The 61,569-nt window shown below is 40.5% G+C and overlaps 1 protein-coding gene across 1 annotated transcript; it reads left to right on the top strand.

The window, feature by feature from the left end:
* The first annotated feature begins 20,870 nt into the window (after nucleotides 1-20,870).
* Nucleotides 20,871-40,596, top strand: GHRHR (growth hormone releasing hormone receptor). The gene is made up of 13 exons (XM_039726544.1): nucleotides 20,871-20,927; nucleotides 24,887-24,992; nucleotides 25,547-25,654; nucleotides 26,840-26,940; nucleotides 29,546-29,643; nucleotides 31,098-31,230; nucleotides 32,534-32,687; nucleotides 33,927-33,987; nucleotides 34,093-34,162; nucleotides 35,695-35,786; nucleotides 36,265-36,394; nucleotides 37,840-37,880; nucleotides 39,711-40,596. The coding sequence occupies exons 1-13, from the start codon at nucleotides 20,871-20,873 to the stop codon at nucleotides 39,862-39,864; spliced, it is 1,305 nt and encodes a 434-aa protein (XP_039582478.1). The 3' UTR covers nucleotides 39,865-40,596.
* Nucleotides 40,597-61,569: the final 20,973 nt, after the last annotated feature.

The raw sequence follows: 61,569 nt of genomic DNA, 5'->3' as shown, positions 1-61,569 counted from the left end.
GTATGGGATTTAGTGGTAGCTGAGGTAAGGAAACCAGTGGGATCCCCCACTGTGCCAGGCTGGACCCTCAGACTGGCATCTGATTTCCATGTGACTCAATAAAAAGTGGGTGTAGGGGTATAAATCTGTGCATGGAGTCCTACATATGGAAAAGCACAGATGTGGGCCAGAGTTATGTAAAATTACTGATGAGTGTGTGTGGGACACTGATCTCCAACTCTTGTTAGCCCAGTGAAGATATAAAGCAATTCTTGGATGAGTTTTGATGGAGATGCAGGTGGCAGCTGATACTAAGTTCATGGACATGATCTGGACTGCTGTTTTTATTGTTTCTTTAAGGGGCTTGGATTTTTTTTAATTACATTTTTTTTAATGTGGGAGGGAAATCTTATCTCTTCATACAGCATTCTGTCAATGTTTTGAAGCAGATTATTATTTTTAATAAGGTTAGGACACTGCATAATTTTGTTATTCCCAGGAAGATGTATTTTGACTTCCAAGTCAAGACTTATAAATATAAATGTTGACGAGGAAGGACTGCACTTGTGAGCTGATTTTCTAAAGGCCCAGTAAAATCACAGCAAGTCTACTGAATTCACTTAGTGAAATATGGAAATTCTTCAGATGATAAAATTAGGTTTAATTGGATAACTGAAAACTTCTCTGACAATATTGATGGGATCCTGATAGACTCTAATAGAAAGCTGTCTCCTTTGTATAAGTCTGTACAGATTTATATAATCAGGACACCAAGACAGGATCTGTAGTTTTGAAGAGAATATTTTTAAAGAAAACCTAAAAAGTCCAACAAGAATAAAAGCATTTGCAATATTTGACATGGATCTTTACACTCTGGTTTTTACCTTATAGCTGAGTTTGACAACTAAAAGGCAAATATATAAATTATCAAAAATAAAATGTATTTCCTTGACAGAATGACAAGCACTGGAGAGGACTTTAAATGTAGTCTTGTCTGGTGAGAAAGAAGGATTTTATATTCAGCTGTGTCAACTGCCTCTCAATCACATCTAGATATAGGCAGAAATTATTTGCCAGTCCTGAAATAGAAATCCAGTAGAACACTAAAATTTTAGTACACAGTTGTCTGATTAATCTGTGCCTCAGGCTGGTGGAGGCAGTTTGGCTGCTCTGCAGAGATTTTAAGGATCTCAGTCTTCCATGAGACCTGGGACAGAATTGGGGCATCCCCTGAGAATACCTGGAGTAAAAATCTGCTCTAATGGAGGTGGAAGTAGGAAGGGGGTATGGGGTCCCAGGCTGTAGGAGAAAACTTGAATTTGGATATATAAAACAGTGTTTCTAATAGGAGGGTGAGTGTGTATAAAACTTTCTCTGTCCATGTCTGTGGCCTCCAACAGCCACCTAAAGCCAAGAAATCTTTGACAGTGACATAAAAATTCAATTTTTCCTTATCCAAATCCAGCTGGTAGTTCACTCAGCTGGCCCAGCTTCTGCCTGATGGTTATATGTGGAAGCCTGAAGCCTCTCAACCCCTCTGGAGTTGAGATTTCAGCTGAGATTGCACCCAGAGGGGGCAACAAGGCTGGAGAGGGGCTGGGAACACAAACCCTGAGAGGAACCCCTGAGGGAGCTGGGGGTGCTCAGCCTGGAGAAAAGGAGACTCAGGGCTGCCCTCATCACTCTGCACAGCTCCTGAAAGGTGCCTGTGCTCAGCTGGGGCTGGGCTCTGTCTGCAGCAGCACTGACACAACCAGAGCACACAGCCTCCAGCTGCACCCAGGGAAATACAGGCTGGATATCAGGAAAAAGTTTTTCACAGAAAGAGAGATAAAATTCTGGAATGGCTGCCCGGGGAGGTGGTGCAGTCCCCATCCCTGGGTGTGTTTAACAAAGCCTGGATGTGGCACTGGGTGCCAGGGTTGAGTTGAGCTGCTGGGGCTGGGTTGGACTTGATGATCTTGAAGGTCTCTTCCAACCTGGGAATTCTGGGAATTCTGTGAATTTTCACAGGAATGGATGCTCCCTTACACACCCTCATTTGTACAAGGTCAGCCCTACTGCCTTTCCTGTGGCACTTCAATCCCTCAGAGTCCCTGGGATATGAGCAGGGGCCTCGCTGCTCTGTGCACTTCTGTTTAAGGCAATCCCAGAGGAGTGGTAACTAAAGGAAACCGTCTGCAACCTGGAGTTTTAAAAATAGAAGCAGATGGCTGGAGCTCTGCAACCAGCTGGGCTGCAGTTTGTAGAAGCTCATGAGCGATTTTAAGGTCAGGCCTGCACTGTGGGAACAAACAGCCCCTGTTGTGTTTGAACTGGAGGCTGAAAAATGAGCCACAGCAGGAGCTGCTCTCTGATTTTTTTCAGACCCTTTCAGGAAGGTTGTCCTGCTTTGTTCCTTCAGCCAAGCAGACTGGAGATGGGACAGGGCTGGCTGTGCTACAGAGAATATCCCTTGTCAGAATGCTTCATTCTTTTTGCATGTCTCCCTTTCTTTCATCTTTTATTTCAGATATTCTTCATTAACTTTTAACCTGACATGATTTGCTTCTCCTCTTATTCACACTGAAATATGACATTGGGCCAGCCCCAATTTTAGGATCATGGAATGTTTGGGTTGAGAAGGAGCTTAAAGATCATCTCATTCCTACCCACTGCCATGGGCTGGGACACATTTTGCTGAACCAGATTACTCAGATGCCAATTCTACCTGGCCTTGAACAGTTTCAGGGATGAGGCATCCACAAACTCTCTGGTCTTGGTATCTTTCTTTGCTTAGCACCTGTCCCTGATGATGATGATACCTCAGGTTTCAGCTTTTATGTTTTCAGATTCTGTGCTGCTTTAGTCTGTGGGTCTGAGCTTCACATCAGGGCATGGTGAGCTCTCTGCACAGAGCAGGGAGACAAAACAATTCCTGCTCCAGCTGGGCACCAAGGACAAATGATCCAAATCTCAGCCCAGGAGCACAAACCCCGTGGGCTGGAGAGAGAAAAACAAGCAGGATGGGACTGCAGGGGCTGCAGTGGGATTGGACACTGAACTGCAATGTGCACATGGAGCAGAGCTGAGCCCAGGGAGAGACCCCGGCAGCGCTCGTGCATTTTGGGACCATTTGGGTTCATCCTGGGTGCAGCCCTGGCTGGGCTCTGGTGCTGCCCAAGCTGGATCCATGGAGGAGGTCCTTTTCATAAATCTCTAATTTATTCTTTAGCTCTATCTAGGCTCTCTTCTAGGTCAGCCTTCACAAGGCATCAATGATGATGATGATGATGATGATGATGATGATGATGATGATGATGATGATGATGAATTTCACACCTTTGTCAGTGCCTTAAAAGGAATTTGTTCTCTCAGATCTGAAGCATCTTCCCTTATTGGCTTTCAGAGCAGATGTTCTTCACCCAGCAGTACACCAGGCCAGCAGCACTGGGCTGCTCAGCTCCCACCCTTCTCACAGGGCTTCTGGCACATCCATGTATTCAGGACACCCATATTTTGGAGTAGGTAAAATTAAGAGTCTCTTTTTCATTTTCCCTGCCAAAATATCCAGTAGCATTCCCACTGAACAGCTTTGACTTGGACTGTGAATGATGAACCATTTTTTTTTTGTTTCTATTATGCTCTTTGTCTTGAATTTATTTATTTTTTTTTTCCACAGAAGAAATATACTTTTCTTAAATATATCAGGTTTGAAAAAGATGATCTAAAGCATTTTACAGACCTGGATTTCCTTCTTAATTTGTGTCTAGAGTATTTCCATAAAATGCTGTAGAATTGGCTGTCTCTATTTTCATCTGGCTGAAAATATCTGGATGTCCTGCTTAATTTCTTGCCTTTACCCAGCCACCTCATTAGAATTTGAAATGACAAAAAATATTAGGCTGATAAACAAATAGGGACATAGCACAAGCTGAACTACCTGAAGGCAAAGCTCACATTTCTTCCAATGAGCAGCAAACCTTCGATGACATCCAAGTGGTGAAGGACATGTGTCGTCCTTCAGTGATGCAGTTCTGAAGAATATTTGTGTTGAACAAGAAAACCACATCCCTGATCTGTCAGGACAGGACTTGAGGCCTGTTGCAGAGATATATCAGTGCCATCTGAGCAGCAGAAAGGCAGAAATCATATGGTGGGTACAGTATCCAGCCTGTGTTTGCTGTCATTATGTCACTAAGGAACACACCTCCTCCCCTAAGGGAGAGACAGGAAATCTAAAACCAGCATTTATTGCAGCAAATGTAATCTTCAGGAGTTTTCTCCATGGATTAAGTCATTCCAAGGCTATGTCAGATAGCTTAAAACAATCTGAAGGGTGGCCAAAAGAAATGACGGCTGCTAGACTGGGCTGCAGCTGTGACTGAAGGGTTGACAATGGCTGAGGTGGGAGAGGGAAGTGCTGCTGCCCACGCAGATAAGTCACTGGATGGAAAAGCTTTGCCAAGCCAAGGCCTGCTACAGTGGAAAGCACATTGTCTTCAGGGTTCTCAGCTGTGTCAGAGCCCTTCTGCACCATGGGGAGTTAATGCAGTGAGTTCCTTTGGGTGCTTCTTGCCCAGTGTTCTTTTTACCGGCTGGGAAAGAGAGATGAGCAGAACACACTGTGATTTAATGAAAGGCTCTTTGAAGACAATCAAAACACTATCTGAAGATACTGGGAGGGGATAAGACCAGTGCAGCTTGCCAAGGGAAACCTCCACGATTTTTGGTTGAAGTGTGTTGCACACAGAGAGGTTTCTCCCAGGAGTCATCGCTCCCCTGCCCAGCTCTTACCAAGGACAAAGGCCAATTCTCAAGCTCAAGCTCCCAGTGTGACAGAGACACTTTGGGGATGGAGATTTCCCTGCTCTCTCTCCCAAGGCTGGCTCCAACAGGGTGCACAGACCCTTTGACAGCTTGACAAATGTTTTTCAGCACCATCCAAGTGCACTTCTTGGTAAGGCCCTTCTCTCTTCTTCACAAAGTGGCTCTGTGTTGTCCCTTTGGCAGCCAGAGACAGGGCTTGTTACTAACCAGTCTGAAGGACTCTGCTCTTTAAAGAAAAATAAAAATAGATCCTTCACACCAGCAGAATAAGGAGACAGTGAGACCCAAGTAATTTGCCAGGAAGTTCACATGGGTGGGATGCTTGATGTATTTTCTCCATCCCTACTCAGAAAGATTTGGGTGTCTGCCTTTTCATAAATATAGCCAGCAATGAAAGGAACTGGGAAAGGAAGGGGTACCACCAGCAATGGGCTCTAATTAAAGGACAAAAAAAATAGTGATTTCTTAAACCTTATTTAAACATTTTAAGTAACTCTTCTACAGGGACTTTAAAAATGCTGGTGTCTGAAAGGCTTCAAAGGCTCACAGCCACCAAGAGTGGGAACAGGTGTTTTCAACTGCATCAAGGTGGGGTTTTTTTACATCTCAAATAAGTTTGCAGTGCTTCTGGAGGGTGCATGGGGATGTATTTACAGATCTCACTTCCCAGCCAGGGCCCAGGGTGCAGAGTGCCAGCCTGGGGCTGTGCCAATATTGTTGTGTTCTGGGAAAACACACAACGAGAGCTTTTTTGGGCTGTGATAAGGGGTCCACTTAAGCAGAGCAGAAGCCAAGTGATGCCAATTTACAGCATAATGCAGACTGTGATAGCAGTGAAGGTGCAGCATGAAGCTTTCAAATAACATGAGCTAATGTCTAGAAAGTGAGTGGAGGAAGGGTTTTTCTCCTGGTCCAGCCACCAATTCCATTCATGTCTCAGACAAATCATGTTAGGCAATATTTGCTATCCTGAATGAAAAAGGAGCAGTATACAAATAAAAACTGGTTAAAAAAAACCCAAACCAAAAAACCAAAACAAAGCAAAACAAACTAACAGAAACAACACCCCAAAAAACCAACCAACCAAAAAACCCCCCACTATCCAAACCTGGAATATTCTCTGTGAATTCAGAGTATTCTGGTGTCACACTGTAGCATGCACCTAAATATGGATGTACAAGACAAACACACTTTTCTTCCTCTCAGGTGAGATTTTTGAAGTTATTGGACTGAATTAGGAACTCAGTTCACAACATTATTTTCTGGGACGTAAGTTCACTCACATTTCTGAATGCCTGTGATATGTCATTGCCTGTGTTTTCCTATTTCTGTCTGGGACAGGGGTTGTGTGTGAAAAATAATTGTATTTTTACATCAACTCTATCACTAGCAGCAAGCTCTGTCTCAATATTTTAATATTAAAACTGCAAAAGCAACATTTTGTTACCATGAACATTTCCCATGAACTTTAATTATTTAAGACCTGCAAATACTCTGAGTTACAGTTTTCAAATAGTATTTATTGCTGTTTTAATGGGTACAATTACACAGGATAAAATTATAGCAAATATTTTAGCTTAATATCTATTTCTTCGGGTTTGAGGGTTTGAATCTGGTCCTTGCTGCATTGTAGTCCTGCGGGTGTTTTTAATATTTTAAAAAGACAGGGCAATACCTTAGCAAGATCTACATCAAACAATTTAATGTGTAATTAATTAAAAGGATACTCTGGTGTCCCACTTGATTTGTTTATTTTTTCTTTCTTTTCCACATTGTGCAGAATTATTATTTTTTGAAATTTAGATACCCTTTACTTTTCTTTTTCATTACTCAGAAGATGTTCTATGTGGTGACTATAAACAAAGCTGAGTACCTAACATGGTACTCTCTGAATGGTTACCAATGCTTCTCTGGAGATCTATTAAGGAAGAAAAAAAAAGAAACAATAAAATCTTGCTTTGAGTTGAGTTATTCCAATTTTCCTGTCTGAGTTGGAAGCATAGAAAGGAAAAAAAAAAAACCAAAAAACAAACCAAAAAGAAACACTACATATTTGAGTATTTAAATGCCTGACTGTTTATGATAACACTGTCATCTGGTACTTCTGCTTTCTTGGAACCTTTTGAGGATTTTTATAATAACTCTCTCTCTTTCACAATTTTAGAAGTGCTTCAGAGGAGATGATGCTACTGATGTAGTTTTGCTCTTTTTTAATACAGTTTTTCAACTCACATGTTCACTTTAGCAGATACTTCTTTGATGCCATTGATGGTTTACAATTAAAATTGTTTATAAATATCTCCCTCTCTTCTTTCATAACTGTTCCTCTTCATGCTCTGGAGAATTATTGCTCAAACTCTCATCTTCAGCCACATATCTGCCTTTTTGTCTGGGTCAAGTGGGATGACCTTGTGACCTTTTCAACCTCACAGAAGATAGATTCAGTAGGAATGGACTTACTCACAGGCAGACACAGTTCCTATGAAACTCCCAGAATTGTCACCCAAGCAGTGCTGATGGGCTGCATGTGCTCTGCAAGTGGGAATGAGATTCTCACAGAGGGGTGAGTTACCTTGCATTCACAGCTCGGTCTTTCTGGTCAAATGAGATTCCAGAAGAGAGAAGAAAAAAAAACCAAAATAAAAACCCCCAAAAAACAAAAACAAAAACCAACCAACCAAACAAAGAAGAAAAAACCCAAAAAAACCAAACCAAACTAAACCAACCAACAAACAAACAAATAAACCCAGCAAAAACAAAACAAAACAACACAAAACAAACAAACAAACAAACAAAAAAAACAACAAAAAACCCCCAAACAAACAGAAAAACTCAAACCTAACCAACCAACCAACCAAAAAAAAAACCAACAAAAAAACCCCCAAAACAAAACAAAAACTGAAAAAGGAAAAAGCTGTTTACTCTACAGCAAGAAGAAAATTAACTTGAAAAAAAAAAAAGAAGGAAAAACCACCAACCAATATTAGTCACATAGTCTTTGGAAAAAGGTTTACATTGGACTATGGACAATGCACACAATTGTAACACTGAGGGAAAGTCAAATATTTCCTGAAAAAGAAAAGTAAAATAATCAAAAGTCAGCCCTCATGACCTAAGTGGAAGTGAATATATGTGTACTGAAAAGGGAGAAACAATCCAACAGCAAAATCATAACTTATCCCTTCATCTAAAAGGTTTTCAAAATTCTTCTGGGTTTGGCTCAGGGGGAGTTAATTTCCTTTTTGGTGGCTGGTTTGGTGCTGTGTTTTGGATTCAGCAGGAGGATCATGTTGACACCACGCTGGTGTTTTGGTTGTTGCTAAGTTGTGCTCACCCTAAATCAAGGACTTTTCAGTGCCTCATGCTCTGTCAGAGAGAAGCTACACAAGAATCTGGAGGGGAGCATGGTCAGGACACCAGCCTGAACTGGCCAAAGGATGTTCCATCCCATGGGACACCATGCCCAGGGCATAAATGGGGGGAAGTCACAGCCAGGGGATGGATTTGGGTGATTTCAATCACTGGGTTTCAATTTGGGTTTCCATCACTGGGTGGTGACAAACTGCATTGTGCATCTCTTGCCTTTTTGGGTTTTATGGCACTGTCTTCCTCTGCTACATATAGTAATGATCATTATTAATTGTAACAATTATCATTACTATTATATTTTATTTGTTTCAATTATTAAACTGTTCTTATCAGAACCATGACCGCTATTTTCTTTTCCAATTGTCCTCCCCAACCCATCAGAGAAGGGAGAGCGAGGGCCTGTGTTGTGCTAAACCTGGACAAAAATTTCTATAATGTGTTTTATCCGCAGGACACCACTTCTTTCTGGGCTGATATTCAGAGTTTCAGCAACCCCACATTAATGGGTGTGATCAGAGGCAAGCAGTGATCTAATAACCGTGGTGAGATGCCTGCTGTCAACATCAAAGGCTGCACTTCTGGAGACAGAAATTCCAGCTGGGACATTCTTGTGTCCTGTGTCACACAAATCAAGATGTTCCTGACACTTTGCTCTCTTATCCTCATCCAAACTTCCCATCTTGGAGTCACTTTGGTGTGAAAATCACACGTAGTTCTTGGGCAGGGCCAAGGTGTCAGGAATGATTTCACTGCTTGGAACTTCCCAGGAAGTGAGATCCACACAGGAGCATTGCCTGAAATGGTGAATCAGTTTGGGAGGCAGATTTCTGCTTTTTTCTTACTGTTCATGGGGGGAAATGGGTGTTTCTTTGTATTAATCAGGGTCAGACAATACATTTCACTGCTCATTTGTATTGTTCTTACACAAGGAATGCACACTCACACTGATCACTGCACTTCATTGCTACCATATGGTAAATAAGGCAATTTTTGAGACTCCTTGCTTATCCTCTAGGAACCTACCAGATGAGAACTGCTGTTGCACAAGTTCTGCCCTCCCTACATCCTATACCGCCAACTTCCCAGAAGTGAAGCAGATTTATAAATGATTTCCTGCTCCTGACAAGGCCTCTTGGATAAGTTTACAACTCTGCTTTGTTTGCAGTTGTTTGATTTCTTCCTGTAACAAGCCTCTCCCCACCCTGGTATGGACGTGGTGATTTGATAGTTGGGTGGCTGTCCTGACACAGCAAGAGGGGAATGAGAGAGGGAAATTACTACACTTCCCCTGTTCTGAACAGAGAACAAACGGGAAGCTCAATGACTTTTGCTGTTTCAGAGGTCAGTGGGTCACACTGTCCATTTCCAATGAGATGGCCCAGTCATTTTCAGCCCTCTCCTTTTGTCTTTATGACAAACAAAGCTCAGAAAACCACATAACCCAGATGCTCCCTGCAGTTTAACTTCACAGAATTCCCAGAATCACATAGTTGGAAGAGACCTTAAAATCATCGAGTCCAACCCAGCCCCAACACCTCAACTCAACCCTGGCACCCAGTGCCACATCCAGGCTTTGTTAAACACACCGAGGGATGGGGAGTGCACCACCTCCCCGGGCAGCCATTCCAGAACTTTAGCACTCTTTCCATGAAAAACTTCCTGCAGGCTTGTGATCAGATGGGAGAAAATAAGGGTAGAGCCACTTTCTTTACAATGAAAATATCGAACCCTCCAGACAACTCATTGGTGTGGAAATCCCACAGTTCTACAAGAACTGTCCAGTTCTGTGAGCAGGAGGGATTGGAGAGCTGCAGAAAAGTTGGAAAATTCTCCATGTTGTTTCTTACTCTCTATAGCCAATCTTTGGCAGAATTGTCATGGTCCTTTTGGTGGCATTTAGGTTGGGAGCAAAGCCTTTGACACATTGTCTTTTACATGGAAGCATTTAAAAGAATCTTTAATTTTTTTTAATACAATATATTTATAAATACTGTAACTCTGCTATTGAATAAAGCAGAGGGACCAGAGTGAACTCAGACAAAGCTGCAAGAATGGAGAAGCTGGGTAAGCAAGATCCAGAAGAAACCTTAAAGAACTGGGCGTATGGTTCCAGAGGGAAAGGAAGATTCATGATTAACTGAGGATGGCTAAAATAGATGTTACATAAGAGACAAACATCAGTTATTCCTTCTCATCATTATGGGCAGGAGAAATGGGTTTACAAGGCAGCAGGGAGGAATTAGACCAAATATTAGGAAAAACATCACAACTACAAAAAAAATCTTCATAACTACAAGGAAAACCAGGCAGTGGAGTTGGTTGCCAAGGGGAGGATGTGAATCACTGTCAGTGAAGATCTCTGTGGTTGAACAGCCATCTGTTGCAGAATTAATTCTCCATTGTAGTTCTAGATTAGGGTTGAAATACTTAGTTATTGCTGTTATTGCAGTTAGAGTGAGTCTTGCATAACTGGCATTCATAATTATGGATAACCCAAGAGAAACCTGATTTTTTGTTTTTTGTTTCAGTTTTGTCTTTTTTTTTTATTTTTTCCTTTTGTTATGCCCTGTGTATATGAAGGGTTGTGTAATAAAACAGCTGCTACATTTTGCTTTTCCTTCTATTTATCCATTACAAGAAACCACCAAAATACGGCAAATGTAGTGGAATAGATGGGGAATATATCTCGTGGTTCTTCCAGTAAGCTTCCAAAATCTGTTTGCATCCCAGGAAGCTGAATGAGGAATTCCTTGTAAGGAAAAGAGGTACAAATATGCCTTAGTGTAAATGGTAGTGGATAAAAAAGTCATGGCAAGCTGTCACATCTGATTATCATAGAATTATTAAAATATATTAAAATTTGAAATTTGTCCCTTCCTTTTTTCTCTGCTGCAAATAAGGATGGTTTTTATCCTTACACAGGGCTTTAGTTCAGGAAGACACAAACTTCTGGAGGGTACCAGGAGCTTTAAGGAGTAAGCAAAAAGAGCAGTGATCAATTCTGATTTTTAAAGATAATACTTAGGAGTGGGACAGAGAATTTGTGGAAAAAAACCCCCCAGTTTTTGTGGAAAAACCCCCCAGTTTTTCATAGGCAAGGCCTTGAGTCTTTGTAAATTCCTGCTACATTATGGAGCTACTCAAGGGTCAGAGAAAATATGGCAATCAGACCATAGACATCCTGAGCTGTCTGTAGAGGCTGAAACAAGGCTTGGCTTATTGGGTTAATTTCATCTTTTGTCTGTCTACTGAGCCCTGAAGTTGGTTTCAGGATTTCAAATATACAGTCTTCAAAATTAAAATAGTTCCTGATCTTTCTAGAAAAGCAGTTCAAACCTGTGCAGGAAAATACATTGAATCTGGTGGCTTGTTGGAAAAGAGACAGAGTTTATTCTTCCCCCAAACTTGAAAATGTATCATAATCATCAGAGTTGAACCATTTCCACCCTCATCTATACTTTTATTTGTACATATTCCTTGCTGTTTTCCTTCAGAATCTTTTATTCCAGTTTTCCTGAAGGTGAACAGTTTGTCTGAGCTGAGAACTATTTCTATGGCCCTTAGACTTGTAAAGAGAGCACTTCCATGTTATTATGTCATTTCCTCAAATAAGGGTCTGTGTTGCAAGATAGAGGAGTTAATTACGGTTCTCTTTTCTCTTTAGTCAGTCCTGGATCACCACGTTGTGTAATTACTCAGCTACTACTGTGCAATCAAAATAATAATATGTTTTTTACTTTTCTCATCATTATTGTAACCAGTTCAACCAGAACCCTTACTTTTTGGCCCAGAATGTGAGAGTGTGAAACCATCTGCAGAATAACCACAAGCACGGGCTTATCTGTGGCTCATGGGCCACCAAGAGAGAAGAGTTGACTTAACTAATCTCATGCCACTCATAATTAACACCACCATCACCACTTGAGTGTCACTGACTTCATTATTGGGCTTTTTTTTCCTTCCAGACTGAGCCCCCACTCTGATGGGTGCTGTGTGAAGATGTCTGATAATTACTGAGTCTCTAGAAATTAAGATCTCTGAGCAAGAGGTTGGTCTCTGACCTTACTCAAATTTTGACCCTTCTTCTGTCCATTTATTCTAGAAGGAGAATATCATAAGAATTTTTAAATGAGTGTGATGGGTCAACCCTGTCTGGATGTGAGGTTCCCACCAAGCCACCCTATCACTACCCTATCATCAGGATAGGAAATAAAATGGAAAAATGTCACAGGTCAAGAAAAACCTGCTCAATAAAGCAAAAGCTTCATGCAGAAGCAAAGAAAAATAAAAATTTATTCTCTACTTGGTCTCAGAAGGGGCTGTCCAGACACTTCCTGGGAAGTAGGGCTTCAGTACACTTGGTGGCTGCTCTGGAAGACAATTGCTGTGACAACAAATGCCCTCCCAGCCCCTTCTCTTAACTTTTATTGCTGATCACATGTGATATGGTGTGGAGCATCCCTCTGGTCAGGTGCCAGTTTGTGAGTTCAGTCCCTATATTGGCCATTCATTTCAAAGTTGGACTTGATGTTTCTTGTGGGTCCTTTCCAACTCAGAATATCCTGTAAGTGAGGTTTGGATCAGTTTTCCTGACTGTGTCCTTTCCCAAGATCCTGCCCAAACCCTGTCTAGTAGTGAAAGACAAATGTTGGAGAAAATCATAGAATCTCAGATTGGTTTGGGTTAAAGAAAGTTCAAAGTTCATCTAATTCCAACCCCCTGCCATGGCAGTGACACCTTCCACTGTCCCAGGTTGCTCCAAGCCCTGTCCAAACTGGCCTGGGACACTTCCAGGAATCCAGGGGCAGCCACAGCTTCTCTGGGCATCCTGTGCCAGGGCCTCCCCACCCTCACAGGGAACAATTTTTTTCCTAAAATCTAAACCAAGTTCCTCTCTTTAGTTTGAAGCCATTTTCCCTTGTCCTGTCGCTCCAAGCTCTTGTAAACAATCTCTCTTCATCCTTCTTGCAGGCTCCCTCCAGGTACTGAAGGGTCACAACAAGGTCACCCAAATCCTCCTCTTTTTCAGGCTGAAGAATTCCAATTCTCCCAGCAGAGCTGCTCCATCCCTCTGATCATCCTGGAGCCTCCTCTGGACTCACTCCAACAGGTTAATGCTCAGCAGTTGCAAAAATGCTCCTGTGTCCCCAGCACCTGTCTAGCCACCAACAGACAGCTCAGCTGCTCTGTGGAAAATTAATTCCACCTCAGCCAGGCCCAGCAGAGCCAGGGACAAGGTCCAGACTGAAATCTGGACACCTTTTTTTCAGCACCTAAACATATGTGTGCAGAGGGAGAAATTTCTGACCCAGGCACTCAATGTCCTTGTCCTGACATGATGTCTGGGGACATTTGAGAAATGCCAGGGTATTGAAGAAGCCCAGGTTGATGGATTCAGGGAACACCTGTGCTATTCCTGCCCGGCTGGAGGCTGAGCAGGATGAACCAGAACAGCTCAAATATCAATAACCACATATGGTCAGGTAACTGAATCCCATCCCAGATGTCTGGGTGCACATGGAATTCCACAAGGACATTTCCAACGTGTCAGGAGGCAATTTTCCCTTAGGAAGGTAAAAAAAGTCACTGTCAAAAGAAATATATTCAGCCATCCTTTATAGGTTTCACTACACTGTTGCTCACCCCAGGTCATGAGATGGCTGCACGTTGTGTTCTTGCATTAAAAAGAGTTGGATTTGTTAATCCAGCAGCACAGAGAGTGAAGCAGAACCACAGAGTCCTGACTTTTCCAGCATCCATGGTTAATGAATTCCATTTTTGAATGCACAGTACTCTGGTATTGTCATTAGTCAGGGGGAAAATAAAGACCAAAAAAGCCTCAGTGGTGTCTGTCATCAACCCACTTTTTCTCAGCCTCTCCCATGATTATGATGTTCAGGGATTTACTGATTATCTTAGCCTTTGGCGAATGATACAATCAAAAGAACAGCCAGTGCCCTTCCCAAAGTAAAATTTGGCAGTTCAAGGGCTCGAAAGAAATAAACGTGATTTTGTAAAAGAACAGGGTTATAATTTAAGTAATGAAATTCCTATCCACCTGCTTAATTCAATACAAATGTTCTTTTCTGAGTGAGTTTTGCTTAGTCCCTGGCCCGGATAGCAATAGTTTATTAGAGAAGAGTTAGAAAAAAAATACCTCAGACCTACTCTATTCAATGAAAATATAAAGGCACCTAATGACTGCTTCAGTGGGTCCGAAACATTCCTATTTCCACTGACTAAGACTTTTTTCTTGCCAGGAATTGTTCCATTAATTTAGAAAAATAATATCCCATTTATATCTTATTCCTACTCATTCTTTCAGTAAAAATATTTTGGGATTTTACAAGGTTTGGAACATGTGCACAATGGAGCTCATACTGAAGTTCATCTCACAGACATGATTATGACAGTTTCAATCTGTCATCTAGAAAGAAAATGGGCAGAAAAATTGTCTTTTCTCTCATTGATTTTTGAACTTAGAAAAAATAAATTAGAATAATTAAATCTGTTTTTCCTGCCAGTTCAACTAGGGAATGAATTTCTGGTGTGGAAGAGGAAGTATGACACTATTATAAACTGTTTTCTCCTCTCAAATTCTACTCACTTTGCCACCCCGAAAGACAACTCTGTTGGCACAGCATTTCAAGAACTAATCTTTTGTGACTGATAGAATTTAAAAAAAAATACAAGAAAACAGCTTGAAAAGACTTCAAGACATAACCAAGCCATTGTCCAGCCTTGAGGCAGTCTAAGACATCCCTCCCCTGGTGTGTGTTTGATCTTTTTCAAAACCCATCCAATGACAGGGATTCTACATTTTCTCCTCTTCATTTATTAAAGATTTTAACAATTTTTACTGACATGAAGAGTTTTCCAGACATCCCACTCACAATTTCCCTCTTGCACCTTTACCAGTGTCTTTTTGCCCATCCTGACAGAGCAAAATCATTCCTATTTCCTTTCCAAAGGTCTTTTAAAATATGAGATGTGTCATGTCATTGTGCTGTAGTGGAAGGTGTCCCTGCCCACAGCAGGGGGTTGGAACTGGGTGATCTTTAATGTCCCTTCCAACCCAAACCATTCCATGACCCTGTGGTTCTGTGATGCATCCACTTCATCTTCTCTTTTGGCAAAACCATTGCTTTCCTTCCGACCTTTCCCCTTACTCTGCATTTTCCTGGCCTCTCCTCAAACTCTCTGCTTGCCTCTGGATTCTTTCCTGCACATCCAAAGCTTTCTTGAAAAATACTTCCTAAAAAGGCTTTATCTTAGACTGGCCAAGTTGCTCTGGCAGTTTGACTGCTTGCCACCCTAAGTATTGCTTTATCCAGGAAATAAGTGAATCCCTCATTTTTACACCCAATAATTTTGCCCTTTCTCTGGTATTGTGACATCACTGACATAATTTACTCACCTTGTGTAGCCACCTCAACCCTTGGGTGCTTTCTTGGAGGCCTGTTGATTTTTGCAGCTGTTTCTGTCATATTTTGTCCCAAAATTCTTAATGTGGAAAGTGAATTACTTTCCTTCTCTGGTGTAAGGCACTGAGTATGACCAGCAGATAATGAGGAATTATGAATTTAAGGACAATTTTAGAACTTGCAAGGTTCTAATGAGTAACTAATTAAAAGAGGAGCAAGAGAGAGAGGTATTTTGAACCACAGAGTAATCATCTTCCCATATTTCAGCCTACAAAAACTTATGGGTTTTTTTTTTTTCTTTTTTTTATTTTTTTATTTTTTTCCCCATTCAGAGAAATGTTAAATGCAGCACTCAAATGGCAAAGTCTGTCTGGAAACATCACCTGATGGGCACCTGCCCTCTCCTAAAACTGTCCCCACTACTCTACCAGGGGCTGCCTTCTCTCTTCCACTGCTAGCATTTATGAGGTGCCCTGGGCAACTGATTCTGGTGGGGGGAAAAAAGGTTTATTTCTAGTCCAGACCAGCTCCCTGCTTCATCTCCCTGCAATGCCCACAAATAGCTGTGGCAGAGAGGGAGCAGCCCAAAAGAAGTTGAAATGGGAGAGGAAAGAAGAGCTGAAGCACTGTGTGGGCAAGTAGCTGTGCCACAGCCCTGCTGCCAAGCTAAAAAAAAATTATCCCAGTGGAAATAAATCAATCAAGCATGCTGGTACAGGCCTCAGTATTCTAGTGCTTAAACAGATTTAATTTCACGTGATAAAGAGTTAATGCTTTACATTTTGTGCTGTTTAAGCAGCTTTAGTTGAAATCCATCAGCCCATTTCATAAATGATATGAGCAAAAAGGGGCAAAATTATCAACTTCTTACACCTCAAGGAAAAATTAATTTGACTGCATAATTATTGACTCTGCATATTTTTCAGTCTTAAAAAATGATAATTCAGGGCCTCACTTATAATGCTCCTTTGAGCTCTGGGCCGTGTAAAGTTTTGAACATTCCCTTTGTCCTGGGAAATGAAACATTCATCCGTCACGTCTGCACAGCAAAACCGCCTATTCTTGGAGCTGTGGTTACGTGACTTAGGCCCAGCCTTCCTCCTCCCCTCCCTCCCCTCCCACACCTTCCCTCTAAATTTCAATAGTATTAGAGAAACATCATGGCAATAAAGACTGTGAGACACCAGTAGGGACTGAAATTTCCTTTCATTTCTCTGTAGATTTGCTCCCAGTATTACAAATTTCACCACAGCAATCTGTGCCTATCAGAGTGACCTTGGTAGCCCTCAGAAGCATTCCTAGTTCCATTTTCACTTTGGACACTGCTGCTTGCATTAATGACTTCAAGAAAAATGTCACCTGTATTTTTTTTCCCCCCAATATTGAATTCTAATACCATTTTTTGGGCATGTTCTTTGGGAAATATGAAGCTTCAGCAATGTCATCTCAGAAGCTGTAACTATTCAACTCAAATTGTTTGCTTTTAGCTTTGGAGTTTTAATAAATCCATGGGGTCTATATGTCAATGAAGTAAGTTGTTACTCCCTTTTTAAAATTATATTGCGAAATAATAATTTAGAGTGTTAAGGTCTCCTCTATCTTTCCATCATCATAAGAAAACTAAAATCATGAATCATGGACTGATTTAGATCAAAAGGGACCTTAAAGACCATCCAGTTCCAACCCCCTGCCATGGGCAGGGACACTTTCCACTATCCCAGGTGGCTCCAAGCCCTGTCCAACCCTGTTGAACATTTAAACTGTAGATTAATCTATGTGTAAATGTCTTTGTAAGTACAAGAGTTTCCCCAGAGAAGTTGTGGCAACCCCATTCCTGGAAGTATTGAATTCCAGCCAAGATGGGGCTTGGAGAAACCTGGTGTTGTGGAAGGTTGGGACCAGATGATTTTAAGGTCCCCTCCAAACCACAGCATTCTGTGATTCTGTGATAATGGAAGGGTCTTGTAGAGGGAGAAAAAGTGGCAGAAAAAATCCAAGATGTTTTATAAGTTTTGGGATGTTGTTCTATGTGTAGGGACAGGAGTGCAGAAACAGAGAAGGCAGGGCTGGGAGGAGGCAACAAATTGTTGTGAAATCAACCAATATTTTACGAACTATGCAAACTTTTAATAAAATCTAGAACCATTCCACAAAAAAGCTGCAAGGGAATCCCTGAGACAGTAGTGAAAACATCAGGTTTTCACCTTTGGAAAGCTCAAGGGGAGAACAGCAGCTCCTTTTACTGCACATCCAGTGTCTCCTCTGCAGCTGTGCCATCCTGAAGGCAAACTGCCACCACTAGAAAACTTGGCAGAGGAGCTGCTGGAACAGGGAGTGTGTTGATGGTGGAGGTGATGAGTGGAGAGAAGATGTAGTAATTACTGATCTACTACGTGCCTTCCTCTGCTCAGGAGGAGCGTGGGAGCAGGCTTGCAGAGGTGGTGCTGTTCAAGGACTGGTAGGAAGTGAGAAGTTTGAGCCTGTGGAAAACTGGTCCTTTAGATGTGCTTTTATGGTGAAACTAAGCAGCTCAAAGTTCTGTTGGTTATTGTGGAAACTTTTTTGTTTAAATGAAAAAAAAAAAGCTATTTTAATGAAATAATAATAATAAAAAAGACCCATAAGCCCATTATTTTCCTTTAGACGTGTCTTTCTCCTTAACCACAAACAGCTGGAAATTTGCACACAACAGCGACAGTAGGAAGGAACTCATTTTAATGGAATGTCTGCACTGCAGAGTGGCAGAATCAGGCTGAAAACACAGAAAAGCCAGGTTTTCCAAAATGATCCATGGTGATCAGAGTTCCTATATTGTAGATTTCAGAATAAAACCCCTCCATACCGATATTCATTCTGCCTGAAAAATGAAAACCTTTTGAGATATCTTACATTGGGTTTCTCTGTGTTCCCTCCTAGGATGAAAAGTGGCAGGCAATGCCTTCTGTGGTTTTTATAGCCATGACTTCAACAGCACTGAATAAACACATGGAGTGCTTCAGATGTGGTGGCTGAAATGGAAAATTCTGGTGTGGACACCAGCAGCTTACTCAGAGGCAATTTATTTTTCTAATACATGGACCAAAAAAGTGCATCCCCGGGGAATGGGAGATGTTGCTTCTCTGAAACGGGAATGCACATGATCCTTCTTCAAACATGGGTTGAAATGGCTGTGGGGTGCACGGTCAGTAGACAATTTGTGGGACAGCCTAAAGGTTATTTACCTTAAAACACTGATACATTGCAGGAAACCTGATGGATGCTCAGTCAGAATTTTTTTCTTAAATTGTAATGTTTTTGGGAAGGAGGGGAGAGAGAATGTGTCCAAATTCTGGCATGAGCTTGTGATGACAGCACTGGTCACGATGGTTTTATAAGATTTTCAAGGGTTATAATAATATTAAATGTTTGTAAGACAACTAAGACTCCCTGTTATAGTCTTACTACTGAAAGCACTTCGAATTCAGGACAACCTGAATATGTACATTCTCCCCAAATGGGAATGCAAGTTAATCAGCAAAATGCAGGTAAGAACTGAATATTGTCACCAAACATCATTTTGAAAGTATGTGTGATGGTGAATTAAAACTTTATAGGTTTAATTTCTCTTACCAGCTTTTTTCATAACTACTGAAAAAGTAGATTTAACATTATGGGCTGAAATTTTTCCATGTTACACCTCTGCAGGGAAATCTTGCAGTTCTTGAGATTTTGTAGCTTCTGAAATAAGTTTAGGAAAAAGTATGAGATTTGCCCATGATAAATACATTTATAAGTGTTCATTATCCTCTGGAATGAGCTGATTAAAACTGACAGGAACACAGCTATAATTTTATTTTAGACAAGACTTTGAAAGTTAGCATAATTAAGGAATGCATAAGGCTTTAGGGGAGAATGAAATAAATCCTTAACACACTGCAAGGAAAATTTTCCCACTTCAGCTCTCCAAAGACACTTTCTTGCACTGGGTATGCTCTGTTCCCTCCCAGACCCAACCTACAAACAGACCCTGGAGGCTTCAATCCCACAGATATTCCCAAAAGTAGGTATAACTTCAGTTCCTCACAGCTGTGGTGGCTCTGGGAGATGAGAGGTTTCTTTCCAGGTTCTCATCATTCCCACAATCTGTGTAGAGAAGCAGACAGAAAATACTTGAAATAATTGAAAAAGATGAGCAGGGCTGATGGACAAAGAGCAGTGCCAGAGGTGGAAGCAGGGTTGTAGGATGGACTTTTGTGTGGGAAGTTGGGAGCTGGGGTTTATAAATTGATTTAAGGAATGGCATGAGATGAGAATAGGAGAACAGAGAACAACATTTGAAAAGGATTTCCTATCTTGAGTCTCTGGTCTTGCAATGTTAATACTTGCCTAATGTTGATGGGGAATCTGAAGTCCTTCAAGATGGTACAAACTGAGAGACAAATGAAATAAATTTTCCTTATATCTTGAGTCTCTGGTCTTGCAATGTTGACACGCCTAATGTTGATAGGGAATTTGAAGTCCTTCAAGATGGTACAAACTGAGAGACAAATGAAATAAATTTTCCTTTAGCTCTGAGTGAGAATGGGTATTTCTGGAGTGGGATTCAGCTGGCCTGCCTTGAAGCTCAGGATGAGATGAATGAGCTGAGTGTTTGTATTTCTAGACTTTGGCTAAAAGACTTGACTCATTGATATTCAGACACTGAACTTTCAGAAGTCTGACACAAACTGGGAAGAATCCTCTGTGAATTTTGCCTTCAACTCAATGCCCAAATAGGTACACAGCAAAATTTGTGCTCACGTGCCTGTCAGGAGGCTTTGATTTCGCATTTTAAAGTGTAGCACTGTGGTCATTACACTCCATAAAAACTCCCAGATACACTGGACCCATAAAAGAAAAAGGTTTCATTATAAAAAATTGACAGTAACTGTTAAGAGAGTGTTTCTCTTATGCCAATCATGTTGATTTAATATGGGATTAGTAACAGTTAGAACTGTCCATCCCCCCAAAAAACATTTTGTGTTAAAATAAATGAGTTTTGCCAGGAGCATAGAGAATTCCCATAATCTTGGCATCAATCACTCAATTCATCCAGTCCAGTCTTTGAACAAAGTCAAAAATTTACAAAGCTTAAACACAGCATGGAGAATTGTTAATATTTATCTCCCACTTCACATCCCTGCTACGTCACTTCTGTGCAAAAAGATAAATGCTTCAAATCAGCAACTGAGAGGAGAAAGAGAAGTCAAAAAGCAGGTGAAAGATGCTAAGAGAAGCTGAAGAAGTGAGGTCTGGCTCTTGCTTTGGAAAATGAACTCTTGTTCTTTATATCACTGTGCTCTGCACACCCTGAGTCTGGCAGTGCTTGTAAGTAATTGCATGGGGGGAAAAAAAAGCTTTTACTTCATTGTGTTTCAATAATTGTTCATTTCCTTGTGGGAGCAGATGGTCAGATACAGCTTTATTTTAAAATAATTTTTTATGAGTCTCTTTTCTCTCTGTTTTCTTTGGATTCCAGTTAAACAAGGCAAGATGCAATGAAAAGTGTGAACAGCAGCAGAAGGGACCCACGTTGTGAGATCTTTATATCAGTTTATTTCTCTGCTTTCTTATGACACACTCAGTAAAGAGAAACACATAAAGAGAAATTCTTATTTTGTGTGTGTGGGCTTTGAAAGACAGTGACAGGAGAAAAAACTGGAGGAGGGCTGTTACACCAGAGCAGCTGAGTTTTGATAGAGTTTTCTTTCATTTCAGATTCTGCAGGTTTTTTGTTACAATTTCATCTGCCTTAGTGGTAGCATTGCTATTATTTGGCACGTAAGCAGCTGAGATGCTGCAGGTAACAAGAGTGGAACCAGCAGAGATGTTTAGGGCAGATTTAGAAAAATCCAAAGCCATTAAATAGCTTGGTAATATCTTTGGATAGAGATTGGCAAACCAAGACCCAGGATCACACCAGTATCAGGAAAGGTTTGTGCAAATCAGAAGGATATTGTCTTTACTTTTGAGAATAATCACATCTCCAGCATCTTCCTTTTGTCATGCCTCCTCTACATCCCTTCTTCTTTCCTGGGAATCTCTTCCCTGAAGGGACATTTTATGATGAAATCCAAAGCCATTAAAAAGCTTGGAGTTCTTGGTAATATCTTTGGACAGAGACTGGCAAACCAAGACCCAGGATCACACCAGTATCAGGAAAGGTTTGTGCAAATCAGAAGGATATTGTCTTTACTTTTGAGAATAATCACATCTCCAGCATCTTCCTTTTGTCATGCCTCCTCTACATCCCTTCTTCTTTCCTGGGAATCTCTTCCCTGAAGGGACATTTTATGAGGGGTGACACAGCAGTTTGGAGTTTTTTCCCTCATTGAGGAAAATAAACCACTGTGAAATCTGAACAGATTTTTTACTGATGTGAAACAAGAGATTTCTCTGTACCACCTGTGTGACAAACCCACTTCCCTGACTGTTCCTAAGTAGAATAGCAGGACTCAGTGCTAATGGTTTAAAATATGACTGAAGGTCTCTGTAAGAACCTGCCTCATTTAGCCAAGAGAAAGTGAATTTTCTCCTACAAAGTTGGGTTGCTTTCTGTATTATTATATACTGATCAAAACCATGAGTGGTGTACAATGAAAATGTCCTAGCATGGGTTGCATACTAGAGAATAGGTGAACAAACCTCATTTGAGTATAAAATGATGGAAAAGCAGCTCTCTGGTTTTGTTGGTGGTATAATTTTTTCATATACTTTCTCTGGAAAACATGAACTCTGCTCCTGGAAAGGTTTGAAATGCTAGTCTATGTGTTGGTGTACAATGAAAATGTCCTAGCATGGGTTGCATACTAGAGGATAGGTGAACAAACCTCATTTGAGTATAAAATGATGGAAAAGCAGCTCTCTGGTTTTGTTGGTGGTATAATTTTTCATATACTTTCTCTGGAAAACATGAACTCTGCTCCTGGAAAGGTTTGAAATGCTTGAGAGACTGACTCTCATCTCCTTAAAGTGGGGGTCTGCTAGAGGTAAAGTGCTTTGGGGTGATAAATATACCTAAAACACAGCCTGGGAGTGGAATAAATCTTTTTAGTTTATTTAACCTGAGTTTCTGTCATATCAGATCTCCCTCTCAGTGCTTGCTCAGGCAGTGGTTAGTGCTGACTTGAAAATAAACTGTGACAGCACCTCCTAAGGCTGGTTCTTCTTGCAGAAGGCAACAATTTAAATACCTGGTACTTGAGCAGCTTCATCTTTTCATTTGAGATGCATGTGCTAAATTAAGCATTCTCACAATCTGGAGACTTAGAAAGTAAAAGTGGAAAAAAAGACTTTCCTGGAGTTTCCTGGACTGGTGAATGAGCCAAACAAGCTCTGCTTTTGCCATGGACATTTCAAAGAGCAGAGGGAGTTTTGACAGGCAAAATCTAGCAATGCTTTTTGCCAGGAGAAATAATTTAGAATAGTGCAAATGGATGCATTTCCTCCTGCTGAGGTTTTTCTGGGCACAGTTCACTGAACCAAGAGAATGTTGTAAAAGAGATTTTCAGTAAATGGTTTGACTGTTTCTTCTACTGACTAATAAAGCTGATTCTTGCAATAGCTGTTATACGCCGTGGTTAGGGAGTTTTCCTGCAGTCACTGTCCAGGGTGGGTACAAGGGGAGAAATAATATATGTTGGCATGAAAAGAGGCATCAAGACAGCAAAGCTTTTCAAGACAGGTGCCAATTTTCTGTAATTCTGCCTGACACTGCATTTCTTAGTGAAGAGAAATGGAGGGTCTCCATAGACTCCCTGGTTTTATTCATCTGGATAACATCCTTGGAGCATCCCACGTGTCAGATCTCCTCCTCCTGGGGCAGGGCAATGTCTGTGCTCTGCTCCATCCTCCGTCCATCCATCCATCCATCCACAGTTACCCTCCTCTCACACACACCAAACTCCATTCAGCCTGGAGAAGGAGCCCTGCTTTTTGCTGCTGCCTTAAACTGATCCATGGCACTGCTGTCTGCAAATCTGGCAGGAAAACCACATCCTCCTAAAAGTGCAGTAAATGAGAAGCAGATGATCATGCAGGGCAAACATGTGGAAATAATGACATTTTTAACTACCAGGGCCCAAACCCCAGAAAAAACAAATGCTGTGTAATTAATCCACTGCTCTCCAGCAGTTTGAGTGCCTTGAATTTTTGGTCAATATGCAGTTCAAATGCTCCGCAGGCCAACATGAGACATGGACATTAACATGGAGGGGAGAGACCAGCTTATTGGAAAGGATAAAATCTGCCCTCTGAATGAACTGAAAGCCAGAGAGTTATTTTCCAAATTCCCTGAATATTAATCTTCTCTGGGTGGAAGAAAACTGAGCCATATGCCAGCCACCTGTTCACCATGCAAGTCTCATCCTGGGTTCATTTTCTGTTTTGTCTCTGTGTTTTTATGTCTATATTCACAAATGCTTCATCAGCACCAGTGGCCAGGGTGAAGAGATAAAAGTCAGAGTGTCTCTGATCACAACTCATCTTTGGGGTCTGGGGACAGAGGTTAAGGCTGGACAAGGCACATATATTTTAATTTGAGTGAAATAGTCCTGTGCACTCCAGCCCAGTGGGTGTATCCTCAGCAATCTGGGTGTAACAGCCTGGGCAGATTTTGTTTTTTGCTGCCCAAAGTTCTCTGGATGCCTTCAGATCCTCCTGTAGTTCCCATATAAGTCTAAATAAGAACTAAACAAACTGAATGTCTCCTGCTATTAAAACCCTGTGTGTCACTTTTTTCTTTACACCATCATTGGTGCAGAATGCTTTTTTTCTCCAATAAAGGAGTTTTGCCTCCCACCTTGTGTAAAGAAAGGCAGATGGCAGAAGGGAGAGAACAGATTCACTCCTTTTGAAGTGAAGAGATCTTTCAGGTGACAGTTTTGCAGTAATTGTCTGTGATTTCATGGTGATGCTTCTTTGGAGGTTGGTGGGGGTTTGTCTGTGCACAGGCTCTGCAGCATTTCCTGCAGCACTGAGCCCTTCACTGGTGAGAAAATGAACCTGGCTAGGGGCAGGGGCCATATTTAACAGGATCTAGATAAACTCAGGCTCCAGCAAAGAGATCTTTTATTTTGAATGTGGCCAGAGGAATTGATAAACTTTCTAGTGCAGAGTTGTAACCACCAGCTTGTGCAGAGACAAGCAGCCTTTGGATGGAAACCTTAAGCACTGTTCTATGCCCTTAAACCAGCCCTGTTAGATGCAAAAGTAGGTCTGGACTTAATGCCTGATGGGATCCCATCCAACCCCTTCTATCTGATGCCCCTAAACTCTCCTCCCTACAGGTTGCTGGGAATGTCCACCCAGAATGTGATTTTATGGTAGAGCTAAAGAAAAAGGAAGCTGAATGTCTGGAGGTCCCACAAGAGCATGGAAATGAAACATCACCAGGTATCCATCCATGTGTGAGGGAGAGGGAAGGGACCAGAGTCAGGACATGGCCAGGCTGCCAAAGGACATGAGGGTTTTATTTATGGTCCCACATGCTGTTGTCTTGTCAGCTCTTCTTCCATCTACCCCCATTCCTTTCTATACTTTTCTTTTTTCCCACAGTCCTTCACGTTCAAATATGGACAGTCAATTTATCAGAGTGAATCCTTGTGCCCTTGTCCAATTTCTTGGCATCATGCTTGCTTGTTTGTGAGGGTGTGTTGATCTTTAAAAATAGGGCAACTCCTGAGGAATTACAGTGATCTGATCTTTTTTCCAGCCTCACTCTTCATTTATTGCATTCTTTCTGAAAACTCACCTCAGTCTAACACAGGGGTCTAACTAAAGCAGATTAAATAGCACTTTGGGGGTGTTTATTTCTCATAATAAAAACTGTGGCTAAACTATATTTATAAGATATGGAAGGGGTGGAGTGGCAGAGTTTAAAAAGGTTTGGGGTTTTATTTTGCTCAAATTTAACCATGCTTAAAAATAAATTTCACTTTCTGTCTGAGGTTGCAAGAGAACTTGGGACAAATTGCTGTGCTGGCCAGAGGCAGATGCTGGAGAAATTCTTGCCTTACCATGTCCAAACATCCTCTTTCACTTCATGAAGGAGCCAGGTGATGTCCTACCATGGTTACTCTCGTTGTGTGTATGGCAAGAGCATTTCTAAAAGGGAGGGTGAAGACAGAGAATTTCATGCTCCTGTGAGCTGGATCAGAGAAGTGCAAAGATTTTTAGGAGGATCTGAGGGACCTTAGCAATTCTTCTAATATTTTAAGGATTATCCATAAGTGGATTTGATTCCCATAGTCTCTGATGAGACCCTGGATCAAATTTTTTTTTTTTTTTCACTTCTGCAATACAGGGAGTGATTCCAGGTTTCCATATGCTCTGGGATCAGTTTGTTGCTTGAGTTTTCTACAAAGCTCATCTGGAGGCTGTCTGGGTCAGAACTTAAGCTTGGGGTTTCTCGAGATTTATGCTGTGATTGGTGTGGGATGAAATGAAAGGCAGAGGAATGAACAATGTGATTGTTCTTTAAGACCAAGGTTGGAGATACAAAGCAGAATTTAGCCCTTGGAGCAGCACATGTGTTACAAAACTGCAAACAAATACCTTTGTGTCTGCTCCCTCTCTGGGTGAGCATAGCCAGTAACAAAATGTGAGCCCACAAGGAGCAAACCACCTTCCAGGAAAGACCTGGATTTGGCAGTTCCACAAGAAAAAGAAACTGCAAAACCCAACCTCTGCCACATTCAACACATGCTACTTATAAACGAGGGATAAGGAAAATCCCTTTCATCTGTGCAGATTCATTTCCTGCCCTGGGATTTTTGACTTCTCCTTCATCTGACTCATAAATATATTTTTTTTGTGGAAGCATGCTGTCCTCATGGAAGGGGCTGCTTATGCCAGCTTCTGATCTGCTAGGGAAGAGAAGGCCCTAGGGGAGGTGGGAATGAGAAGGGATATGGTGGAAGGATGAGTGCTGTGCAGAACAGAAATTTATGAAGCAGTGCTTCTTCTCCAGTGTGCCTGATATAATTCCTTCCTTAGTCATTCCCACTTCTACTCCATCACCTTTGTTCTTTCCCTTCTTCCCATTGCTTGTCTATAAATAAAATACAAAGTTTTGTATTGATGACTTGAATGTGCACAGGAAAATTGTCCTACTGACTCTGTGAGATGCTAATGATCCTCTTCTCCTGGTACAAGTTTGTATCAGCCCAAGGTCTTCTCCAGGTTTTTATTTTCCATATTATCTCGTCCTCCACTGAGAAAATTAAATACCTCTTTTTCAGCTGGGATGATAAAAAGAAACTGCACAAAAAAGGGCTGGTCTGACCCATTCCCTCCCTACCATGTGGCCTGTCCAGTAGAAGATGAGATTCCTCTTGAAGAAGTAAGTTTAATTACACAAATATATGTGAGTGGTGTGCTGATGTTATAGTATTCCTTTATATTCCTGAAGAGGGAAACTAGGAAGAATCTGAAATTTCTTTCTAAGTATGGGATATAATTCCAATTTTTAGTCTGGTCAATAATTCCAGTTTTTACTTATTTTGTAAGATAACTGAGAATGGTTTATTATTCAGGTGTAACAATAACAAAGCCAGCTGTAAATTCACAAGTATAACAAACAAAGATGTATCACAAAATGTTCATAAATGTGTATTAAGACGTTTCAGTAATGTCAGTCAGCAAGATGAATTTGTAGTATCACAGCATCTGTACAGAAAATGTGCTATTAAAAGACCACTGTTAAAAATTTAGCAATGTAAGGAAAAGAGGGGTTTTGGGTGTCTCATCCTGCATGAAATATCTAATTCAACAATGGAAAAAAAGAGTCCCAAAATCTTTGCAATCTCTGTAATGCAGATCAGAATTTGACATATTTCTTCAGCCAGACTTTCATTGTTGGTGATACCTTGAGGTTAAAGGCAGAGGGAAAATATAGTGCTTGACCCCTAATTGATAAGGATAAAAACATGGTTCATATCACCATGGGGAGATTTTGCACAGGTTCCCAGAGAAGCTGTGGCTGCCCCTGGATCCCTGGAAGTGTCCAAGGCCGGGTTGGACAGGGCTTGGAGCAACCTGGGATAGTGGAAGGTGTCCCTGCCCAAGGCAGGGGGTGGGACTGGATGTTATTCAAGATCCCTCCCAACCCATTCTGTGATGATTCCATTATTCCACCTAGAGGAAACTCCTCAGTTGTAGGTTTATCCACTTAAGGAGTTGATTATTTTCTCTTTTACACATCTGATTTGTTGCCAGCTGTGGTCAACCTAGCACAGTTTTGATGTTTCTCATGGAGTGGTGCATCCAGACTTCCTGGCAAGCTTTGGAGCTCTGAGGTGCTTCAGTGAGCTCTGGTTGGAATTGTGCACAGTCAGGGATTTGGGTAATTCTATACAACTCACAGTTCACCCACTAGACAAAAAAACCCCATTATGCCTGGTTTCCACCCCATTTAACTTCTTCTGTCTCAAAAGAATACTGGGAAAGTTGGAGTTGATCTCTGCACCATGGATCTGTCTTAGTGCTTTAGTCAGGATCAGGTGGGAATTTTGCAGGGATATCTCTTGGCTGTCCCCACTTACTGCATTCCCACTGAGGCATGCTCTCAGAAAGGATAATCTGGTTTCTTATGGATAAAATTGAACTGGAAGTTAAATTCAGGGTGCACCTGCTGTGCTCTGAGCAGTGATAACAGCTCAGCCCATTGGATCAGACTGTGGATAATCATAAATCTGCACACTTGGATGCAAAGTCCTTGGCATAAAAGATTTCACTCTACTAATCCAGGAGTTGGAATGAGATGATATTTAAGGTCTCTTCCAACCCAAACCAGTCAAGGATTTATGAGTCTATGACCTGCCCTTTTTAAGGCAGGTGTAGTGATAGATCCTTTTTGTTGGTCACAGAAACCAATAACGTCTGATTTTCTAAAGACTTGAATTGTCTTCTGAGATTGTTTCCCTTCATTAAATATAAAAGAAAAAGGATGAGAAAAACCAGGTTTGTATTAATAATTAAACAGATCAGCCCTGTGGCCAGGCTCTTCTCGTTCTACTACAGACTCATGTTTAGGCAGCTAATTTTTAAGCACATAAATACATTAAATAAATATCAGTCTTATAATGCCTAAAGTTCCACTTAAGGCTCAAAATGAGCATCTCCCCTTCCCCAAGTGAACTGTAGAAATGTACTTCACAGCTGTGCAGATTTTAGGTTATAAAAGCATTGAAATGGGACCCAAGAGACAGATCATGTTAGACTGGAGTTAGATTTGCAGCCTAGAGCTTTTTCATTCTGTTTTCTGCTTTCCTCTGAGACAGTTGAAGTCAACTTATTTTTACTCAGATTGTGTCTGATAGAGGAGCCACTTAAATTGAAATGGATTTTGACTGACATTCCAACAGAGCAGTAGCTGAGTTTGGCAGCAAGAAAAACAGAGGAAAGAAACAACACCTGAAAAAAGAAAACAACAAATCAACCCATAACAACACAATAAAAATTGAGAGGAGGAATAGGCAGCAAAAATGGAAGTAGGGAAGCAGAGAGTAGGAAAGAGGAGAAAAATAGAGATAGGCTGACAGAATTCAGTATTAATCATGCTGCTAGCAGCATTGTCCTGCTACTGCTGGGGAGAAAACATGGTATAGAGCACAGCATTTATAAAATTTGCATAAAATTTTGAACAATGCCTTTTTCAAAGACTGGTGCAGGTTTTTATGGTTTTTGAATGAGCTTCAAACTACCCTGACCAATACATGTTTCAGCATCAGATTGGGCTGTATCCACATAACTATGGAATGGGACTACACAAAAGAAACATAATGAGTGATTTAAGTTGAATTTTGCTGTGGGAAAGAAGAGGGGAACAGAGGCAGTCAGGGATGTCAACAGAATGGAAGCACCAAACAAAGCAAAACTGACAGTATCAGTAAAAAAGCTGTTATTTAACAGCAACTTGTGTGACAAATTGTTCTTTTCTTTTCTAGCAATCCTACTTTTCTACTATAAAGATCATCTACACTGTGGGATACAGCGTGTCCATCACCTCCCTCATCATTGCTGTGACAGTTCTGATTGCATTCAGGTAAAGGTGTCCTCTAACCTCAATTCTTTTCACAGTTCTTAATTTCTTAGACTATGGAAGACAACATTAGACATAACAAAATAATAGAAATAGAAATCCAGGTGAATAAAAATAAAATATTCCAGTCATATTGGTTAAATAATATGAAACTGAAGCTGGAAATTAAAAGGCATTAGAGAGAGCCAGGAATAAGAAGATTTAGATCTGGGAAATAAATCCTGGCTGTCTCTTGGCAAAACTCAGATACTCACTTTGATCCTGAAGAACTAACAGAAAAATTTACTTGCTTTAGGCTGGAATGAAGATTTTTTTTTTTTCCTAAACTATGCATGCCTGCCTGTTATGGCACCAGGGAATTTTTAATAAGAATATACACAAAGGACTTGATTCTGAATGAAAGTTCCCATGGCATTGTATAGATTACTATTGAAACGTTTACCACTAAAGACATGTTTGAAAGTTTGTTTCAGAATTTGGTCACATTTGGTGAGAATTCTTTCTTACTGAGTTAGGTATTTTATACATATTTATAGGTATATTCAGGTCTAATTAAGAGTATTTAAAATATTTTATCGTGTAATGTAGATTTAATGTTTGCCACCATGTGGGATTATTTTATTGATCTTTGCTTATTTCTTGTATTTCTGTGAGACAAAAAAAGAAAAAAAGAGGAAAGAAAAAGGCAGGAGTTTTATTATTATGCTGTGAGAATCAGGGTTCTCTAGGGAAAATTTCTTGACCTCTGCTGGTTCCTAGTTCGTGTCTGGAAGCCACCAGATATGTTTATTGACATCCACTCTGACCTCAGGAAAACAAACCAGCCCAAATGAGGGGAAAGAAAGAAACAATGGACATAAGGAGACGTAGTAATAGGGAGGAAAAAGTCATAATTAACAATGGGGTTGACATTTGAGGTCAGCAATAAAATTCTGCACACTCCAGGTGAACTTTCAGATTAGGTGACCCTCAGATTACTGGGTCTGGATAGAATTTGCCTTTTAGTGGAACTTTTTGATTATTAACTCAAGTCCTCATCTCCAGATGAAAACATGAAGCTGTATAACTCCCTCAAAAATCTGTATATAATAACAGCAAAAATTTAATCTTAGTTAACTGGGAATTTAAGGTAGATTTGCAAATTGAATTTAAAGTAAATGTGCCAAATTGCTCTAAAGCTCTTCAGTGCTTTTACTTATATCATCAAAATAACTTTGGTAAAGGAAAAAAAACTGTAATTCTGGTTTAAAAGGAAAGAGATTAAGATGTAGATTGTGGCTGATTTGCTTCACATGAGGAAGTTTTCTGCCTCTCTCTGAAAGAGCTCAGTGGATCAAAATGTTCTTCCTAAATGTGTCTGGAAGTACCTGAGATAAAACAAGGGCTTATTGCTTATTTTAATTACTACCAGCACAAGTAAATTAATTAACTCAGAGGGATCTCTCCTTTTCTTCCAGGAGGCTTCGCTGTCCCAGGAATTATATCCATGTACAGCTCTTTTTTACATTCATCTTAAAGGCTATTGCCATTTTCATTAAGGATGCTGTCCTTTTCCAGGAGGAAGGCATTGATCACTGCAGCTTCTCTACAGTAAGCACATGAAAAGCAGGATATTGTGGTATTTGATGTTTTTATGTACCATTTATTTATGGTTTCACTTTTCATGCTCTTTTTTACTACTTATTGTTTTGCTTGGTTTTTTTTTCTTTTTTTTTTCCTTCTAACCTGGTAATGAAAATTACAAAATTCTTTCATTCAGTATAATTTACTTCCATAAATATGTACCATATTATGGTCTCCTACATTCTTAAAGCATCAATTTGTGATGTTGCAGCACTCTAAATGAAATCTGGACTTTCACATAGCAACAAAGTAGTACCATTACACTGTTATGTTTCAATAATCTGAAGCCTAAAATTAAAGATCTCTGAGTACATCAAAGAACAACTTTTAAAGCTTATTATTCTGGAAATGTTTGATTTCCTGTTCTGCTCTGTAAACCACAAAGCACTCAAGGTACCAGGCAATGAATTTAGCATTCATCCAGCCCCAGACCTTGGCAATGGTTTTCAAGCAGAGGTTTATGGGATGGTTCTGCATTGCTCACAACCACACAGAATTTTAGAGCTGAGCATAAGGAGAAAACCTTGAACCTTTATTCAAGGAGCATTTGACACTGAAGGTACACCCAAGGCAGTGAATTTGTGAGAGATCACATGCTTGGGTATTGTATTTGCAGGGTGCCACAGTGAAAGAAGTAATGATGAATCTGACGCCATGTTCTCAGAAGGCTAATTTATTATTTTATGATACTATATTATATTAAATAATACTATACTATACTGAAAAATACAGAAAGGTTACTTACTGAATGCTAAAAAAGACAATAATGAAAACTCGTGACTTTCTCCAGAGTCCCCACACAGCTTGGCACTGATTGGCCAATGAGACAAAATAATTCACACCAGACACCAATGAAACAATCACCTGTGGGTAAACAATGTCCAAACACATTCCAAAGCAGCAAAACACAGGAGAAGCAAATGAGATAAGAATTGTTTTCCTTTTTCTCTGAGGCTTCTGAGCTTCCCAGGAGAAAAATCCTGGGCGAAGGGATTTTTCCAGAGAATGTGAATGCCACACTTGGGAGCCCAAGTCATATTTCTAACACAGAGATAGAAAGCAGAATGCAGAGGGGATTCCAAGGTGTTATGATGGCTAAAGCCTTACTACTCAGAAATCCATGTTACATTTGAAGCTCTCAGTTTAAACATCAGTTTAAAGCTCTTGTTCTTGGTAGAATTCAGCCAATATCACAGATGTCTACCTCACGGTCAAACCAAAGAGATGTATCTCCAAGCAATACCTAAACTGTGACTTTCCTGTTCCTCAGACTGAATGCAAGATCTCTGTGGTTTTCTGCCATTACTTTATGATGACCAATTTCATGTGGCTGCTGGTGGAGGCTCTCTACCTGAACTGCCTGCTGCTCTCATCCCTTTCTCATGGAAGAAGATATTTTTGGTGGCTGGTTCTCTTTGGCTGGGGTAGGCTTTCACGGATTTTACAGAAAATTAGTAAAAGGCAAGGTGTTAAACGAGGCTGTGCAGCCTGGAGAAGACAAGGCTCCACAGAGACCACAGAGCAACTTCCAGGGGGTACAAGAAAGCTGGAGAGGGGACTTTTCCCAAGGAATGGAGTGATGGGACATGGAAATTCCATACTGTGAGGGCGGTGAGACCGTGGCACCGGATGCCCAGGGAGGCTGTGGACTCCCCATGCCTGGAAGTGTCCAAGGCCAGGTTGGATGGGGATCTGGGACAGTGGAAGGTGTCCCTGTGAGTTGGAGCCAGGTGATTTTTAAGGTGCTTTCTTCCCCAGGCCATTCTATGACCCCATGATTCCATGGCTCTATGATTCTATTACTCTACAACTTTATGTTTCTATGATTCCATGATCCATTCCCATTAAAAATACTGGATGTGGTACCCAATTGATCTAACTAAAGAACCTAATCTGGGCCTTACTTCCATTTTATTTTTATGTGCATACTAGCCAGAAGCAATCAAGTTTTTTATGGCAATAAAGCCCCTGTGAAAGGGGTGGGAAATCAATTCTATTTGAGAATGCACAAGGAGACATCCTCCAGCCTTAACCTTCTTCACCCCACTGAAAACACCTCTAAGGAATTATCACAAACACCAGAGTTCAATGTGCCTTGCTCCTGTTTGTGCAGAATGGTTACACAGGTTGGGAAAGGGAATTGTTTTTTCCTAAGCAGGAATTTTTTTTATTCCTGGTATTTCTACAACCCATCTTTTGCACTGGGCCATTGTATGAAGCAGCTCTGTCCACTAAATAACAGGACAGGCAGTGAAACAGCAACATCTCCCTCTGATTTTGTTGTTGTCTGGAATAAATTGAATTGTTCTGACTTAGAAATCTGAAACCGAGTGGGTGCCCACAGAGAGCTGCTGTGGGGAGGAAAAAGCAGAGCACACCTCTATGGCAGGTGAATGCACTTGGCCAGAGGAATTTTTTGTTGCCTCAGGGAGGGAAATCCATGTCTGTTGCCACCAAAGATTAAGAAAGGCCTGACAACTCAGCAAATAGAATCACTTTTTGTGTTTTAGGGACTGTGTTTAAAACAATTAACAATTCCTGCCACAGGAACTGACTCCAAAAGATAATTCCAGCTCTCATAAGTTATTGATCTGTATCATTGCAGCACAGTTTCAGTGGACAAGTCTTGGATTAATTATACCTTATTTTAAAATGTCTGACAGGCTTTCCAACACTTTTCACCCTTATATGGATATTGACAAAATTCTACTTTGAAGACACAGCGTAAGTCATTGTTTCCCACATTATTCTATATCCTTGGGTTACATTTTTAATTGATTGCTGTGATTACATACTCATCTTTTTCTAAACTTGCTATCATGTTCACAGATGCTGGGATATTAATCAAGGTTCTCCTTATTGGTGGCTAATCAAAGGACCAATTATAATTTCTGTGGGGGTAGGTACTTCTGAGTTTGCTGATATTACTTACAAGAAAAAAAGGCTTTTATATTAAAATCAGGTTTCTTTGATGAGTTGTAGGAAGAGGAAAGGTAAATGTCTACTGTTAACTGCCTGTGTCCAATGCTAACTAAAAAGTTCATCTTTCAAACAAATTGAAACTTTCCTAGAATTGTCAGTTTAGTTGAAATTAATAGCAAGTGAGTGGATTAAATACTCTATATATTTGAAAATAAAATTTTAGCATAAGAGCTCAGAATCTGACATAAATTTTAATACAAAACTGACAAGGGAAATAGGATTTGTTCAGAGCTGACAACAGATAACAGCTCTTGAGCCCGGCATTTATTGAATAAACTGATGGGCTTTAAATGATTATCATAAATGTTTACTCCCACAAGTCATTAAACCCAAGCAGTGTTTGAAAACGCAGTTAATGAGTGACCTTAAGGTCAGCTATTAAAACTTAATTTAATTGGAGGACAGATGCATGAAAATGAGGGGTATGGAATCACAGAATTTGGGTTGGAAGGGACCTTAAAGATCCACACAAACAATGTGAGTGAAGAATCTGAAGTAAAATTCTAGCCAGAGCTCACTGTGTTTCGATAAAATACTTCATGTCCTTCTACCTCTGTTATTTCTTCTGCTAGAATTGACATAGAGCATCACTAATGGATAGAATGAGTTTGGACTTTCTGGTAAAATGAAGACATTCTTGGACAAAATTAAACATTCAGCCTCACCTAAGGAAGAGCTGATGTGTACAGACACTCCAAAAATGCGTGGGGAAAATCCCTCTGATCATGGAAATCTGAGCAGCCTCACAGACTATGCATAAAGCTGTGCCAAACTACAACTGTAGAAGAATTGATTTGCAAGTTAGGATTGACCTTAACTGCTTTGGAGCTGAGCTAATGCTCCTCAAGGGCTCCTTCAGAGCCAACAAAGGGAAATATGCACTTTTGGCAAGTTTCAGATTCAGATTCACCTGATTTAAAACAAATATCTACCTTGGGAAGAGGTGAGCTGCCCCAAGCCCACCTGAAGCTCTATTAACTCTCCTGGCTGGTTCTACACTGGCTGCAAAGGCAGAACAGGGTGATCAGCTCTGATGGAAATATCTCATTGTAGAGGTATTTAGGCAGAAGAATTCTAATACTGCCCAGAGAGATCAGCCAGAATTTAATGCAATGTTTGTCTCTAAGGAAAATCCAATTGATTTGAGCTACAAAAGGTAAAAGAGAGTCACACAAGCTAGTGATGAAAATATTTTGCTGAACAAAGTGAAAGTCTCAAGTTTTCATCTTCGGCCATTTCTTCAAGAAGGAATACAACTTATTTAAATTCTTGAATGATGCCAGAAGGAATAGTATTAAAGACCTTACATTAAAACTGCAGAAATTACATTCTAACTAAAATAAATAAAAAAAACCAAAAAACAATTTACCAGATTTTCACTTCGAAGTTTTACATCAGAAATTAACCTCTTCTTTTTGTTCCCTCCCACCCCTAAAATGTTGTGAACAGGTCAATTTTGTTCTATTTATCAACATCATCAGAATTCTGCTGAAAAAACTAGACCCTAGACAAATCAACTTCAATAATTCTTCTCAGTACAGGTAATGTATGGAATAATTTTTAAAAACTCAATTATTTTATTTATAATAATAAAAAGTTATGTTGTCTTTTTTAAACAGAGAAGTACTTGCTCAGTGTCACAGACAGGCTCAGTTTAACTGGAATTAAATTTTAGAATTCGCAACCTTATCCCATTCCAAAGGAAATTAGTCAAAGGCTGAGACTCAAGTCACCCTATATTGGCCAAAGAGATGTATTCAGATCAGCTCAGATATCTGGCTTCCAATTAAACTCAGTGGGGAGACAACTAAATTAATTGAATTGACATTAAACCTCTAGATCTGTCTTTCTCTGTATGAGACCTGTAAAGGAAGCCAGCATATTTATTTCTATTTTATATATATTTTTATATATATTAGTTTCTTTTTCATTTCTGCTCACTACTGTGGCACACTGAGTGCCTTAGTTTTTACTTAGAAAAAATTATATTACTTTATTTCTTCTCATCTCTTGTGCTAGACGTCTCTCAAGGTCGACTCTGCTTCTAATTCCTTTGTTTGGAACCCATTACATTGTCTTCAACTTCCTCCCAGAATATACCAGCCTGGGAGTACGGCTTTATTTGGAGCTCTGCATTGGCTCTTTTCAGGTAAAATTACCACAGATCCTTTGGTTCCTTCTTACCAGTTTTTCCATTTTAGCCTTGTGTCCTCATGACAACAAGAACTGCACAAAAAGAATCCTTAGATCCTGAAACCTGTGTCTGCTCACAGAGTTCCTGGTTCTTTGCTGAATTAAAATGTCTGAAGAGGTAACAAATCCTACCTGGCTCTAGGCTGGCCTCCAGATTTTACAAATACAAAATTTCAGATAAGTGTGTAAATTGGATGGGGGACCAAAGTCAAGCGTGGAAAATCTTCCTTGCTACCAATACTTGTCCACCTGCCTTCCCTGACTTCACTAACAAATTCAAGCTGACTTGGGCTGACTTAAATAATTCAGAACCAATCAAAGTTGTAGGTCTAACCCCCTTGCTAATTATTTGTCAAAGAATAAATTGATAATTAAACATAAGCATCAAGCAGTGCCTGGTGTGTGCACCAGCTGCTGTCCCAAGGGATGCCACATCCCTTCCCCTCCTGCAAACATTGGTTTGATACCCCCCACTGCTCTGGATTGGCACACAGGGCATGGACAGCTTGAGGAGCTTGATGCCCACAAGAAAACTGCTCTGGTGTCCCCTCCAGATGGTTTTGCTGCCTGAGCTATGAGCTGGCAGGATCCAATTTCCCTTTATGTCCCTCCTGTTCCCTGTGCTGCACCTCAGTCCGAAGCAGCAGCTGTGGGAATGCCACCAAACCTCCCCAGGGAACAGATCTCTCCCTGGATGATTCCATGGGATTGTTCATGGGATGGTTCTCAGGGAGCATCACCAACAATCCATGAGTTTTGTGCTGGTTTATTCCTCTTGAGGATTGAATCTGTTGTGTCAGTCCTGTCCAACAAACTCTGTCCATTAATCCTGACCTTTTGTACAGGGAAGAGACCTTCAATGAGTTAATGAGTAGTTAATGAATAATTTGATGGAATAAAAGTTTTAGGAGTTTAGCCAGGATCTGGTTGTACAGCTCCTTTGACCTCCTAGGATTGTCCTGGTTTTACTTTAGTTCAGAATCTTAACAAATACATTTAATAGGCCAGAATTGGATCTCATCTGGTGGTCTACAGAGACAGAATTTGACTGGAGAGCTGTGTGAGCTCCATCCATGGATCCTCTTCAGCAGTCTCTGTTTTACTTTCTTTAGAGTGCATAAAGAATCAGCTGTCACTGTGTTGGGTTGGAGAGTGGACCACACTTCCATAACCATCAATCGCGTTTGTGAATTCATAGTATGTGACTGATTTTGATGAAATGCCACTCACCAGGTGTTTATCTTTAAATCTGTTCAGCTTTACTGGAGATCCATAAATTATCTTTCAAGTTCCAGCAATCTCCCACCAATAGTGATACTCACTAATTCACATACCATGAAGGCAGATAATGCAAGTAACATTTTCAGACTGTGTTAAACTTTTTCTTCTGGTCTTTTTCAGGGGTTTATTGTGGCAGTTCTCTACTGTTTCCTGAACCAAGAGGTAAGGAAACTATATCCGATTTATCTTCTACAATATTGCCTTCAGTGGCAAATATGTAGTTAACAATCAGTTTCATACAAAAGATAACCAAATCTTTCATTTTCTTATGGCTGTTACATGGGTAACAATGTTGATGAATTTCATTTCAATGATCTTCATGGGAATGAAGCCATCTAGTGGAGAAATGAACTTTTACTACTTTGCTATTTTGTCAAGTATTCTGGATCCTTTCTGCACTTTTTTTTCCTATAGCAGGGCTTCGAAAACTCCTGCTAAGTCCAGATCAGAAAATATAACTTGCTTCAGTGAAGCAGAGACATCTCCATTTACTAAAGGTCTATGTTTAAATTGGAAAGAATTGCATACTTTTCCCCAACAGTGAAATATATGTTTTTTTAGTGTTTTTGACAGTCTCATGAAGCAACTCAGTATTTCTTTATGTTCTTTATGTTGGTAAATCTGTTTAAAATATTTAAGTCAGAATTTTGCTGTTGATCAGAGAGGAATCTTTCCTTTTAGCTTAGTGTCCAGGTCCATTTACACAGTCTAGATGTGATAATAATACATCTTAAAGGAATTATACAGAAAATTTATCCTCCATATTTTATAATATGTTGAAACTCTGGAATTTTCCCTCATTTTCTGACTCCAGAGTAGCTGAGGTTGCTCCTTTGGAATATGACTGGGATTCAGTTTCAGACGAACACTCTATTGGATTCTGTCTGCAGTTCCTGTAAAGGAGAATTCCATATATACCCACCCTTCTCCCCAGAAAGGGTATCCCTGGAGTGCCAAAGGTGTGTTTAGGAGATAAATCTCATCCTTGGTCACTCTAGACTCCTGGACTGTACTGACTAAACCTTCATTTTCCAGTTTTAAGTTTAAAGTCAAGGGCTGATTAAGCTTCCAAACAGTATTTAATCACCTACATGTGCCATGGGCCAAACTTTCTGAATTATATCAGAAATTCCTGAAATATTAAATTAAATGTTTTGAAATATATTAACATTCTTAGCCTTTTGGTCGAGTTTATGACCATGAATTACTGGCTGCTCTAATGATGTTTGTGTTTAGATAAAAATCCTGTCATTAGTTTATTAATAACCCTAATAATCCCTTTTAACCACAGACCACAGCTACAAATCCAGCTCGACTTCCAGACACACAGCACTTCCATACAGAAATTCCCTTCCTATTAAACATCTGGGCAGGCACACTCCTAACAAGAATCAGATGTGACAGGAGGCTTTAGTGGGTGGCCTGGGCCCTCTCTGTGCTCCTGTGAACATGCCAGGATACAACACACAATGCCACAGCTGTCAACAACACACAGCAAACCTCTCCTGACTGCTGCTGGCTTTCCCCTCATCATCTCAAATGCCAAAGCAGCATTATTTCCCGGCCACAAATTGCAGAATGCTGATTAAGAAACTTGCTGCAGATTATACTTTTCTAGAAGCAGATGGAACCAAGACAACATCCCTTAGCAACTGAGAAAGAGCAGGCAATGTGGAGAAAATATTTTTAATTGGGTAGACTATGCTGGTGAGATTGCTGGTAGAATAAATATCCATAGGAATATTAAAAAAAAAAGGAGAAGGTATATGGAAAAAAGCTAAGACATTTTAGAAATTGAGAAAATGGTTTATAGTGCTAGAGACCTCAAGCTTAGTACTGATAGAACTTCAGGAGTTTTCATCAGTGCAGAAGGATGGCCATGCTGAGACAGGATTCTACTTCTCCCTATCAGCTAAAAATGAAACCAATTGGACAGAGATGTTTAAAAAGTTCTTTTCTAGTCCCTTTTTCTGTCCTGCTTCTTTCCCACTGTGTGCTCCCCAGCAGAATTCAACCACGAAACAGCCTTTTCCTTTGTTCCTGAGGTGCAAACGGAGATCGGCCGGAGGTGGCACGGGAAGAGATACGGGCTGGTGCCAGTGTGGAGGAGGACCAGGTGGACTGTGCCCTCCAGCTCCGGGGTGAAAATGACCACATCTGTGTGCTGAAAACGGCCTCGGGCTCTGGAGGGGAAAAAACCAACCAAACAAACAAAATTTTACCAAATGTAACTATTGCAGCTTATCCTGAGCAAATTGGAACAGGATCCTCCAATTCTGACCATGGAGCTTTTTTGCAGGACAAGCATCGCAAGGACAGATTAAACCCTGACTGACCTTCTAAACACAAAATAACCCTCTCAGTGATAACCCTGCACCACAGCAAACATAAAAATCACCTGTTCTGGTTCACTTCTACACTTTCACAAGTAGTACCCTCCAGTGACACCACCTCTGGAAAACAGAATTAAATTCTAATTTAGTGGGTGCTGGAGTCTATCCAGCCAGTTCAAGCTTTGTTCCATGTTTTGATTCTGCAGACACACAAATAATAAACCAAAAGCCTTGCTAAACTCCAACACCATGACTAAAGAAAATCTTTCAATGTTGTCTTTTTACATTTTCTCTTTGAATCTTTTTCTACTAAAGTTCACAATAAAACGCTCTCAGGTTCTGATGTTATTTCAGGAGTTACAGGTTAGAAAATTCCTGACAGCCAAGTAGCAGGAAAGGGAGGCATTGGGAAGGCCAAGGCTCCATATGATAATCATTAAGGAAATTCTTTGCAAGGAAATGAAAAGAAAAAGCCAACTTTTGCACAGAAAGAGAATGAGACCCCAGGAGATGGACTGGGAGACTGCTAGGAATATTGCTAAATATTTTCTTATGTGTGACTGTTTTTGCTCTCCAGTGTTGTAAAAGATTCAGAAGCGTGAAAATAAACTTGGATTTCCTGTGTTTGTACTTGAGTGGTTTTGTTTTGTTTTATTTTGTTTTTGGTTTTTTCCACAAAAGTGATTGTAACCTGTAGATTAAAAGATTGATTAAACTTTTTGATGGGAATATCAGGGCTTGGAAAGGGGTGAAGAAAGTTAAGCTGTACCAGCCAGTGAGGATCACTGGATCAATACAATTCACTCTGCTCTTCTGAGCATTTCAGTGAGATTTTTCTGATTAAAAATCAGAAATTTCCATTTGCTTTGAAGGTAATTACAGCTAACCTGAAGAAATGGAAAGTTGCTTGACCTAGTTTTTCTATAAAAGTTCATTGTCCTGGAGGCATTTTCCTCTTTCATTAAAAAAAAAGTGTTTTTTTTGGGTTCCCAGTGTTTGGATTTGAGTGGTTTTGTTTTGTTTTATTTTGTTTTTGGTTTTTTCCACAAAAGTGATTGTAACCTGTAGATTAAAAGATTGATTAAACTTTTTGATGGGAATATCAGGGCTTGGAAAGGGGTGAAGAAAGTTAAGCTGGACCAACCAGTGAGGATCATTGCATCAATACACTTCACCCTGCTCTTCTGAGCATTTCAGTGAGTTTTTTCTGATTAAAAATCAGAAATTTCCATTTGCTTTGAAGGTAATTACAGCTAACCTGAAGAAATGGAAAGTTGCTTGACCTAGTTTTTCTATAAAAGTTCATTGTCCTGGAGGCATTTTCCTCTTTCATTAAAAAAAAAAAAAAAAAAGTGTTTTTTTTTTCCCCTGTTATTCTTCTACCTGTAAAAATTGCAGCAATGGCTGAGGCTGGGAGAAGTTTATTTCCATTTCTAAAGTGGCTCCTTGGAACACATTTTACAATGTGAAGCCCAGCACATTGTTTTTACTGGTTTCCTTCCATTATCCAGAAGAATTCAAGCTCATCTGGGCGGAGAGAAAGGGGCTAACAGAGAGAAGCCTTCTCGTGGCTTTCAGTGTGCCACAGCACCCAGCTCTGGTGGAAAAGTGGCAGAACCAGCAAACATGAGCTCTATCCTGGAGAGGAATATTTTTCAGCCTCCCCAGGATTAGGGTCTCTATCAGCTAAAATGATAATAACTCAGGAAAGACTGGTAATTTTTACCCATCTCTCCCCATAAATGTTTAGATAGAAAATTTCGTGCAGCTGCTGCATTGCTGCTGGTGGGACAATCAGCAAATTTACTGTGAATACCATCATGCTCTAAAGGCATAAGACAAAAAGCAATAAAAACCAAAAAAATTCCTTCTTCTCCTGAACAGATCAAGCACTGTGAGGCTCAGCTGATTTCTGAATGTGTGATGGCACTTTCTGGCCTCCCTGTCTCCAACAGTGTTTTAAAATGTCATATTAAGACTCTTGACCATATCAAATGGATTTTCTGGATTGTAATTAGGCTGTGAAATTCTGAAATGGGGTTTCCACATTGACTCTGACTTAAAAGAATGGGTTAGTAACAGATATAAAGGAATATGAACACAGGGACTTCTCAGGGCTCTTGTTTTTAGAGAAATTTGGATTAAGGGATTGACCCAAATCCCTCTGCATCAAATATAGTTGGTCTGCCCAAATAATTTCCATTGGTTCTGTATCATTTATAATAGCAACTATCTGGCTCCATTCCAGTACCTGTGGCATCCATTGTCACCTAAATAGGGTTATTACACACTGAGTGAGTCTTTGTCCTTCTCCTGTCATCTCAGCTTTTTCTAGCATGAAAAAGAGCAGGAATCTTAAAGATATCATTTTTTCCCTTCCTGAAATAAGCCCTAGGGAATATTCTGCTTGGGGATGGCTGAATCTGGAAACAGAAGTGGTTAAAATCACAAGATATGGCTCAAAATATTTAATTAGAGTATTCATATCAGTTATGACAAGGCATGACATGGAGATTAGGATTGCATTACATTTTTACTAAATCCTATAATGAATATAAAATGTTGAGCAGGGTTCAAAACCTGAAGCAATTCAGCTTTTCAGGATGGGAATTGCATTGAATTTAGATTATTTTTATGGCCTTAACATGAGTTTAGGAGCATGTGCACACTTATCACATAAGATTATTTTTCTACACGTTCTTGTCTGTCACATGCAAGGTTTGATAACACAAATATGAAAACTATAAGCAGCAGAAACTCCTTAACCTTTGAAAAATAAATATGGGTAAGTGTGATTTACTTTCACTTGAAGTAGGGCCAGAGCAACAAAAAACTGGGTTGAAGACAGAAAATTATTCCCAGGGTGTGCAAATTGCTACAGGGTTTACAATGCAATGAGTAAAGACAGAAATAAAAAGGTGCTTCAAGGCCTGGGGGTATGAGCTGATCTCACTGCAGGCTGCAGAAGTAAAAAAAAAAAAAAAAAAAAAAAAAAAAAAAAATCAGTTTTAGGTGTTAATTTTCAAGTTTCTGCCAGCTTAGGTGTAAGTTAAATAACTTAGTCTTGAACTTAGTGTCTTACTACAACTCACTGTATGATATTGGTTAACTTTTCTGCTCCTATCCTCAGAAATACCTGCCAGATATCTAAAAATAAGCAATCCCTTCCAATTAGTTTTTTGAATGGAAATATCCCATTTTTTTTTTTGTGGCAGCACTTGGTTATTTTCTTTTACATTCACATTCAGATGGCATTTTCTGTTGGGCTTTTGCCCACTAGTTTTGTCATTATTTTTTCATCTTCACTCAGTGAAGCAATAACCCTTTTACACAGATTTTTTTCTGTCTAGCTTAGTGCCTTACATACTTCCCCACACACTCTAACTGCTAAGTTTAATGGCAAATTCTCTTCTACTAACAGAATATAATTTATATTAACAAAATTAAAGAGCGTATCTCATAAAAACTATCAGAGAACACTTCAGGTTCTTCTGTCTTTATCTGACATCAAGGAAAGGTCACTATTATTGTTTTTATATCATGAAATAATTTCAATTTTCAGTGAAGCAAGGATAACTGTTCAGTACTTTGTTTTATTTGAATTATGATTCAATCTCTGTTGCAGTAACCTCTTCCAAGGGATGTCCCAAAGTGATGATGCTGACCTTAGAGTAGGACACTGGAGAAGAGAAAACATAAAAATATTAAAAGTGGCCCAAAGGTCCTTTAGATTGATTATTGTAATAAAAATTCTACTGGCATAATTTGTTACCTGAACCAATTTGCAGCTGAAATCCTTGCATGTGAGATCCCAGATGTGCTGTGATGCCTGTAGGAAAAGGGAAATGTCTCTGTCTGTCTGTGATGGGGTGGGAACAAGCCTGGAACTTCCTTTAATGATGATTCTGCTGTTCCCTGATGGTCAGGGAGAGCTCTGGAAACTGAAATTGAGATCAGCTTTGGTAGCAAGAGACACAATCACATTTACACCAGCACTGTCTGGCTTCAGTTGTGCTCTGGTATTATCAAATTAAGATGTTAATACGGTACTCTTCAATTCTGCCATTGTCTCTAAAGGACAAAGTTTTTAATCAGATCCTGCTCACTGCAAAATTAGTCAGAATGATGGCGAAGATTTTGGTCAGTGGAAATTGTTTTATGGCACACTACGAAAATCCTATATGTAAAGAGCTTAAAAAAAAAGAATTGCAGTTTCTATGAATATTTCATGATTTTTGGGCTTGCAGAACATAATATTGTTTAGCTGCAAATAAAAATACATCATGTTCATATTTTGTGACATAAATTAAATGACTGGAATGTTTATTTCTACTATATTTTGCTTCAAATGCCACCAGTTTTTAATGTATATTGAAATTTAACAGTACAACAAAAAAGTGCTAAAATATTATTTGTAATTTTATGGATCAATAAGATTTTCCTGTCATTTTGGATGTGGTTGAACAAAACCACTGTGTCAAAGTGGACAATAAATATGTTTCTTAAAGAGACAGGAGCACATACAATATATCTTTAATTTTTTAACACAAATGTCTCCAATGGATCTGTGTTTCTTTATTTCCTCTATAATACTCAGTTAATTTTTCAGACCATTTTATCTATACTGTAGCTGGGCCTGTGCAGAGCTGGTCTACGGAAGGCGTCCCTGACCATGGCAGGGTGTTGGAATTAAATGATCTTTAATGTCCCTTCCGACTCATTCTTGCGCCTGTGCAGAGCTGGTCTATGGAAGGCGTCCCTGAGCATGGCAGGGGGTTGCAATTAAATGATCTTTAATGTCCCTTCCGACTCATTCTTTGTTGGAATTAAATGATCTTTAATGTCCCTTCCGACTCATTCTTGAATTCTTGGTTCAGGAAAAACTAAAACCACACCTTTAAACTGGGAATGAGATTTATCTCCAGCTGTTTTAGCTAAATCAAGTTTAGGAAATGATGAGAGGGTGAGGTAGTGCCTCTCCTCCCCTTCCTAAGCACAAGTTTTATTTTCATAACTCAGGTTTCTAGCCAGAAAAAGCCCATGTTCCAGAGGATTAGATCTACAGGAAATTGTAGAAACACCTGGTTTTGGCAATAGAGTTAATTTCTGATCGGGTGAGGTAGTACCTCTCCTCCCCTTCCTAAGCATAAGTTTTATTTTCATAACTCGTGTTTCCAGCCAGAAAATGCCCCATGTTCCAGAGGATCAGATCTACAGGAAATTGTAGAAACACCTGGTTTTGGCAATAGAGTTAATTTCTGATGATTTGAAGGGATTTTAGAAACCAGAGAAATACCCACACCTAATCCACAGAGTGCCTTTAACAAGTTAAGGATTTTTTTCATCTCCTGAGTGAACAGATAATGACAGCGAGTAAAACAGAACTCTGAGTCCAAATCAGCTTGATGGGAAAACAACCCCCAGATATTCTGTTTATTCTGTGTTAACTGAGCTTTCTCAGTCAGAGAGACCTACAGTGAAAAGGTAAAATGCCATAAGGGAAAATGAAACATTTTAAAGGAAAATTAATAACATCAGGGTAGAATGAAAGGGTTTTTCCTTGAAAAGTTCCCTCACACCCTGCTCAACACTGAAAGCATTGCCAGAGAGGCAAAGTCTAAGTGGGTTCAAGACAAGGTTGGATAAATGAATAGAACATTTGGAAAATGCCCAGGGGGAATCTGGGAAGCAGATCACATGCCTGCCCTGAGCTTCCCCTCTTCTCTGGGTGTGAGGTTTGACCATTGTCACTGATGGACAGATGGACAGCACAAATCAAGTGTTGATCAGAAAGTTCCAAAGTGAACTTCCAGTTAAAACATCTGCCCCCTTTCTTAGAAGGAAAAAAAAAAAAAAAAAAAAAAAAACACAAACCAAGTGCTGATCAGAAAGCTCCAAAGTGAACTTCCAGTTAAAACACCTGCCCCCTTTCCTTGCAAAAAAAAAAAAAAAAACAAACCCAAAACAAAACACAGTTGTGTTGTAAAGAGCACAGACTAGCCCACAAATTGAGGTGGAGGAACTGAAATTTCATCTGATCACTCTGAAAACAGCCCAAATTTCTTTAGTTTGAATGAAAATCCTTGTGTGGTTTTCCATGGAGGTGAGCAGTAGGACACAAACTGTTCCAGAATAGAGTGATAAGGGTTGTTTTTTTTTTACCTCCTGATCTTTTATCCCCTGTTTCCTGCAATTAGAAGGTGGTTCTGTCCCCAGTTTCACTGGTTTCTAGGCTACTTTATTTTTTATGCCTTTTTTCTCTCATAAAGACGTGATTTATCCCACAGATCAGAGACTGGCTCTCTGTGGTATGTGCTACATATATATGTTTATTTTAGTCCAAAGACACATCCCTACTCCACTAGATGGCACCCAGAACCTTCCCAGACCCCATCCCTGTGCTACAGGATTCTCCTTTTGCCGGATTGCCTCGGCACACACCAATTAAGATGTTTCATCCAGTGGGTGAATTATCTCACCACTCTTCCAGTGACACCCTCAGTGTTCCACACCAATGGACTCCACCCTCCATCCTACAGCCAGGATGTTACATCTTTCTTTCCCTTGCTGCTTGTTCAGGTTGGACTTGATGATTTAGATGCTTTTCCCAATCTAGACAATTTTATGTCTGCAAAAGCACCTGGATGTGGCAGTCATATTTTCTGGACAAATTCCTTCGCCAAGGATTTTTCTCCTGGGAAGCTGATAAGCCTCAGAGAAAAAGGAACACGATATTTTTTTCATTTGTTTCTCTTGTATTTTTCTGCTTTAGAATATGGTTGGAGGTGGTTTATTCAACAGATGATTTTTTCATTGGTTACATGTGAATTATTTTGATTTAATGACCAATCAGGGCGATAAGCCTCAGAGAAAAAGGAACACAATATTTTTTTCATTTGTTTCTCTTGTATTTTTCTGCTTTAGAATATGGTTGGAGGTGGTTTATTCAACAGATGATTTTTTCATTGGTTACATGTGAATTATTTTGATTTAATGACCAATCAGGGTCAAGCTGTGTCAAGGCTCTGGAAAGGGTCACGAATTTTCATTATTATCCTTTTAGCCTTCTGCAAGTATCCTTTCTCTGTTCTTTAGTATAGTGTAGTATGGTTTAGTATAGCATTCTTTTATATAATATAGGATCATATAATAATGAATTACCCTTCTAAAAACATGGAGTCAAATTCATCATTCCTTCCTTCGTCTGGGATCCCCACTAATACAATACCTGGAAGTCCTGCAGGAAGGTTGTGCCACCTATTTATGCTGGACATCCTTTGGTGGAGTGAGCCCAAGGAGCCCTTGAGGCCAACCTGCCAAGCCTTGTGCAGGTTGTGAGATTCCCAGGTGTGGATTTAGGCATGGCTGGAGCTCCTACTCATCCCTGAATAACATCCAGTCTCCTGGACCACCCAGCACTCAGCCTGGGAGCTGATTTTGAGGACACTGGTGACTCAGAGCCAAGTGGAAGATGTGTCACTTCCCTTTTCCAGCCACACTGGAGCCCACCCTCGGGGACATTATGATATTCCATGGAAGCAGATAGAAAAATTCAGACATGGTGGGAATAAATTGCACTCCATTGCCTTGCTGGTGGAGTGCCTGGGAGGGGATGGTCTGTGGGGCCATCCCCTCACTCTGGAAAAGCAGCAGATGGCAAAGTTGCCAAAGCAAATGCTGAATCATTTGGGTGGATTAACCAGTGCCTCAGAGCTGGGGTTTGAGGTAAAGCAGCTCCTGCCAGGAGCAGAGCTCTCAGGATGCATCCCAACACCCAGAAAATGTGGATTTGGAGGAAAAACCTGGAGCTCAGTGCAGGCAGCAGGGTTGTTGTGGTTACACAGAGCTCCATTCAAGCTTTAAATCCACCTGAGATGTCAAAAAAAAAAAAAAATTAACAGCTGGCCTGGGCTTAGTGCCACAGCTGCTTGGCTGCTCAGCTGTGGGAAATTCATTCATGGTGTCCCCTTGGTCACTTGGTTGTGACAGTAGTGAACACATTTTTGATGTCAGCTCTAAAAATCACAGAGTGCCACCATAGTATTGTGACAAAACCTCAGCAATTCTCTGCTGTTTTGTTTCCTTAGGGATTTTTTGTTATTTAAATACACTTCAATGGATTTTTGAGATAATACTTTGTAGGTTTATAGTGACCTCTGTCAGGATAAGTTTTGGTAAAAGCTAAACCTGAAGTGAAGATGGATTCTGGTTTTGGTAGGTGGTTGGATATCTTTAGGTTTCATTGAAGAAAAAAAAAGTGGATTTTTTTTGTGGATTGGTGAAGAGAAAGAGAAGAGAGAAGAGAAGAGAAGAGAAGAGAAGAGAAGAGAAGAGAAGAGAAGAGAAGAGAAGAGAAGAGAAGAGAAGAGAAGAGAAGAGAAGAGAAGAGGTTTTATGAATATTGATGGATGCTATGGCATGATGAATGTTAATGGAAATATTTCCACATACCACTGTCACAATCTCCAGAGCTTTTATATTTTATAAAGGGGATTAGAAAATAACATTCCTATTCTGACTGAAAATAGCTTTTGCAATTTCCTCCTAATAGAAAAAAGGGCTGCAGCAATGCAAGTATTGGCAAAAGTAACTTACTATTAGTGTCATACCCAGGGCTAGATGGAACATTTTGGAAATATTGACATTTTATTGAAAATGAGCATTTTATTTTCATTGATTTTAGAGTCCCTGTAATGTTTCTGAAGGGTTATTGCATCTTTGGGCAACAGTCCACACCAGCTGTGGGAAACAGATTGACCCATTCCCATATTCAGTGCTGAACACAGGCTTAATTCTAAATTATTCTGAAGCAGTCATTTGGTTTCATTTCTATTAATGCTAAATTTGCACTAGTATTTTTAATCAGGAAATGCAGAAAGCATTAAAAATCAAAATACATTTCTCATCTACTGCAGAAAAATATCCTGGAGTTCCCTTTTGTTGGCCACCTTTTATTTTTTCCTGCTGAAGAGATGTCAGAGGAATTATGTGTCTCATATTTTTTTTAATAGGAGAATAAACTTTTACCTTTTTTACCATCTAGGAAGGTGCAAAGAGATGGGATTCATCTGACAATATTTAGTAGTCTAAGAGGTAGGTGCCTAAATTCAGCCCAGGCAACCCAGGCTGTCTTTAAACCCAGACTCTTTATAGACAGAAGAGAATATTTGGAGTTGTTATTTACCTGATCCATTTTAGAATTTCAGTATGAAAATGAGATGAATGGCATAGGAGACTCCCCTTTCTGTCTCTCCTTAACTTTTAAAGGAATCCCCCCTGGATCAGCTGTAGATGTTTTGGCAGAATGGTCCCTCCCAGCAGACGCGGCAGGAAATGGTGGCTGGCACTGCACAGGTCAAAAAAAAAAAAAAAAAAAAAAAGGTTTTAAACTGAAAAGGGATCCCTGGAAGTGTCCGAGGCCAGGTTGGACAGGGCTTGGATCACCCTGGGATGGTGGGAGGTGTCTCTGCCATGGCTAGGGTGGAATGGGCTGATCTTTAAGATCCCTTCCTACCCAAACCATTCTACATTTCTCTGAAAGTTGCAGTTTTCAAGACCACCCTGGAGTCCCCTCCAAGCTGGTTCCCAGCAGCTGTGACCAGTTTTAGCGGGCAGCTCCTGTATCCTCAAACTCTGCACTGGGATGTGTCAGCATCCCACAGGATGCCTCAGGGCTCACATCCAGGACACTCCCAGAGCCCTGCATGGTCATGCAGGCACTGGGCTCATCCCAGCTCTCTGTCCTGGGTCCACTGGGGCTCAAAAGCCACTTCTTGGGGCAGCCAATTTTGTCACAGATCAGAAAGTGGCAGCCCAGCTCTCCCTGCTTTCTGCTCTGGGTGTTGGAGAAGCTCTTCTGACCATGTTAAAAATGAAGTTATGCTCTAGTCTTGGTTACTAGTGCAGTTGCAGGTTTATTTTAAGATTAAATACACCCAGTGCTCTTTCACATCCTGATTTCTCTCACCTAACTACACACACAATCCTGAAGGGTTTTTTCAGCATTTACTTACCTGTTTCCCTGGCACATGGAATTTGCTTTGTTTTTCATGACATAAACATGGGAACAGGACAAAATACACTGAAGTGACCAGGTGCAAGTGCTGTGTGTCCTCTTCCCTCAGTTTTTAATGCATCTGTTTTCTGAGTGCTCTTACAGAACCTCAATAACAAAAGGAAAGTAGCTTTTAACTATTGGTTATATTTTAATCTCCATCTGTCTCTGCTTTAAAAGCTTTGGAGAAAAACTAGAGTGGCTTTTAATAACGTAGAAGCTTTTGAAACACCAGTAATTTTCTTTCCTCCCAGAGACTCAGTGGAGGACATTTAATTGGATTAATTCACCATTCACATTTCAAATGTTTGGTTCTTTTAGTTTCTCTCTCTTTTTTATTTTTTCTTCCTTTCCCCCCTCCTCTCCTTTCTGATGCTTGCATTTATCAGCTATTTCACAACAATTCAGATGCTTTTAGAAGGAAGTTGTTACCTCTGTACCCAGCAAGAGAACTGCCAGAACATTGGTGCCTCAGCTTCTGATGTGTGATGGACAGGAATATTTGGTGACTCATGTAATGACAGACTGAGACAACAGGAAGTTAAATTCCTCTAATTTTTCTGCTTTTTTGCTTCACAGGGGACTGTTCTGCTTTTGGTCATGTACTACTCTGAGTGTTCCAATTGTCTCTCTTTATAGCCACATATTTAAACAACGAAATATAAAATAATGAAAGAAAAATGAAGTGTTCTCGTTACAGTTCAATGTGTGTGTCAAAAATCCTTCCTTAATGAAAACAATGTGTTTTTCACAGATTGTTTATTTTGAGAAAAGATTATCAAGTCCATGCTGAAATCTTTGATCTACCTGAAGAACTAAAATTCAGATGCAGATTTCAGACCTGAACAATTCACTGCAATTTAATACCATGACTAGTTATGAACATCTTACTTTGGCATTTTCCTTAGGACTCCTCTGAGCAGTTGGAACAGGTATTTGTTTAATACTGGTTTTGTTTATGACACAAGAACCAGAATGGATGGGGCTTGGAGCAACCTGGGACAGTGGAAAGTGTCCCTGCCCATGGCAGGGGCTGGAATGAGATGATCTTGAAGATCCCTCCCAACCCAAACCATTCCATGATTCTGTGATTCTCTAATCCCACATAATTTTCCCCCTATATGTCTGTTTACCTGAGCTTTTATAAAATATCTCCAGGAACTGTAACTAGCAAAATGTCTTAATAAAGAGATTAAAACCACTCTGTGCCAGCGAGTGCCATCAGCAAGAGTAGATACAAGCAACGATGGAACATATGCTGATAAAAGATCCTCATAAAAAACATGAGGCTTTTGGGTGCTGAGGGCTTTTTTTTTTTATGAGAAAAACAAGGCTTTTTGCAGCAAAATTGGGCAAACAGCAAGCAGAGGAATCAGCAGCAGGGCAGTCCAAGGCCTCTGTGGCTGCTCTGTGCTCACCTTGAAAGCCAGAGAATTGCAGGGATTGACACGTGCTGGGGGAAAACACAAAGTGAGAGCCCTTTGCTGTGGAGTGTGCAGCAGGGGAGCCTGGATAAATAACCCAACAGGGCAAGGAGGCACGAGCTGCTGGGCTGTGGGTGCTCAGCTGGAGAGCAGGAATCAGTCCTGCAGCCAGAGGGATGCTGGCAGGGGAGCCCTGGGCAGGCTGTTAGTGCTGGGGAGCAGCTCTCTGTCAATTCTTTGCCTCTTTTCTCTGCCAAGGTCGGGATTACAAGTATGAGATGGAATTTCTTGTTGGGACTCAGATGTTTATCAGTTCTTATCTATGTCACAGTCTCACAAATCCTGAGTTCTGCAGCACTGCACTCTAACAAACTAAAAATGGAGCCCCATCTCTCTCTCTGCAAGGCCTTTGTAGGATAAACTGTCCAATTAAGAAATGACACCTCAATTATTTTTATTTTTAACTCAATAATCAACCACCCGTGGCCCACAATGGGGACTTTTTATCCAATTACACAAAACCACACAAACCCATGGAGAAAAAAGTGAAGAAGGTGAAGGTGAATGAGAAGAAGGAGACGAAGGAGCAGACAAAGATGAAGAAGAAAATGAAGAGGTGAAGAAGAAGGACCAGCCTCTGCCCTAAAACCTCCATCTTGCTTTATCTATATTACTATATTCTAAACCCTTAAACTCTGAGTTTCCCACCCTGTGATATCACACACTTCTATTCAAACTCCACACCCAAAATCCCAGTTCTGTCATTCCATTTTGGAAGCTTCTCCACGGCCTCAGGTCAATGCAGTGTTCTCTTGGGGGTCAGTGCCTGGCAGCACAGAAAGTCTGGAATTCTCAGCAGCCAGGGCTCCAACACTCTCTTTTGCAAGGTGTGCTTAGAAACCTGCCTGAGGTAGAAGTCACCAAAACCTCCAGGAAAAAAGTCCCAGTCAGGCCAAAGTTGCCTTGCCATTTTCAGCACAGGTGCATCAGGAATTCAGCTCTGAGATTCAGGACGGATCTTTGAGCCAAGATATGAAATATAAATGAGATCAAGCCTAAGAAGCAGAGTGCAACTCAAGCTCTTCCTAGTAAAAGTCAGCCAGGGAAGGCAGCTCAGAAACACAAAGTATCCTTCCTTTTGCAGAGATGTAAAGTTTAAAAATTACTATCTCAAACCCTCTGACTCATGCAATCCCTCTTCTGATTCTCTTGACAATATTTCAGCAAAACTAAACTACAGTGGCTAAACTTTGGGAATCTGATGACTGTTAAAAATCTGTCTTGGGCCCTAAATAGTGTCCCACATTGTTGGGTTTTCTCAGATCCAGATCAAGGTGTGTGTCGGAGGCTTCCTAGGGAATCAGCAGGGTACACAGGCATCTCTAGGGGCTGGTTATTTTTTTCTAAGCAAAATGTGTAAAACAGTGAAATGAACCACACTGCAGATGTGTTATCACTCAGCAGTGGCTTTTAAATTGTTCTCTGTTTAATTTAGAACTTTAATTTTTAGACATCTGACTTTAAAAGTGTCTAAATTGCAGCATTTGAATCCCAATTCAAGAATCACAGCTGAATCCTATCTCTATGCATGCATGTGTAAGTGATTTTTTTAAACTGAATTGCAGCTGAAAGTGGGATGAATCTTTTCTATTGAATAATTCAGGAGGGGGGAAAAAAACCTCTAACACCATTGAGTCCAACAGTTAACCCAGAACTGTCAGGCCCACCACTAAACCCCATCCCCACATGCCACATCTGTGTCTTTTAAACACCTCCAGGGCTGGGGATTCCACCACTTCCCTGTCTAGCCTGTTCAACTGCTTGACAACCCTTTCTGGGAAGAAGTTTTTCCTAATATCCAATTCAAACCTCCCCTGGTGGAACTGAGGCCAAGTACTCAAGTTCCTCAGGATTTTGGAGAAGAAACTTGGCTCTGACTACAACCTGCTCTCAGGTGGCTGCAGAGAGCACTAAAGTCCGGCCTCATCCTACTTTTGGCCAGGCTAAACTCCCCCAGCTCTATTACTTGTTCCTCATAAGATTTGTGCTCCAGACCCTTCAACCTTTCAGTATCCCACTGCTTTCTAAGGAAACACGATATGCAGGGAACCAAGAGTGAGAGGGAAAGTTAAGAGAGAAGCAGAATGAGGAGCAGAGGTGCTCTGTGAGACACTGCAGGCACAGAAGCTGAAAAAGAGATGGCAAATGCAGCTTGCCACCAAAGAAAACCAGAAGAGACAGACCTACACATTATAAAGAAAATTAGGGCAGTTTCTCTGCCTAATCAGGTGAAACACAGAGAACTTGCTGAGAAGCGTCAAATCCTGTTCCATTGCCCCTCTTTTTTGTTGTGCTGCTTATTTCAGTCTCCTCTGCAGCAGACTCAGGAGACAGCCCTGGACATGTTCAACAGGTGAAATGTTTAATTTACTCCACTGATTCTCAGATGTTTGGGGCTGTGAAGAGGAGGAACCTGTTGCTGCATGCTCTGAATTCTGCCAGAGAGCAAACTGAAAATATCAAGCAGATCTGCAACATGAACCTTAGAACTGATTTTTGCAATCTGCTTTTCTCTCCAGCTCTTCTTGGTCAGTATTCATGAAATAAAGTTTTACATAAACAAAAAGCAATCAAACCAAGAAAATCTTATAATCTGTGTTATGAATTCTTCAGGATTTCTTCTGTCTCGTTTCTATTATTCTCTAAAATAAAGTTGCCTTAGAACAAGCTTTTCCATACATTCTTTCCCTGTATGTTTCATGTATGAGCTGTATCAATTTTCATATGAAAATTGGCTTTGCACACAAGGTTTTGGTGGTGAGGGCTACCAAGGTGGCTTCTGTGAGAAGCTGTGAAGCTTCCCCTGTTGGAATCCTGGATGCAGAGAATTTTAAACTTTCTGTGCTTAAAGGCACAGACCCACAAGAGAACACTGCATTTGACCTGAGGCTGTGGAGAAGGCTTCCAAAACTGATTAACAGCAGTGGGATTAGGGGATGTGTAGTTGGTTACAAATATGTAATATCACAGGGTGGAAAACTTAGAGTCTGGGATTTTAGAATATAGAAATAAATATGAAGCAAGATGGAGGTTTTAGGGTGGAGGCAGGCTGTTCTTCTTTACCTTATTCTTCCTTCTTCTTCATGGGTTTGGGTGATGTTTTGTAATTGGACTGAAAAGTCTTCATTGAAAGCTTCTAGGGATCAGTTATTGGGTTAAAAGGGAAAATAATCTGTGTCAGTTCTTAATTGAATAGTTTAGTCTTAAAAGACCTTGGAACAAGAGATTGTGGCCATTTTGTGCCTTCTAATGAAAAGCTGTTGAGCTCACAGTAGTGAGACTGTTTTACTGATAAGAAATAATAAACAGCTGAGTCCAAACATGAAACTACCATCCCGAGTGCCTTCAATCCAGACCCAGAGAAACTGATATTCCCCCATGTCCAATGTGGCTCCAGCTTGGACCTGCCACTGTCCAAGGCCAAGCCCATCAGTGACAGTGAGAGTGACTCTGGCATCACAGAGTTAAAAAGGAGGGAAAACCACCTGCAACTTCATGCAGAGAAAGGAGTGAGGATATGTGAGAGGAGCAGCTCTGCAGACCCAGGGCAGTGCAGAAAGGCCAGCTACAATGGGTCCCACAAAAACTGATCTCAGCACTCACCCAGTGACACTGTTACCATGGACACAGGGTTTCAGTGTTAGAGTTGAGAAAAAGTTTATTTTGTTTGTAAAGCCTGTCTGGAGGCTGGAAGCCATAGGCAAGGCTTGGTTCTGGTCTCTCTCTGTAGTGTCTCCTCAAGAGAAAGGAAAATGAAACCACAGAGACTTCAAGCATTTCAGAGTCTCAGGAAAAACAAAGTCTGAAGGAACTGGAACAGCAGTAATTGAAGAAGCAGCATCTTCTTTTATGAAATATTTCTTTTAAAGTTAAAATGCAGTTTTGAAAAGAGAACCAAACATAATCCTAAGAACTGGTGGCAGTGCTCAGATGATGAAGGAAATCTGTTTAGTTAGGTATGCAAATTGCAGGGGAATTAATCAAAATTCATGGCCCCATAGAGCATCTCTGTAGTGTTTAGTCCTCTTAGATGCTAAAGGCCTGGAAGCAGAAGAGAGTCTTTGTGTATCTTTATTGCTTAGGTGGAGGGAAAGATTTTTCAAAGGTGCATAACAGATGATGCATAAATCTGAGTGCATGGTAATTAAACCTACATGGCTAATTGCTGGAGCAAGCTTTAAATCCCCAATTTAGACATCACTGTAACTTTTAGACATTGCCTCAGGGGAGGCTGTGGGAAATGGTGGCAGGAACGTGTTCAGGAAGCCTTCAGAGACAGAAAAGCAGTGTCAGTGAGTGATGGAAATTAATTAGTGCAGACAAAACAAGTAAACAGCTGAAGTTCTCTTGCCTTCTTTTAGCTAGCCTGAAGTTAGGAATCAGATCTCAGCTGGTTGTGCAGAACATCTCTACTGTCATTAAAATGAAATCCAGGGAGATGGAATCCATAACTTCCCACCTCTACTTCATCCAGCCTCTGTTGGCCACATCTTAGAGGGAGATTCACTGACTTTTGAGTGAATCTCTGTGTCTCCCCTGACCACCTACACATTTAGCTTCAAAAATTGACTGGAATGGAATGGAATGGAAGAGAATAGAATAGAATAGAATAGAATAGAATAGAATAGAATAGAATAGAATAGAATAGAATAGAATAGAATAGAATAGAATTTCTCCACTGGAAGGGACCTACAATGACGATCCAGCCCAACCATCTGATGAATTCACTTCAAAAGACACTTTGCTTTTAGATTAAATTAATCCAGTTTTACCTGTCTACCCAAAACAATGGGATTTCAAAAGATGATTGTTCATCCCCACGAGCAGTTTGTAGTGCAGGACAGTGAACATACAGAGAACTCAATTCCTTCTGGGTACCAAGGATGTGAATGCAGAGATGAAGGGTTGACTCCAAGTTTATTGCTTTCACCTTTAGATGATTGACATTTTCCTTCTGTGCTTTCATAGATTTTAAGTTTCTATTTCTCTCCATAAAGAAATGTTCACTCTGTATCTGGAGTGAGAGTGCTTTAGAGGCCAGGAAATTCTGCAAAGGACAACCAGAGGAAGATACATCCATAATTTATCTTCCCCTGGGTGAGGGTATGAACCAGATTAATTACTTTTCATGAGCAACTGCTGGCAGATTGACCCCAGCTATTATTATAACCATTAAGTATTGAGGAGGAAGATAATCAATCAGTCAGTCTCTTACACTTGTAATCTTGGCAGCAGAAACAATCAGGGAGCAGCAGATCTATTCATCTGCTGGCTTGTCTGATTGTTTTCCTACGTGTTCATCTCTACCAGGCAGCAATATCTGTCCATCATCTGCCAGTCACTACTCTGCAGGACTCGTTGTCAGCTGGTAGCAAACACAGAGCTGCTCAAACCACTTGAGCATCAGCAGTTTTCTTTCCCTGGTGGAACAGCCCGGAATGATTTCCTCCCTGCAGAGGGAAAGTTGGATGAAAATGAAAGCAATTCTCATTCAGAAGAGCTGAGTCAGGGACAGCTGAAACAAGGAAGCACAACAGAAACCCAGCATGGGAGAGGCGTTCTCTAAAATATGTAAGATTTTATATATTAAAGTTGGGTGCTTGATTTTTATTGTGGTCAGGACTTAACTGCGGATGCAGCCACTAAAAATACCACAGCAAACAGTTGGTGCTGTTAATATCCAGCATAAATCATCTCTCCACACATTAATCAAGTGGATGGGGTTCTGCCCAGAAGGGACTTTTCCTGCCACCTTTCTTCTGCCACTCCAGACCTAAAGCCTTCCAGAATCCTTTTTGTGGAAGGCACAGGAGGGAAAAGCTCAGTCACTGTTCCCAGCCTGGGATGCCAGAAAAGCTCTTCCCCCTGCCATTAATTCATGAGAAAAAGGAGCCATTTCCATGCCTGTTTATCCATAGCACATGCTGCTCCAGGAAATCAAGCATTTCCCTGTCAAGCATCTTCCAAGTAGCCTAAAAAGAGCCAATTTATTTGTTCTGTGCTGTTAAATGATTGAAGAGGCTAATGGAGGAATAACAACACGCATTTGGGAGATCATATAAACATGAAATTTGATGCTGTAACGAACCTCCAAAACGATCATTGTGCATTTTGAGTCATGTATCACTAACAAGGAGCTCAGCTGGCTGGTTGGAAGCTCTCTGTGCAGCCTGGGTCCTGATTTCCTTCAATTTCCTCTCAATGAAAGCCGTGGCCTGACAGACACGCTCTCTAGATTTTCCTTGCAGCCAAGCACAAAACCAAAAAGATCATTGAAAAGCAGCTGGGAAGCCCTCCAGAGGATGCCTATATTCCTTCTCCAAGGGAGGCCCTGCTTTTTATTTTATATTTTTTTATTATTATTATAGAATTATTTTATAAAACAAAAATAAAATAAAGAATTCTAAAATAAAATTCTAAAATAAAAGATTATTTTATAAAATAATTCTATTTATGCAGTCTGCCCCTGCTGAAATCCCAAAGCAAAAAAGGCAAATAAAAATATTTGTGTTATGGTTTTTTTGTTAATTGACCACATAAATGACAGAAAATAAAGCTGACAAACCCCAAAAATTTCATAACTGTGTTTTTTTCTTTTTCTTCTCAGTTTTGCTGCCAAATGCAAACCACAAGATGTTATGCTTCCCCAAGCTTTAGAGAAGGATTCAGGTTGATATGTTAATTGATCACAATTAATTTTACCATGAGATCTCTCAATTCAAGCCACTTAAATAAGCAACATATTGAAAGTGTTTTTGCCTGAGGTCCTACTTATAAAACATGAAATTCACCTCACCTAATTATAAATATTTAAAAGTTACATCTCTCAGTCTATGCAAGACTTCCATTTTTTAGAGTCACTGAGGAAAAATAGGCACCTAAGAAGGTAATTTTTATCTTAAAGGATGACTAGGTCAGGCTTTGAAAGGCAACCAGCCCTCCTTGCATAAATAAATCTCACCTAAGACTAGAAACAGAAATATGGACATGAAACAAATTAAATTTGATGAGAATTTTCAACCAACCAAGACAAAATCGAAAGGGGATTTACCCAAAACTGTGCCACAGCTCAATGTCAGAGTCAAGAATCAAACACAGCTCTCCAGAGAATCCTCCTGTTGTGACACAGAACAACAAGGAATTGTGAATCTCTGGCACTATGGTTGGTTGATTGTTACTCCAGAGTAAAAGATTAAGCCAGGAGAAAGTAATGAGGATTAAAAGCTGCTGCTAGATTTTAGAAGCAGTTACCAAAACCAGAAAGTGAAAACTAAAAAGTGACTGGGGCAGTAGGATAAATGTTCTTTAAGAATATTATGTGTCTCAAATATTTGAGATAAATATTGATCTAATATAATGCTTTGGAGGCTGGAGCCCCTCTGCCCTGGAGCTAGGCTGGGAGAGCTGGGAATATTCCCCTGGAGAGGAGAAGGCTCCAGGGAGAGCTCAGAGCCCCTGGCAGGACCTGAAGGGGCTCCAGGAGAGCTGGAGAGGGACTGGGGACAAGGGATGGAGGGACAGGACACAGGGAATGGCTCCCACTGCCAGAGGGCAGGGATGGGTGGGATATTGGGAAGGAATTCCTGGCTGGGAGAGTGAGGAAGAGTTGGGATGGAATTCCCAGAGCAGCTGTGGCTGCCCCTGGATCCCTGGAAGTATCTCAAAGCCAGCCTGGACAGAGCTTGGAGCAGCCTGGGATAGTGGGAGGTGTCCCTGCCCATGGCAGGGGTTTGGATTGGGATGATCTTTAAGTCCCTTCCACCCCAAACCATTCTGTGATTGTGACTTTTTTACCTCTTACATAACGTTCCTTCCTTCACTGCTCATTAGAGAAGAGAAATCTTGTAGCCCTCCCTGTAAGAAACTCTCAGAATAATGTACCCTCTGGAATTTATGGTCTGGAATACACAAAGCAAGAGCTTCAGTGCTCACATCCTGTCCCTCTTGTAGATAACAGCAGCCATTATCTCAAAATCAGAGTGACCTTTTCTCCCTGCTCTGCTGGAGAAGGAAATTGTTCAACCCCAAAGAGGCAAATGGTCTGCAAATATTTTCCCATGTGAAAGCAGACAGGCTGCAGTTCTGATCTCTCTCTCCAAACAGCCCCTTGTTCATGCACAGTGGACACTGTGTCCAGACCCCACCCCTGATTCTGTTGTGATAACAGAAGTGTAAAGTGGTCCTGGAGATGCTCACAGTCATCCACTGTGACTCACTGCTGGCCCGAGGCACCAAAAACTCCAAAAAACCAAACCCAGCTTGCTGAGGGAGGTGCTGGAAGATCCATCCTGGTGTTCCATCCTCCACCTGGTGCCTGGGACAGCCCTCTCGAGTCCACAGCATTGATCAGACCTTCACTGGCCATCAGGAGCACTCAGATACTTTGCACATATGTGGATATCTGTGTTTAGACAACTAAATTTGTGTATTTTAAACAACAGAACAAGGTTCAAGACTTGCCACTGGATGCATGGGTTGTGATATCTTTCATCTGCACTATTTTCTTTTTCTTTCTTTGGGAAGAAAGGCCACACTACACCCCTCCCTTCCTTCCTTCCTTCCTTCCTTCCTTCCTTCCTTCCTTCCTTCCTTCCTTCCTTCCTTCCTTCCTTCCTTCCTTCAGACAACTAAATTTGTGTATTTTAAACAACAGAACAAGGTTCAAGACTTGCCACTGGATGCATGGGTTGTGATATCTTTCATCTGCACTATTTTCTTTTTCTTTCTTTGGGAAGAAAGGCCACTCTACACCCCTTCCTTCCTTCCTTCCTTCCTTCCTTCCTTTACATAAATATCCATTATATTTTACAGAAAGGAACCATAACATCCAAATACCTCCTTTCCATTGCAACCACTGTTTTTAAAATAAACCTGACTTTTAACTCAGTTTTGTTTCACTCTAATTTACCCAGGGGATCTATTAGCAAGACCCTCACTCATTATCCCTCAGAGGTGGGTCATATCAAGGTTCTCCAGCTCTTGGAGCATCTCTGTGGCCTCCTCTGGACTTTCTCCAACAACTCCACATCCTTCTGATATTGGGGACCCCAGATCTGAAAGTGAGATCTCACAAGAGCAGAGCAGAGAGGGAGAATCACCTCCCTCAACCTGGTCATGTGTCATTGTCTCCCTGCCCCTGATTTAGGATTTTGGCACCCTAAAGTCTGAAATTTAGCTGACTGGATGCAGGCAGGGCAAGTTGGTTTGTTCAGATTTATAAGGATAATCATACTATTTTGTTAGGTGTAAAATGTCCTTAGTTTTTGAGGACTAAACCCTCCCACACAGAATAAAATTAATAGTGTAAATGAATGTGTTTTTTTAGTCCAAATAGTCCTGCTCAGCTACTTTTTATTTCCATTGAGGACTCAAGCCTTGTTGGAGATATTGCTCTTCTCTTTCAAGCTTCAGTAACCTGAATGAGAAGTCCCTTGTATGCTGTGTTAGGAAAAAAAAAGAAAAAGAAGGGGGAGGAAAAGAAAGGACTAATTCTATTTTATTGCATGTGAAAAATGTTTTAGGAAAATAATAATCTTTTCCAGTTGAAGCAGGAAAGGAGCCATCAATACATCAAATAGGACAGTCAAGTTACATTTCACATTACAAATTGCCTACCCAGGAAGCAAAAAATGAAAAATAATTGACTTTGATACCACAAATCAGAATTTGACCAGGGCAATGTGTGCATGACTGAATTCTGAGACATTAAATTGTAACTGAAAGGCATCTGGCTGTCAAAACTTTCAGAATTTAAACCTTCAGAGAAAGCATAGTCCAGCAGATAAGATATTACATTAAGGCTCAGGAAACAGGTTCAGCCCTGCCATTTGCCACACACTTCTTGTGTGAGAGTTAATAAATCACTCTGTGTCACATGTGGGGTGGTGGATAATGTGTCACAGTGCTACTGGTGGCAGTGCCCTCAGGTGCCAGGCTGCTGAGCACAACCCAGAGGCATCCAAACTGGAATTGCAGGAGG

Source organism: Passer montanus, unplaced genomic scaffold, assembly GCF_014805655.1.
Source record: "Passer montanus isolate IOZ18808 unplaced genomic scaffold, ASM1480565v1 scaffold59, whole genome shotgun sequence".
NCBI classification, from domain to species: domain Eukaryota; kingdom Metazoa; phylum Chordata; class Aves; order Passeriformes; family Passeridae; genus Passer; species Passer montanus.
The sequence above is the reverse complement of the archived record's forward strand: the minus strand, read 5'-3'. Positions and strand labels throughout refer to the sequence as shown.

Bases quoted from the DNA above. Each gene is read 5' to 3' on its own strand.
- GHRHR (XM_039726544.1), top strand. From the start codon at position 20,871: ATGAACTCTTGTTCTTTATATCACTGTGCTCTGCACACCCTGAGTCTG. The intron at 31,231-32,533 runs GTAAGCACATGA...CCTGTTCCTCAG, and splicing joins ATCACTGCAGCTTCTCTACA to ACTGAATGCAAGATCTCTGT. The intron at 34,163-35,694 runs GTAGGTACTTCT...TGTTGTGAACAG, and splicing joins CAATTATAATTTCTGTGGGG to GTCAATTTTGTTCTATTTAT.